General features: G+C 31.2%; 2 protein-coding genes across 2 annotated transcripts in view; both read left to right on the top strand.

Annotated features, from left to right (window-relative positions):
* Window positions 1-30,296: 30,296 nt before the first annotated feature.
* Window positions 30,297-65,198, top strand: LOC143046782 (uncharacterized). The gene is made up of 14 exons (XM_076219857.1): window positions 30,297-30,405; window positions 42,179-42,279; window positions 43,634-43,666; window positions 45,260-45,517; window positions 46,436-46,777; window positions 50,646-50,987; window positions 55,495-55,788; window positions 57,445-57,735; window positions 58,286-58,399; window positions 58,708-58,747; window positions 59,486-59,571; window positions 61,368-61,433; window positions 63,247-63,321; window positions 64,916-65,198. The coding sequence occupies exons 2-14, from the start codon at window positions 42,180-42,182 to the stop codon at window positions 65,080-65,082; spliced, it is 2,208 nt and encodes a 735-aa protein (XP_076075972.1). The 5' UTR covers window positions 30,297-30,405; window position 42,179; the 3' UTR covers window positions 65,083-65,198.
* A 3,055-nt stretch (window positions 65,199-68,253) lies between these two features.
* LOC143046546 (nephrin-like) overlaps window positions 68,254-72,089 on the top strand; it is a 7,287-nt gene continuing 3,451 nt past the window's right edge. Inside the window, exons 1-2 of the mRNA XM_076219703.1 lie at window positions 68,254-68,266; window positions 71,262-71,570. Of these exons, the coding sequence (XP_076075818.1) occupies window positions 68,254-68,266; window positions 71,262-71,570 (322 nt within the window). The remainder of the gene's footprint in view (window positions 68,267-71,261; window positions 71,571-72,089) is intronic.

Genomic DNA, 72,089 nt, shown 5'->3' with positions numbered 1-72,089 from the left:
ATGACTATTGAACAGTAGTATGCTACTGTTGCTTTAATTTGTTATTTGGGGAACTTACTACATAGGCTATCAAAATGAAGGCAATATCCATTAAAATCTCTCTGAAAGATATGTACCTAACACAATCATACCCTAGAAGATGACTGGGAAATAGAGATATGGTCACTTTGGTTTTATTTCGACCTGCAATTGGAAATTCATTTGGATGGGAGGGATGAACATGTACGCAGCCACGTCCGGTCATAGTACAGATTTTAAATCCGACGCATCATGTAGAGAGAGTATCAACCTTTTTGCTAGTCAAAAACCCTTGCAACATGTCTATGAGAAATCAGTAGGTGACAAGTAACAAGCATAAAACTTCCGTCTCTATTTAATACACCCTTATTTTCCAGTGGCTGTTAAAATTTCCCGAACCATCATTCCGATTGACCTCTATTACAGGACATACATATTGGATATTTTGTTGACCCGTTTGTTGGTGTTCTGGTCCAGAATATACAGGAAACATTTACTATCTGACAATCATTCTATGAATAGTACATTGTATATATTTAACTCTTGACTTTCAGCAACGGAGTTAACGAATCCACTGTGGTTGGGAAGGGAGGGGAATTAGAATTTTGTGGATATTTGATTTCGAAGTTTCGTCGAATGCAAACAAACCTTAAATGAATTGATACTTCGTTGAATGTTTCGATTCGTAGGTCACTCGGATTTGGTTTGTGACCTAGATTGGTTGTAGTACTAGTACTAGTTTCTACCACTGTTGCCTTTATTTAATCTGATATCTTTGCAGTATACTATGGTATGCAGATCACGATTTGCTGTACCTATAGAAAAGAAGATATGGTATGATTGCCAATGGAACAACTCTCCAAAAGAAACCAAATGACACAGAAATTAACAACTATAGGTCACCGTACGGTACGGCCTTCTACAACGAGCATAACCCATATTCAGCTTTAAAAGGCCCCGAAATGGAAATGTAATACAATTCAAATGAGAAAACTAACGGCCTAATTTATGTACAAAAAATGAACGAAAAACAAATATGTAACCCATAAACAAACGATAATCACTGAATTACAGGCTCTTGATTTTGGAAAGGCACATACATACAGAATGCATTACTCCTGTTATTACTATTTTACATATGTCTTATAATGGTAGCACCATTGTCGGATTATAACGTCTCCTTACCAGTCCTTTATTGAATCACAGGTCAAGATGAATGTTCAGTGATACTGCAAATATAATGCAAAAATCATCTGCATTTTATTCGTCATTGTTATTCATAATAATTACTCTCATTCATAATCATCGATCTACTAACATATCTATGACAATTTTTTTTAGGTGATTTTGTAATAAGATCAACCGAGAAAAATGGCAGGAAGAATCCCGACAAAAGGTAAACTGAGCTAATCCAATGCATACTGGCGTGTATTCCATACAAATTCTAAAACATTTATTTTTATTTTACATGTAATAAATTACCAGAAAATAATAAATTATTTTGTATTTACCTTTAAAGTTATTACACTATCAGTTTGCAGTTTTGAAAAGAATGAGAAAAATATAAAACGACACAGAGGACTAGCAGTCTATCAGCAGTGTTAAACATGTTAAATATCCAGTGATTTAAACAAAAAATCAAATTGTAACTAAAAATGATATAATATTTAAGTGCATTCATATAATAGAGTTTCTGGTATATCTATATCATTTATTTGTCTTTAAACTTGTTTTTGTGTGTATTCCTGTTGCCCTTTTGACAGAGATATGGGTATTTTATGTAACTGATGTCGCTTTTTTAAAATTTAGTTTACTAAGATGTTTTAAAAACAAAAGTGGGTTCATTTAGATATCTTATCAAAATCATATATTCGTAAGATAACTCACCAAAATGTACGTAACTAAATTTAAAACAAAAACCAACACTATCAAAAATAATCGTAACTTAATTTTTTTATGACAATTCATTTCTATATATGATCTGATACTGGTAATTTGAAAATGGTTTTTCTTTTTTTTTCTTTGTTTGACATTTCAGACACAAACTTGAAAGTTTTACTGATTCAGGTAATATTGACAGATTTTTATGTTAATTTGTTTAGGGTCGTATTAACTATAACAGCATATGACTTTTTAAAATATATAAAAATATTTCTAAAAGTTTTTGAACTGCCATTCAAACTGATATTAAGTATTGTATCTCTTACTGGAAGTAGTAAATAGCTATTTTGTTTTATCATAGATCGATTTTTTTCAAAATAGATAAAAAAAAATAATTAATAAATTGTTTCACATTCTGAAATGAACCACGAAGGTGTAAACATCTAAAACAACATCAAAATTCACATATTCACTTGATTAGTAATGATTTTTAACAACTTTTTGTTAACCTTTGTATCCATTTGATAATGTATTTGCCAGAAAATGGTTTTTGAAAAAATTTATTATGTATTCCAGCGGAAAAAGAGAGCCATCACATCCTGAAAACTTAAAAAAAGCAGTGAAAGTCACAAAGAAGTACAGTTAATCTATGAACGACCTATCGGAAAACAAGAAGACCTATAAGAAGATTGATACATTAGAGGAAAATAAATAACCGTAAAGCCATATGAGTATCTGATTGTTTTTTAATGTTTATGAAACAATTTGCAGTGAAAATATGATTATATCGAGTCCAAAATTTTATTTTCTAATAAAACAAACAACTCTTATAAACGCAATGTCATGGTACCATATACAGATAATGTTCTTTGTCTTAACAGTCGGAGTAAATTAAATTTACACTGACAGCAAAGAGTGGATTGTATTGTTTTGTAGATTCTCATTATTTTCAACTTGGGTCTACAGCTGCAATCATCTGTACTAGGCGTTTTCGGTACAATTTTTGAAGTCAACATCTTAAACTTTTATCTTAATTTAAAAGATTAAGTTAGAGTGATCTTTCTTTGCATATGTAGATTATTCATTATTTTGTTTATAGTGCAGCTGCATATAAATGATATAAACATAATTTTACATGTTTATAAATTTTTGAATGAATGTTAATTTAGTACTTAGTTGTTGTAAATATTAACTGTATTAGTACACTTCTCGTTGGTTGTACAGAGTATTTTACCAACAACAGATATGAGTTTATCAATAATTGATCATCCGGTTTATCAATATGTGACAACATCTTAGGGCAAGAAATATCATTGTACTTTTAAAGAGTAGATGTGAGGTAGATGAAGGGACACTCCTTTGATATTAGATATAACCAATACTAGATTAATATTTTTTTTAGCTAATTTGTTCATGTTGAAACTCTCAAAGGGTCAACATTTTGCAAATTTTGGTAAGGCAATGCCAACATGTCTCTTAATCCTACTTCTGCTTTTTGTGCCATATTACTTGTCTTGAAAAAGTGACAAGTCATAACATTTAAATTATGTAACATGAATGGAGTTTATAACGAAATTTATCATCTCACTTTTTTGGGAAGTTTGTATTCCTTTGCACACGGTCAATGACGTTATAATGAACATTTTTTTCCTCTCTAAATTTGGTTTTTGTCAGCTTTCGCTACCATTCCAGCCACTCTCATTGATAACACATTATATATCTTTGTAGCTTGTGTGGCGTGAATAGTGTGAATCTTTTTACCTATTTTACTACAAAACTGAGTCTAGTCTAAGTACTTATCTTTTTATACAATACTGACGAATTATCTTTGCGTCTTACAATGACAGCATACTGACGTATAATTGTATTACCTCTTTATGCGTCTGGCGTATTAAATTGTAAACCTGGAACCTTATGTAATGTTGTCATTTTAATGTTATATTTTTCATTGCCATAAAAGTGGGAGGTTTGGTATACCACAAAACCAGGTTGAACCAGGTTTGGTATGCCACAAAACCAGGTTGAACCCACCATTTTTTTCTTAAAATGTCCTGTACCAAGTGAGGAAAATTGCCATTGTTATATTATATTCGTTTCTGTGTCTGTTACATTTTAATGTTGTGTCTGTTCTCCTCTCATATTTGATTTGTTTCCCTCAGTTTAAGTTTGTAACCCGGATTTGTTTTTTTTTTCTCAATCGATATATGAATTTCGAACAGCAGTATACTACTATTGCCTTTATGTGAAACCTGCATGTTATACCTTACTGACATATTGTATGTGTACATTATTTTCGATACCAAACTGCCTCATGATCTTAACATCTTCTTTTGACACCATACTAAGTTGCTTAACTATATCATACAATAGTATACGTATGATCTAAATCATCTTGTTTTTTTGAAACCACATACTAGTGATAATGTAACATTCAACATGTTAGAGTAAAATTTACATTTACCCATTGTTGGTACAACTCTAACTATGAACATAATAATACTTTATATTGTATTTTATAAATGTCTATTTAGATACAACAATTTTATTGATTTATTTATATGCTTATCTTAATTCGATGTTTCAAAATAAGCTAGCGTTTCTCCCTTGTCATATAGAGAAAGTTGTACATATTGGCATTTACTTCAATGTTGTAAATAAATTTACAGGATTTCATAATTCGGAAAAAAATAATTAATAGTTTATTATTTAGTTTTTGTAATATAATTTGCATAATATACTTCTCGTTGTATTTAGTCACTAACAAACAACCGATATGTGTTTATTTAGAAATTAAACTTAGGATTTTGGGGTATGTGCTGGCAACTTAAAGGAAGAATAATTATTATATGTTGAAGAGTAAATATGGTACAAATGAAAGAGGTCAACACCTTGATCATTTTGACTAAGGTACTAACAGAAGGTACTTATTCTTGCTTATATTTGTACGCGTTTTATTTGATTCTCTTACTGTCAGTATCCAATCACCTTTGTGGTATTTAAATACCTATTGCCTGACCAGTATAAAAAATTGTCAACACAATTTGTCCATTTAAATTGTACAATAGGTATGTTTTGAGCTCATCAACAGGTGGTCATTTTACTACCCAGTAAAAAATCTTCACTATTCCTAAAAGGTAAAATTTAAATGACTAATAGCTAGCATGCTTTCCTCGTGCATCATGACCAATGTCCTGAATAGACTATTCTATTAAGATATGGGACATTTTAACCATTTCTTTTTGTGTCTCTAAATAGTCAAGATGGAAATTTCAATCAGTGAATTACTTTATGAAAAAAAAGGATATATGTTTGCTTCATGGTGTTTTTAATGTGGGATGTATTTTAAGTTTCTGATTCCTGATATGGAAGTGTTTGTGAAATTGATTTTTTTGGATAGCCCATCTAATTGTGAATAATTCTAGAAGATGAATTATGTGTGGCTTAGTGTTCTCTAATGGGATATATTTTCATGTTATATTACGATTCCTGAAATTGAATAGTAGTGATGCTAAGTTTCATTTAATATTCAGGATCTACTTCAATTGGAATTACTGTTTAAAAATTTATTTTCAATATATCAAAAAAAGTACAAATGGCTTAGTGAATAGAAATTTCAGTGCTTTATTCTTCATTATGAAATTGGGATTTACCAGCAATGATTCATTTGTGATTGTAAGCAAAATAAATAAATTTACAATAAATATCTTTATAAGAAAAAACAAATAGTGAATTAAATGTAAAATGTCCCATACCTAAATAGAATAGTCCATTCAGGACATTGGACATGAGGAAAGCAAGTTAGCTATCATTCATTTAAATTATATCTGTTAAAAACAAACCAGGTAAATCTACAGGTAGTTAAATGACCACCTGTTGATAATAGCTCTCACAATACCTATTGTACAATTTAAATGGATAAATTGTATTGACAATTTTTTAAACTGGTCAGGCAATAGGTAATTCACTACCGCAAAGGTTATTGGATACGCTCAGTAATTGATTGTTGACTTTTGAACACTGGTATACAAATGTTGCTTTAATGTGTTGAGAAAAGATGAAATTAAAAAAAAATATGTGTTCCTATTCAGCCATACAGACATATGCCTAATACAAACGTGTCAAGGTTTTATCATAATTGTGCTAAGGCAAAATAAAATTGATCAGATATAAAAAAAGAAGACAAGTTTGAGTTATGTTCTAACAATTAAATAACTTAATGTTTTAAATTGGTGTATAGTTTATAATGTATATAGAAATTATTAGACGTTGACCTCTTGGAAGAAGGGTTGATACATTATTACAACAACAACAAACAAATATGCAAATTTAAATACATTTTAGATGATTTTTTTATTTATTGTGAGTCTACATTTGTTTCTTACTTCGAGTACATACCGATGAAGGTATCTTTCATAAGATTTAAAAATACAGCAGTATAAAAATACACCCAAAATAAAGATTTGAAATGTTAGTAAGAAACAGATATGATAGTCATGACTAATATTTTGGCATGTGATCTTTCTGAACGAACTATTTCAAAATTTCAGAAAGCCAGAAATGAGAAAATGTGATACATATATAAGATATTGTAACAACAACCACACGTAGAAGTATGGTGTTTTCAAGGCAGTAGTCTATCGTGTTCATCTAAACAGGTTTATTGCAAAATCTATAATTAATTTAATCTTTTATCCGCACATTTACTCCTATTTCTTGCTGATCTTTATTTTTGTTGAGTTGATGGCAGCATTTCATTTAGTACCGTATTTGACCTTTTGATGTTTTTGATAAGCCTTTTGGAGACGAAACTGAGTTCATATATTTAAGCCTTGCATATATGACGAGTTTACGTATTAAAGGTTGATATTGTATCGTAGTAGCTGTTAAATATGTTGACTAAACTATGGAAATTTTTTGCAGTACTTGCTTGGGCTGGTTTTGTATCACTGCTTATACATACATGTTATATCAGTTCAAAATATTTTTCATCAAATTGAGTATTTTCACTGTAAGTGATAAACATAGATTGAGTTAAACTAATAAAGCTAAAATGGCACAGGTTTTTTCTATTGTTTTGATTTAACATGATTCCCATTGATATAGTTAACCCTTCCGAGGACAAACAATTGCAATATGTATAGCTATGATATTGTTGAAGTTTAATGTTTATTTTTTATTGTTTTACACATGTTTATAAACATTGTTGATTTCTTATTTGGAAATAAATTAAACTCTGAATGAGTAAAGAAATTGCAATGCACTTTCTTGTTAATCTTTCCATTTATCCATTTCTACATGTATGTTGATTGCAAAACATATGACTGTTTACACTGTTTCCGAATACAATATATTTAAACTCTGGTGGTTTGTTTTGTTATGAAACAATGTGAAAGGAATCATAACCGAAAGTGTTTTTAATAATAATTTTATGCAGACGAAGGAAGTCCTTTTTAGCTCACCTAGCCCGAAGGGCCAAGTGAGCTTTTCTCATCACTTTGCATCCGGCGTCCGTCGTTATCCGTCGTCATCGTTGTCCGTCGTCGCTAACTTTTACAAAAATCTTCTCCTTTGAAACAACTGGGCCAAATTAAACCAAACTTGGCCACAATCATTGGGGTATCTAGTTTCAAAATTTGTTCAGTGACCCGGCCAACCAACCAAGATGGCCGCCATGGCTGAAAATAGAACATAGGGGTAAAATGTAGATTTTGGCTTAAATCTCTGAAACCAAAGCATTTAGAGCAAATCTGACATGGCATAACATTGTTTATCAGGTCAAATTATCTATTTGCTCTGAATGTTTCAGATGAATCAGAAAATCCGTTGCTGGGTTGCTGACCCTAAATTGATAATTTTTAGGAAATTTTGCCGTTTTTGGTTATTATCTTGACTATGATAATAGATAGAGGTAAACTGTGAACAGCAATAATGTTCAGCAAAGTAAGATCTACAAATAAGCTACGTGATCAAAATGGTCAGTTGACCCCTTAAGGAGTTATTGCCCTTTATAGTAAATTTTTAACATTTTTTTCGTAATTTTTAAAATCTTTTACAAAAATCTTCTCTTCTGAAACTACTAAGGCAAATTTAACCAAACTTGTCCACAATCATTATTAGGGTATGTAATTTAAAAAATTAGTCCGTTGACCCGGCCAACCAACCAAGATGACCGCCATGGCTAAAAACAGAACGTAGGGGTAAAATATAGATTTTGGCTTATAACTCTGAAACCAAAGCATTAAGAGCAAACCTGACATGGGTTGAAAATGTTTGTCAAGTCAAGATCTATCTGCCCTGAAATTTCAGATCAATTGGACAACCGGCTGTTTGGTTGCTACCCCTTAATTTGTAATTTTAAGGAAATTTTGCCGTTTTTGGTTATTATCTTGAATAATATTATAGATAGAGATAAACTGTAAACAGCAATAATGTTCAGTAAAGTAAGATCTACAAATAAGTCAATGACCAAAAATGGTCAGTTGACCCCTTAAGAAGTTATTGCCCTTGATAGTCAATTTTACCAATTTTTCTTAAATTTTTATAATCTTTTACAAAAATCTTCTATTGAAACTACTAAGACAAAATGTAACCAAACTTGTCCACAATCATCATAAGAGTATCTAGTTTATGCAAAATGTTTCCGATGACCCTGCTCGCGAACTAAGAAGGCAGACATGGCTAAAAATAGTACATAGGGTAAAATGCAGTTTTTGGTTTTTATCTCTGAAACTGAAGCATTTAGAACAAATCTGACTGGTGGCAAAAATGTTTATCAGGTTTAGAAATATCTGCCCAGAAATTTTCAGACAAATTCGGCAACCAGTTGTTGGGCTGCTGCCACTCAGTTAGTAATTTTATGGAAAATTTGCGGTATTTTGCTATTATCTTAGATATTATTACAGTATCTAATGATATCTTATACTATAAATTATGATTTTAACCTTATTTTACATGTTTTCCAAAGCGTCAGTAAATACAGGTAAGCGACACAGGCTCTTTAAAGCATCTAGTATATTAAGTCCAATTATACATATGTTTACAAAAATATCTACCCCGAAATATGTATTTAATACAGCGAATGTTGCATCGATTTAATATCAGTGACAATAAACCGTCGTCATTAAATTGCAGTATTTTCGAATACATTTATGGCACTAGTACACATGTTATAAAAGGAAACCTAAACATCGTCCATGACCGAAAGTTGAGATTATACATCGATTGAACCTTAATATAGAACCCGTCAATTATTAGTTGCAATGAGTAACAGCATCCACGACTCCTTACGTACTGAACGAAATGGATAACACAAGAAAAACGGGACAAAAAAAACCTTATATTCTTTTTTAAATTCTGAAATGATATAGTTGACATTCGTATTAAAAAATTCCAAGAACATTTTACTCCTAACAACAACCTTAAAAACCCTATTACTCGTATCAAACGTAAGCTAAAAAAACTCGCCAAAGAATTTGTTTTCGTCGTGTATGATATGGCTGACAAAATTATCATCATTGTTTGACATAAACTTAACACTCAGGTTCTATAAAGAAAATCACGAATTTACCTACAAATTAACGGACTCCATTTAAGATAAAAATGATAACTGTAACAAACATTCACTTCGACATATAGCTCTTCAACGATTTCGGTACTTATACGTCTTCGGATTTTAAATGTTTGGCTCTGAGCGTTCCTGATGAAGGTAAATCCAGAAAAGCGCTTCGGACAAAAGAAATTATTGAACGCATTTTTTTCAATTTTTAAAGCTATATCTTTACAAGCAAAACCAATTAAAATTAAAAACCAATTGTTCAGAGAACAATTGAAGGTCTTTCCACTAGTAAACATCTATTTTGATATTGAAATATGAAAAATCAGTTTAAAATGTTAGTTCCTATGGCTTTATGATGTATTAATATCAATTTAAAGCAAAGGTCAAAATCTAGAACGTCCTATTAACCTATGACCTTGACCTCAATTTCAAGGTCACAAACCAAGGATCTTAAATCAAAAGACCCTTAGGTCTTTAATATGTTTGGTTAAAGAGTAATATCACTTTACGTGTAAACCTAAATATAAGATGGGCAAAAACTCCCATTTATTGTCTGCGCACCCTTTCACCCAAAATATACAAGTAAGGACATGTCGCAACTAACAATTTATGAAAAATTATTTGTCGATATGTCATACGGTATTTTAAAATCAGTGAAAATAAGCAAAAATCAAATTTAGAACATGACCTTGACCTTTGACCTTGACCTCATTTTCATTTTATTGGACCAAGGACCTCAAATCTGAAGACCCTAGGTCTCTATCACTTATGGTTTACCAGTTAGAAATGCATAATACTTATATCATTAACATAAGGGGAAATAACTCTCATATGAAGTCTCTGGAAAGATTCGGTCCAAATGAATTGCCTAATCCTGAAGATGTAACGAGCAATTTGGTAAAATAAATTTGTCGTAATCTTTTACGGTTGCGAAGGAGTAGTGGCCACAAGAAAAACCAATTAAAATTAAAAACCAGAGAACAATTGAAGGTCTTTTCCACTAGTAAAAATTTATTTTGACCTCAATTTCAAGGCCACAAACCAAGGACCTTAATTCAAAAGACCCTAGGTCTTTTATATGTTTGGTTAATGAGTAATATCACTTTACGCGTAATTCTAAATGTAACATGGGCAAAACTTCACATTTATTGTCTGCGCACCCTTTCAATCAAAATATACAAGTAAGGACATGTCGCAACTAGCAATTTATGAAAAATTATTTGTCGAAATGTCATACGGTATTTGAAAATAAGTGAAAATAAGCCAAAATCAAAATTTAGAATATGACCTTGACCTTTGACCTTGACCTTATTTTCATTTTTTGGACCAAGGACCTCAAATCTAAAGACCCTAGGTCTCTATCACTTATGGTTTACCATTTAGAAATGCATATCACTTAATTTAATGGAAAAGGGGGAATAACTCTCATATGGAGTGTCCGTCAAGCTTCAGTCCAAATGAATATCATAATCCTGAAGATGTAACGAGCAATTTGGTAAAATAAATTTGTCGTAATCTTTAACGGTTGCAAAGGAGTAGTGGCCACAAGAAAAACAGTGTTTGGGGAGATAACTCTTACAATATAAAGTATTTTGTTATGCAGTTGTAAATTTTTAAAGCGTATAAACTATACGATATCATATTTCAAATATCTAAGCGACATCTTTTGAAACATCAATACTACGCAAGAAAAAAAATTAGGCGGAAGAAAAAAAAAAAAAATTAAAAACCAATTGTTCAGAGAACAATTGTAGGTCTTTCCACTAGTAAAGATCTATTTTGATATTGAAATATGCAAAATCAGTTTAAAATTTTAGTTCCTATGGCTTTATGATGTATTTATATGAATTTAAAGCAAAGGTCAAAATCTAGAACGTTGTATTGACATATGACCTTGACCTCAATTTCAAGTTCACAAACCAAGGACCTTAAATCAAAAGACCCTAGGTCTTTAATATGTTTGGTTAATGAGTAATACCACTTTACGCGGAATTCTAATTTATGATGGACAAAAACTCCCATTTCTTGTATGCGCACCCTTTCAACCAAAATATACAAGTAAGGACATGTCGCAACTAACAATTTTGGAAAAAATATTTGTCGATATGTCATACGGTATTTGAAAATAAGTGAAAATAACCTAAAATCAAATTTTAGAATATAATGACCTTGACCTTTGACCTTGACCTTATTTTCATTTTTTGGACTAAGGATCTCAAATCAAGAGACCCTAGGTCTCTATGACTTATGGTTTACCAGTTAGAAACGCATATCACCTATATCAAATACATAAGGGGGAATAACTCTCATATGGAGTCTCTGGATAGCTTCGGTCAAAATTAAAATCCTAATCCTGAAGATGTAACGAGCAATTTGGTAAAATAATTTTGTCGTAATCTTTTACGGTTGCGAAGGAGTAGTGGCCACAAGAAAAACAGTGTTTGGGGAGATAACTCTTACAACGTTAAGTATTTGGTTACGCCATTGTCAGTATTTAAAGCGTATAAACTATATGATATCATATTCAAAATATCTAAGCGACATCTTTTGAAACATCAATATTACGCAAGAAAAGAATTAGGCGGAAGAAAAAAAAAAATAATAATCAGAACAAAACCTATAGGTCTTTCCACGGAAAGTGGAAAGACCTAAAAATTAAAAACCAATTGTTCAGAGAACAATTGAAGGTCTTTCCACCAGTCAATATCTATTTTGTTATCAAAATATTAAAAATCAGTATTAAATGTTCTTTCCTATGCCTTTATGATGTATGAATATGAATTTAAAGCAAAGGTCAAAATCTAGAACGTGCAAATTACCTATGACCTTGACCTCAATTTCAAGGTCATAAACCAATAATCTCAAATCAAAAGACCCTAGGTCTTTATTATGTATGTTAAATGAGTTATATCACTTTATGCATGATTCTAAATATAAGATGGGCGAAAACTCCTATTTATTGTTTACGCACCCTTTCAACCAAAATTTATAAGTAACGGCATGTCGCAACTTACAATTTAGTGAAAATAAGATGTTGATATGTTATAAGGTTTTGAAAACTAGTAAAAATAGACCAAACATTTTTTTAGAATGAGACCTTGACCTTAGACCTTGACCTTTATTTTAAATTTTTTGGACCAAGGATCTCAAATCAAATACCCTAGGTCTCTATCACTTATAGTTTACCAGTTAGAAATGCAAATCACTTATATCATATACATAAGGGGAAATGACTCTCATATGGAGACTCCGGATAGCTTCGGTCAAAATGAAACTCCAAATCCTGAAGATGTAACGAGCAATTTGGTAAAATAAATTTGTCGTAATCTTTAATTGTTGTGAAGGAGTAGTGGCCACAAGAAAAACAGTGTTTGGGGAGATAACTCTTACAACGTAAAGTATTTGGTTACGCAGTTGTCAGTTTTAAAAGTGCATACGCTTTACGATATCATATTCCAAATATCTAAGCGACATCTTTTGAAACGTCAATATTACGCAAGAAAAAAATTAGGCGGAAGAAAAAAAAAAAATCAAAGAACAATTGAAGGTCTTCCCACAAGTAAAGATCTATTTTATTGTCAAAATATTAAAAATCAATCAAAAATGTCAGTTCTATGACTTTATAATGTATAAATATGAATTTAAAGCAAAGGTCAAAATCTATAGAACCTCCTATTAACTTTGACCTTGACCTCAATTTCAAGGTTACCAACCAATTACCTCAAATAAAAAGACCATAGGTCTGTAATATGTATGGTTAATGAGTTATATCACTTTAGGCATGATTTTAAATATAAGATGGGCGAAAACTCTCATTTATTGTTTACGCACCTTTCCAAACCAAAATTTATAAGTTACAACATGTCGCAACTAACAATTTAGTAAAAATAATTTGTCGATAACTTTTCAGGTTTTTGAAAATAAGGGAAAATTAGCCAAAATCAAAATCAAAATTATGACCTTGACCTTTGACCTTGACCTCATTTTCATTTTTTTGGACCAAGGACCTCTTATTTAAAGACCCTTGGTCTCTATCACTTATGGTTAACCATTTAGAAATGCATATCACTTAATTCAAATGTAAATGGGAAATAACTCTCATATGGAGTCTCTGTATAGCTTTGGTCCAAATGAATATCCTAATCCTTAAGATGTAACAAGCAATTTGGTAAAATAAATTTGTCGTAATCTTTTACAGTTGCGAAGGAGTAGTGGCCATAAGAAAACAGTGTTTGGGGAGATAACTCTTACAATGTTAAGTATTCTGTTACGCAGTTGTCATTTTTTAAAGCGTATAAACTATACGATATCATATTCCAAATATCTAAGCGACATCTTTTGAAACAACAAAACTACGAAAGAAAAAATTTAGGTGGAAGAAGAAAAATAATAATTAAAAACCAATTGTTCAGAGAACAATTGAAGGTCTTTCCACTAGTAAAGATCTATTTTGATATTGAAATATGAAAAATCAGTTTAAAATGTTAGTTCCTATGGCTTTGTGATGTATTAATATGAATTTAAAGCAAAGGTCAAAATATAGAACGTCGTATTAACCTACGACCTTGACCTCAATTTCAAGGTCACACACCAAGGACCTTAAATCAAAAGACCTGAGGTCTTAAATATGTTTGGTTAATGAGTAATACCACCTTACGCGTACTTGTAAATGTAAGATGGGCAAAAACGCCCATTTATTGTATGCGCACCCTTTCAACCAAAATATACAAGTAAGGACATGTCGCAACTAACAGTTTATGAAAAATTATTTGTCGATATGTCATACGGTAATTGAAAATAAGTGAAAATAAGCCAAAATCAAAATTTAGAATATGACCTTGACCTTTGACCTTGACCTTATTTTCATTTTTTTGGACCAAGGACCTCAAATTCGAAGACCCTAGGCCTCTATCACTTATGGATTACCAGTTAGAAATGCAAATCACTTATACCAAATACATAAGGGGGAATATCTCTCATATGGAGTCTCCGTATAGCTTTGGTCCAAACAGCCAACCTAATCCTGAAGATGTAACGAGCAATTTGGTAAAATAAATTTGTCGTAATGTTTTACGGTTACGAAGGAGTAGTGGCCACAAGAAAAACAGTGTATGGGGAGATAACTCTTACAACGTAAAGTATTTGGTTACACGGTTGTCAGTTTTTGAAGCGTATAAACTATACGATATCATCTTCCAAAAATCTAAGCGACAACTTATGAAACAACCATGAAAAAAATTTTGAGGAAGAAAAAAAAATAATAATAATCAGAACAAAACCTATAGGTCTTTCCACGGAAAGGTGGAAAGACCTAATAATCAGAACAAAACCTATAGGTCTTTCCACGGAAAAGTGGAAAGACCTAATAATCAGAACAAATTCAATAGGTCTTTCCGCGGAAAGGTGGAAAGACCTAATGATAATTCAAAATATGTACCGGCGTCCAAAGCTGCACAAAATACCTTACAGATATGGATTTATTACGTCTTCAAACTATTGTTCCTCTAATAAACTGTCTTTTCGACTTACTTGTACGCTTGGTACAATAAAAAAACCTAATAAAAATTGTTCAAATAAGTTCTTTGAATTATCTGCTTTTTGAATGTAAAATACTCGTTGGAAGTGATTTGAAAATTGCATGCTTATTGGTGATTTTGTTTCTGCTCATTGTTTTGATTTTACTACTCTTTATTCCGCTTTTTATCTTAATCTCATTAAGAAAAAATCCCACACCTAATTGAATGGGCATAAAAAAAGGATATTTATCGTAGCAACAAACAAAATAACTATGTTAATTAGACCTTTTTGAAAATAACTGATTTTTGCGCGCTATGAAAATTTTATATATCGTCACGTTATCAGAACTGTGCATCACTTATTGCAGACCTATTTCTGTATTGATATAAGTTACAATTTATGAATAAAATCAGCAAAGACCAATCAAAACAACATCTTATACAAAACGTTTAATAAAGCATCTAGATATTTGGATGATAATTTGTCTCTCAATAATGACGACTTTAGTATATACAATGAAAAAAGGCTGAACCGAAATCTTTCATATCCTTATAAAATGAATCGAAACATGTTAATTACTATTGCCAATTCTGATGAACACGACATTATATTTAGATGCTGTAATTTTGCGATATTGACGGTGAATCCCGTTACCCAATCTTCTCTTGTTCATGTTGTTACACATGTGTAATTCTATAAATGGCTTTATCATTTTCAAATTACGTTCGCAACAAATAAACTGTATCGTTAAATCGCGTAACATTTCACACTAGAATAAGAAGCCATAATTTGAATGAAAACATGCAAAAAGAAGCAGTATAATGAAATCTATATACACCCAGAAGGGAACATTACCTTAATGATCTCACATCAAAATGTTAAGTTCAATCTTAAATGTTACAGACCAGTTGTTCTTTGAAAGTTACATAGTTTCACCTTAGTCTTCCTCAATAAAAATCATTTAGGAATCTTTGTAAAAAAACGAGAAGTAGAACTACTATAACCTCACGGAAATGTCTTAACCGTGGAACAAGAGAAATTCTTAACAGATTCTGCTGTTCATGCATTAGTACTCTGTTTCCTTGATTGAACACCTGTGCAATTGCTGTTTGTTTACCAATTACATAAGGTTCTCAACAATACCATTCATGTATGAATATATATATATATATATATATATATATATATATATATATATATATATATATATATATATATATATATAACTACTACTAGTATATGTTTTGTAGAAATATGTTTGCCAGGTTACACCTTTTCGATTTGGCAACTGTAAAAAGGCACAAGTGATATAATGAATACATGTCTCGGAAAACAGTGACATATTTATATCTTCCTGAATAATTACGGACTTATATATTAATGTTGATCGCCATTTATTTGTATTTGCTCTCTATGCATACCTCGTGTTTTTATTGTCATCTGCTTCAAGCCTTCGATGTTATAATTTTGTTAGCCCAGGTGGTCGTGTGGTCTAGCGGGACGGCTGCAGTGCAGGCGATTTGGTGTCACGATATCACAGTAGCATGGGTTCGAATCCCGGCGAGGGAAGAACCAAAAATTTGCGAAAGCAAATTTACAGATCTAACATTGTTGGGTTGATGTTTAGACGAGTTGTATATACATTATGTACACAGCCATGTATCACCATCATTGATGGCGATCCGATGGATACATCTGTTGTAGGGTTGTCACTGACTCAGACGTACTTATGAATATAATTATTTTCTGTGACTGTATCTTACATTAATTTGTAGGATCCTTTACTATAGATAATTTAGCTGATCTGTAACAATAACATCTTCATGCCTTATATATCATGTACTGTAGTACGCCGCTAGATTAAAACTGACGTGGAAAGGTAACACATGCCCACCGAAAGCTCTTTATTTGAGACCCCAGGTGGTCGTGTGGTCTAGCGGGACGGCTGCAGTGCAGGCGATTTGGTGTCACGATATCACAGTAGCATGGGTTCGAATCCCGGCGAGGGAAGAACCAAAAATTTGCGAAAGCAAATTTACAGATCTAACATTGTTGGGTTGATGTTTAGACGAGTTGTATATATATATATATATATATATATATATATATAAACTACTACTAGTATATGTTTTGTAGAAATATGTTTGCCAGGTTACACCTTTTCGATTTGGCAACTGTAAAAAGGCACAAGTGATATAATGAATACATGTCTCGGAAATTAGTGACATATTTATATCTTCCTGAATAATTACGGACTTATATATTAATGTTGATCGCCATTTATTTGTATTTGCTCTCTATGCATACCTCGTGTTTTTATTGTCATCTGCTTCAAGCCTTCGATGTTATAATTTTGTTAACTTGTGTATACATTGTAAGGATATAAATGCAAAATGACTATTTATACCAGGTTGGCACACATGTATTTACTGACCGTGCGAGGGATGTATATCCAGTCAAGGTCGTTAAACACTTCCATCATCATGTATTTCTCGTTTGACATTTGACAGAGTGCATGGCCATACAATGTTATTACTAGATGTATATATGATGCATGGTCAATTTTGGGGTTCTAGGATATATCTTTTTCTTTACTAATATTATTAGTTCCTAAGTTAAAGCAATAATGTGAACAGTTGTGCGGGCGCGTAATATATCTTAAGGTTAAAGGAAGAGAGAATATACCAGAAATGAAAATACATGTACTTTAAAAAAAGGGTAAGGCAGATTATCCAAGTTAGACTAAATACATGCTGAAATCTAGAAGTTTTCTTAAATGTGACAATCCTTTAGCTGTATTTGAACTCATGTTGTTGTCAATATTGTTTAACCCTGCTGTTGTTAGATCAGGATTCACAAAAGGATACACATATTCAATACTGAATACTAGTAATTGGATCATACATAAATGACCAATTTAAGCTGTACATTTTGTCATTAAGTACATTCTAGTAGAAATGTCACATACCTTGAGATGATTCTTCTTGAATTGCATATATCATTGAAGAAGAATAAAACTAAAGCCACTTCGATATCGATATATCGTCGTATTTGCCTCAATGGAACAATTCGACGGAATACAGATATTTGACCAAATGAAAATCAGCTATTATTTTTTATTACTGTTGAAAACACTGTTGCCTACATCTTGTTTTTTTGGAGCTACCTGTATGTGCAGCATATTCACGTTACTTCACACAAGCAAATTGTTGCAGTTGTTTGATTATGCAACATCAACATAATAACTAAACAGAAGAAGTAGGCAACTGTCTTGTAAACTCAAATCAAGACTCATATTTTTGTTTAGATTTTTACAAAATGACAAGGTATTTTTAGTCATTTTGTATAGTTCCTGTCAAGGTTAGGCATCTCATAAATTGCCCAAATATATATGTTACAGGCATTTTCTAAATTCAGGCCTTTTGTAAAATGACTGAATGTTCAGGCAATTTTGAAAATGCCCAACCTTGACAGGCATTATACAAAATGACTAAAAATACCTAGTGATTTTGTAAAATGACTGAAATTTTGAGGCAAAATTCCCAAAATTGCCTGTTGAGTTTCAGGCAATTTGTATAAGGAGGATACAGTCACAGCAATAGTTATATATATAAGTACGTCTGAACCAGTGACAACTCTACAACAGATTTATTCATCAGATCACCAGCAGTGATGATGATACATGGCTGTGTACATTCTGTATATACAACTCGTTTAAACGTCAACCCAACAATGTTAGATCCTTAAATTTGTTTTCGCAAATTGTTTGTTCTTCCCTTGCCAAGATTCGAACTCATGCTACTGAGATATCATGACACCAAATCGCCTGCACTGTATCCGGCGCTATACCACTCGACAACCTGGGCTTTACAAAAATAAAGCTTTCGGTGGCCGGGTGTTACCTTTCCTTGTTAGTTTTAATCTAGCGTCGTAATACAGTAAATGATATATAAGGCATAAAAATGGAAAAATTACAGATCAGCTCAAATATATATAGTAAAGGATCCTACAAATAAGTGTAAGATACAGTCACATAAATAGTTATATTTATACTTACGTCTGAACCAGTGAAAACTCTACAACAGATTTATCCATCGGATCACCAGCAGTGATGGTGATACATGGCTGTGTACATTCTGTATATACAACTCGTCTAAACATCAACCCAACAATGCTAGATCTGTAAATTTGCTTTCGCAAATTGTTTGTTCTTCCCTCGCCGGGATTTGAAATCATGCTACTGAGATATCGTGACATCAAATCGCCTGCACTGTATCCGGCGCAGTAGACCACTTGACCAACTAGGCTTCGCAAAATAAAAAAGCTTTCGGTAGACGGATGTAACCTTTCCTCGTCAGATTCAATCTAGCGTCGTAATACAGTACATGATATATAAGGCATGAAGATTGAATAGTTACAGATCAGCCCAAATATCAATAGTAAAGGATCACACAAATTAATGTAAGATACAGTCACAGAAATAATTATATGCATAAGTACGTCTGAACTAGTGACAACTCTTCAACAGATTTATCCATTGGATCACCAATCAAATTCTCTCCATTGAACTTAGGTGTCAATCTTAATTACAATGTCTGAGCAAACAACCAAACAAAGTTTGCAAGCAAGGCATTTAAACTTTTGGTTTGCATGATTTATTATTCTAACTGTAATAATAATTAAACAATTATCTTAGGCATCTGTTTGTTACAACAACACTTTGAAATTCAATAAAGTAATTACAATCAAGTCTAAAATAACATATACTTCATGTACTTATTCGAACACTTATTGGAAACTTTAAGATCATCAGTACTGTTATTATTATAACTGTTTTAACATAAAAAAATAATTAACAATGTATGTTTCATTTTTATAAATTATTGATATTTCAATTTACAACTTCTTTGAAAAAATGTATTAAATATGATCTAATTCATATAGTATAATGTCTGAATTCTGTATTGAACGATTCGAACACGTATTGTATTCTAAATTTTCCGTTTGGTGATTCTGGCTTTTCTACAATTGATTGTGAGTTTGTTCCACCCTTTACTGTTGCATAATTCAATACGATAGCTAGGGTTTTGTGCTACGATTACAATACTATTTTTTTGTCATTTATTCAATTTATGGGATTTAAGTTGATTTAATTTCGTATTAATTGTGTATTATAATTCATGTTAAGTATTAAATAGTAAATTTTATGTCAAATGTTTTATTTGCAAAATGAATTATTTGCATTTTATGATTTTTAATATATGACTTAATATAGTCAATTAGGCTTTATATCTTATAACAAATCAAAATCAGACTCTGGCCTTTATTTGCATAGTATGTTTATGGTATAATGTATCTAGATTAATGTCAAATGTTTTATTTGCAAAATGAATTGAATTACATTTTATGATTTTAACTATATGACTTAATATAGTAAATTTAGGCTTTATATCTTATAGCAAATCAAAATAAGACTCTGGCCTTTGTATGCATAGTATGTTTATGGCGTATAATGCATCTAGTTTTATTGGTGAAAACTCATAATTATCTATAAGAGTTATAAATCTACGCGGTCTGTTTGCATAATATGTTTATGATGCAATACTTATGTCACTTATTGATAATATTCTCACGTTAACAATTCTGTTTTAATAACCATAGATTCAATAGCCATGTGGCTTCTAACTTTTCCGTGGAAGAACATGTGGTGTTTGTTCTGACTTCAAATTTTGTTTATAGACCTGTAAAAACTGTTCTGATATTTTGTTCTTCTTCCACCAGTGTTTATTTTTGCGTAGTTTTAACAATGGCTATCAAAGGTACCAGGATTATAATTTGTACGCCAGACGCGCGTTTCGTCTACATAAGACCCATCAGTGACGCTCATATCAAAATAGTTATAAAGCCAAACAAGTACAAAGCTTTTTTTACAATTACGCAAAATGTCGATAATATATTTGGCGTATGATATCGAATAGTCATGGACATTCCACCCGGTTAAACACTTTTTGTTGAAAGACTTATCTCCCGGAAACAGTTTTTTTCTTATTATCCTCCCTCATTGACAACTGTAAAAGAAATGTGCATTTGTTTCTAATTGCCTGTTACATTATCATTACGATAAGATACTGATAATAATTTTGACCGAAGTACATTTTAATCTGGAGACTCCATATGAGATGTATTTCCCTAAACGAATTCAATGTAAGTGAAGTGTAATTGCATCTCATTATTCGTGAGTTAAAGAGACTTTTTTTTAATATGAGGTAAAAGGTCCACCTAACGGAATTTTTAGGTTATGTCAAGTTCTTTATATCGATTTACTTTTAATATACCCTAAAAACATAGACATTTTGTTTTTCATTCCAATAAAATTGAGAATGGAAATGGGGAATGTGTCAAAGAGACAACAACCCGACCAAATAAAAAACAACAGCAGAGGGTCACCAACAGGTCTTCAATGTAGCGAGAAATTCCCGCACCCGGAGGCGTCCCTCAGCTGGCCCCTAAACAAATATATACTAGTCCAGTGATAATGAACGCCATACTAATTTCCAAATTGTACACAAGAAACTAAAATTAAAATAATACAAGACTAACAAAGGCCAGAGGCTCCTGACTTGGGACAGGCGCAAAAATGCGGCGGGGTTAAACATGTTTGTGAGATCTCAACCCTCCCCCTATACCTCTAACCAATGTAGTAAAGTAAACGCATAAAAAACCTTTAGTTTATCACCTGACCAGCTGTAGTCAATACTTCGGTGTGACATGAATATAAAGTATTTGGTCATTTTTATAGATGAACTGGTTGCAAAAGTATAAATTATTCGAAATAATGAGGATGTTCTCATAGCAGGCGTAGATTACCTTAGCAGTATTTGGCACAACATTTTGGAATTTAGGGTCCTCAATGCTCTTCAACTTTGTACTTTTTGGCTTTCAAACTTTTTTTTTATCTTAGCGGTTCTGATGAGTGTTACGTCTGACGTATACAATTATAAGCCTAGTACCTTTGATAACTATTTATGTTAAAGTGGGTACGGCGACTACTAATTGGAGTTTTCTCCTTTGAATGTTTGAAATTAGCTTTAATTGATATAACTCATAAACCATACAAATTAGAGACCATTGGATATTGAGTTGATGACTACATGTACCTACCAGCAAAATGAATATGAGGTCAAAAGTCAAGAACCAACTATACTGTTTTACTCTCTTTGCGTCCGTCGACCGTCATCAGTTTTTTCATTGACGAATTTAAAAAAAAAATGTCTTCTTCTTTACCAAATCTAACTCAACTGAACCACAATTATCACTGCAGTTTCTAGTTCAAAACAATGTGTCCGATGATCCTGCCTACCAAACAAACGGTAAAAAATGTTAAAAGCTACCGATTGTCATTAAATGACGAATATTACTGTTTTGGTTTAATATTTGACTATACATCGTGAAAACTATAATAAAGAGAAACTTTCATTAAACAAAAAAGATCAGCAAGCTCATAAAACAAATATGGCAAAAATCGTCAGACAACTCCTAGTAGACATGTTTACCATAAGCCGATACCGAAACCAAAATCGAAATCGATAACGAAACCAATAACGAAACCAAAAAAAAGTAATGAGGTAAATAATCAATGTTAATAATGTTAAATTAACTCATCCCTTTTACTCCTTTATATTGTTTGGAATTGCTTTGAAGTTATTTTGAACGCTTTGCTTCCGTTATCAAATTCGTGTTGAAATACAAATTCAACCTGGTGAATTTGATATCTAACTTTGTTGAAAGGTCTGTTTGACTGTTCGCATTCAAACAAGGATTATTTGATTCCGTAACAAATGTCGGATATATTCCATTAATAGTTTTAAAGCTATATTGAAAATATATAAAAGAGGGAACGAAAGATACCAAAGGGACAGTCAAACTCATAAATCGAAAATAAACTGACAACGCCATGGCTAAAAATGAAAAAGAGAAACAGACAAACAATAGTACACATGACACAACATAGAAAACTAAAGAATAAACAACACGAACCCCACCAAAAACTAGGAGTGATCTCAGGTGTTCCGGAAGGATAAGCAGATTCTGCTCCACATGTGGCACCCGTCGTGTTGTTTATGTGATAACAAATCCGGTAAATAGTCTAATTCGGTAGGTCTCATTCATGACAGGGATGGGGGTTTTATTTACGACGTAAGGAACATATCCGATATCATTTGTGAAACAGTTATTCCATAAAATGTGATGTGCAGTTATGCTTATATTTAATTTATATTTTATATTCGATTTTCAAAATAATATTGAGACAAAGATAACAATATATATTGGTTGTATTTGGGTGTCAGAGAAAAATAATGTTTAATTAAGGCTGTTAGCCCCACAAACAAACAACATATATAAATGATGTTGATATTTTCAATAGTTTCCCAATTAATTGGATGCTGAAAAGTCTTTCGAGCCCGATGAAAGTTTTAACCCATATCAAGGAAATAATATTTTCAAGCAATGTAGAAGGCATGAACTCAACTTCTTCAGAATTGCCGGTGATAAAATTATTTATATTTGATACACATGAGAGCGCTTAATAGAATAAGACAGAGGAATGAAGAACTGGTTCTTATAAGCTGGAAAAATAAACTTTGAAAAGGGTGTGATTTGGTTAAGATGTTACCCTACATTTGAACAAATGGCTTTGATGTTTGATGTTAGCATCATTAGTTCATAAAACTATCAATGCAATTTGGCCAATTCTTTATCAAGCTTTCAGATCAACGATAACATGGCTTCAGCTAAAGAATGGGAATCTATATAGCTATGAATGGTGGTTGGCCAGAACTGGAAGACGCAGTTGGATCTATTGATGGTATATATCATTGAATAAATCGTTCAACTAAAAACTTGGCATTGTTTATACTGGACATCGTCGCAAACACTGTATCAATACACAAGTCATAATATACGCAGGAAGAAAATTAGATACATCAACACTGATTTCCTAGGTCGAAACAATGACACCGATAACTTACAGATTGATGGATGCATTCGGTCCACATGGGAAATATTGACAACATCATATACTTTAAGGCAGCAAGGCAATCAAAATGTCATAATTCGCGATCAACGCAAAAGTGTCAATGAAAAGATTCGTGCAAGAAGAGTTAATGTAGAAAATTTCATATGACGAATGAAAGTTTGTAAATATAGGTTCTATTTATAGAATTAGTCGGAACGATAATACCCCTATTGTAGAACTATGTGCAGCTACGAAAAAACCTCCTTCGTGATTAATAATCATTATAAATACATTGTATCAACATCGTAAATTGTCAGTTTGTTTACAATCTATGAGGTTGACTCTCCCTCTGGTATATTTCGCCCCCTTTTATATATATTTGCATCAGTGTGTTTGATGATGGTGGAATTTAACTTAGCTTTTTGATAGATTCCTGTGAATTGATAAATTGAAGTAATACTCCATCTAGTGTATTAAATTTTCATACAATATAATGGAATAAAGGGTTGAGTTAATTAACATTAAAAACATTTATCATTTACCTCACTATTATTATTGGTTTCGGTATCGGTTTGGGTTTCGGTATCGGCTTATGGTGAACATGTCTAGTTGGATACTTTACTCTGTAACATGGATGTTTATTATTTCTTTGCTGTTTTGTCTGTAATCTTAAAAAAAAGATAGATTGGCTTTTAAGATAAAAATTCAGCGAGACAGGATTATCAAATAAGTTCTAATTTGACGAAATCTTTAGTAGCATTTTAATAGGGGTGATTTAACTTTTTTGTGTTAATGCAAAAAAGAGAGACAAAGAGCATGCAGAGGGACTTTAAACAGAAGAAAATAATAATAAACTTCAATTCAATACTAGTCTACATTTGTATGAGAGTGTCCATTATTGAAGAAGCGCATAGACCTCTAGGTGAACGTGTTAATCACCGAAATCGTAATAAAATTTTACGTTTCTGTGTGTGTTACATTGTAGTGTTGTGTCGTTGTTCTCTTCTTATATTTGGTGCGTTTCCCTCAGTTTTAGTTTGTTACCCCGATTTTGTTTTTTGTCCATGGATTTATGAGTTTTAACAACGGTATACTACTGTTGCCTTTATTTACTAAATGTGTTGATTGTGTCGCGTTGTAACTGCAAAACAATTGGTCGAACGAGTACGATTTCATTTGATAGTTTTATCCTTAGAAAATAGTGATATAACTCACAAGCCATGCACAGCTGAGAAACAGTCTGATGATTTGAGATCCTTGTTTTAAAGTCTTGAAAATAAGGTCAAAGTCAAACGTGAATTTGACCCTCTAAATTTTGACCTTTGCTTTAACTTCATATTGTAACATGTTAAATCAATATGGAATCTGTCATTAGGTTAGGAGCGTATCACTATAAAACAAAATCATAAAAATCTTATATTTTGGAGTCACTGTTTACTGGCGAAAATAATTTAGAACGGAAAGTAGAAAATATCTCACTTACTCTAATCAAACTCACAGAAAAACCGTATCTGTCTGCGGAATCATTGATAGAATAGCTATCCTTTGACCCTAATAACTACATTTTGATCTGGAATTTATGTTTTCGCAAAATAGAGGTAAAGTCACCTTTAACGTTTTTGTAACGCCATATTTTGATGCTGAGATTTTGATTTTGCTAGTATGTAATCGAAACAGATTTTTGGCACATGATGATTTACAAATATTTTTGGCACATGATGGTTAACAAATATTTTTGGCAAATGATATCGATCAGTAAACACTTTCGGAGTTGACCCCAAGTTACTGAACACTTACATTTTTACTATGGCAGTTATATCATCTTCTAGTATTTTTCTTGTTAGAGCCAAACATTTACAACCGTAAAAGACAATTGTTTTTCTATATTGCCCCCCTTTACCCTAAGAATGTTTTCTTCGATTTTCACCGCAGTGATCTGGAACTCCACATGTGAAGTATTTACATTTCTGTATTTTGACATAAGGTATACATAATAAACGCATCATAGACAAGTCTTAAAGAGAGGCGAAAGATCCCACAGTGAAATTCAAATTCACAATTTTTAAAACTTACAATGCCATGGCTTTAAAGCAAACGACAAATAAATACAAACAACAATTTCCAAGCAACCCCAATCCTACCAGAAAACAAGAAACCAAGGGTGATCTCGTGTGCTCAGAAATAGGGTAAATACATAGATTGTACTAATACGTTTATCTAACTATTAGTTATGCATTAAACTATTCACGAATACTCATTTCATTTTATGTCTACTGCTTACCACCGTGGAATTCGATATTAAATTTAGAGCAGGATATTTTTGGAATGTTTAATTATGCACAAGAACTAAGTCCTGGAAATATATACAGATTCAAATGAAAAAATGACAAATCTTAGTACTGCTGTATAGATGAAGCTCACGTAATTGTTACATCAGATAACCTGTTTCGTTTTTCTCACTTCTGCGTACTTCTGCCATCGTAGCAAGCTCTTTTAGTTATGTGTGGTGTTTTTGAATTTAAAACAGTGTAAAAAAACACAAATATATGGTTGTCCAGAATAAATTTGCTCAAGATAGTGAGCAGAGAATGATTTCTTTAATAATAAGTTATAATTCTTTTCATAGTGGAGTGACGTCGACATTAACATAAGTAAGTATAAAAATTAGCACACATTACTTCTATATATGGTCCGACCATACGCGTATGGTCTGAGTAATTCTGATTAAGACGAACGTTGAATAGTAATTGTGTAAACCATAACCCTTCAAGGTAACAAAAATTAAAAATTTCTAAAAATGAAGATATTATTTGGTAATCATTGTAATATGATCAATGAAATAAAATGAATCTAACTGACAAGTTCCGATTATCATGAGTAGAAGCATTTATGCATGCTCATTGATAAATTGTCTTTACGAAACACAATATGTCGACTCCAATAAAAAAACAATTGAATTTTTAAGCAAGAAGTCCACAGTTAGCTATTGAAGCATGGAACCTCTTTTTAAATTTTTGTGTTTCAATCTTTTTTTTATTGTAAATTAAATTTCATTACATTATACCATTTACCATTACAGTAGTTTATACATGCTACCCCTCGTTCTTATGTAGAGACAAATGTTATTGTAAGATCGTAGGAATGAGAGTATGAACACATCAGTTAATTGAAAATAATTGGAAATTATATTTTTTTTATAACTTTTTCAATGAATATGTAGCTAGAGGTATTATCGTCGGTTAGCTCGCTATTAATCCATTGTAAGGTTAGGTAAACTACCCTTCTTTAAGAGTAGACTAGTCTGACAGATGACCAATCTATCTGTTTGTAGGACTAGGCTACTTTGAAAGGAGGGTAGTATACCTTACATAACAATGCATTCATGGTTCAGCTAGCAAGCAGGCTAACCAAAAATATTACCTTTAGCTAAATACTCATTGAAATCAGCTATAAACGCCGGAGAAAACGAAAAAAACGATGTCCCTGACTCAAACACACGTTGTTTCACGTACGGACGAAACTATCAAAATGATCATTGTGCTTAAAATTGACTCTATAAAGCAAAGCAGGACAAAAAATACCAATATTATGTAAAAAAAATAAATGATTAAAGTTAATAACGTGTGCCTTTATTGGTTCAGAGAACGAGATGTGTCTGTTTAGAAAATTTTCATATTATTCGAAAAATATCTATATGGTCTAAATACTCATATGGTTCGGTCCGTTTATACCCAAACAAGTATATACTCATGTGGCCGAACATACGCGTATGGTCGGACCATATAAGTATACCTATATGGTCATGGCCATTTATAAAATGACAGTGTCATAGTTTTAGGACACGATTGTCACCTGTATCTACATCAAAAAGTATTGTACTCTATTGTCAATGTTCAAAATAAAGTTGATTTTGACAACGAACCTTGAAACCCCTGAGAAAAAGTTTGGTGCGACTTTATCCAACAGCAACATATAGTTATAAGAAGATGTAGTATGAGTCGCAATAAGACAGCTCTCCATCCAAGTCACAATTAATAAAAGTTAACCACTAAAGGTCAAAATCATTTAGACGGAAAAACCAACAGTCTTATCTAAATAAAAAACAAGAAACGAAAAACACTTATGACGCACATCAACAAACGACAACTACTAAACAGAAATCTGACTTAGGACAGGTAAAAATTAACTACTGACTGAGTAACTCGAACCCTACCTTAAAACCGTGGGAGATCTCAAATATAATTTGTTTGTTGTAATATAACTGGTTAGAAAGAAATTATTTATAAAATATTCTTGAACATATATTTTTTATAAACTGTTAAATTTTAAACTATTTTTTTTGCCCAACAATACTCTTGCATACAGAATTTCTTTTGTACGACGAAATTCAAAAATGTATTATAATTATACACATCATACATACAATAATCTATATAATAATGATTTCTGTCCACATGAAAAATGCGCCAACATAGCTTTTATCAGGCATGTGGTATACACCTGTTGCCTTTATGTACCCTGAATTACGCAACATCCTTAAAATTCGTGAATATTTGCATATAGCCATGAATGAAGCGTCATTTAATCCAAGCTGCTTAAATCTTTTTGTTTCTCTATTTCTTTACATGTAAACTTTTATGTATTATATAGTTCTGTGAAGGCTGACGATATAACATTGGTTTGACCCTACGATTGAAGTTAGTATGGTGATCTTTCATTAGCTTTGTTTCTTACGTTTTGGTTTGATTTTTTTTATCGATTAAATGTTCAACATTAAAACTCCCCAGCGATATTCAAAGCCAGATATTTGAAAGTAAGAAACCTATTACCTATTACAAACGATTATGGGGTATTGTTACAAAACATACCAAAACCAATGGCAAACACAGACAACAATAAGGGCTATGGATAAAGTAGAATCATTCCGTAATAATAAACAAACTTCAATATTTTACCTTAGATACTCATTACAACTTTTCCATACGTTCATGATAGTACAGAGGTTAATAAGTGCGTTGAGATATAAACTTGCTTGCAGAAACTCAAATAATGTTCACCTAAAAGTCAATTTCACATATTTGGAAACATCTCTGTAGGATATACAATCGGTCATTAAGACAGATGCCGATCACGATCTTTTCCTCGGAAATTATCAGACAATTTATTCATATAATGCATAGTAGTAAAGTGACAAATGCATTTTTAAATACATTTTGAACTTGGCAAATGTTTGGTACCTCTTAATTTCTAAATTGCTTTGTGGCATATCATATTTGTTTGATTATTTAATTCACAAAAAAGGATTCATCTTCATAATGTGATACTCAATATGTTAAATGTTTCCATCTTCAGTTATCTTTACACACATTTGTGTTTTCTATGATTAAATGTTTCAATTATAACACGTTTTAGTTGCTGAACACGTATTGATATTGAGCCGGAGATAATTTCATACATTCGAAATCACTACGTTATTTTGGATAATGGATTTACAAGTTTGATGCAACTTATAACATGATTTAGTTGACATTTCATACTTGTTTATTACTCAATATTTGTATATTTGTATTCAAAATAAATTAGTATTATTTCGTAAATTATATAAGAGGCAGGAAAAAATACACTGATTTATTTATAGACGATAAACTCATTTGGTTTTAGGAATAATGAATCATGTATGAAATTCTGTCATTATAGCCGTGGTTTTGGTGTGTAGAAATAAAATCAACAATAATTATGTAACAGCTTCAGATGTGTATTTTGACAACTGTGTCTCATTTTTAATAAAAAAAAAAAAAAATGAAGTCGAAAACCCAATAAAATAAATTGATGCGCTGATGACACCAAACATCATGTTTAGTAAATAAATAACGACCAAGACATCGGAGCTACGGACGAAATGGAAGAAATCATTAAATCTAAACAATCAAAAGAAAAATATGGCATAAAACTTCAAGAGAACAATTTCTAAGTACATCAAGTTCATTTTCATCTCCCGGTTACCTTTTTAAATGTTTAAACAGAATAAAACAATAGCCGATACTTCTAATACTAATTAGCTCAAGTACATATAAATATTTCATTTGATTTGTAAAGTATTCTTTTTGTCCCATTCCATACAATCATTTTTTTTAAAATTCGTTTGGTGACATTGACGGGTAATTATAATTAATACATTATAACGGGAAATCACCTTTTTCACACAAATCTTTAACTATCCCGTCCTTATGCAAATTAAATCGTATGCTCCGCCCGATCTGTTGAAATAACATCAATTAGCTAATAGTTTATATATATCTGTTTTATAATTTTGACTTGGGTACTTTTAAATTTCTAAATTGATGTGTGTTATCTTATATATGTTCGATATTTAAAATAAGATAAAGGATCATTCTTCATACATTGATAAAACAATTGGGTAAGATGTTTATTTTTTCTGTTTATCTCAACTCTCCATCTCAACATCTGTGAATGACAATATTAATTCTTTATGTTTTAAGCTTATCTTAACTTTTCTTTGTTTTTTTCTATAATAGTTAAACTTTTACTATTGAATTGGAGATAAATTCATACATTCGAAAGGTTTACTTTACTTTAGAAAATGATTTTAAAGTATTGTTTTATAAATGACTACAAAATACAAATCCAGCTACATTTTATAATTGTTGTATTATCCGTGTTTGTATATTTTCGGTCGTAATATTATTTCGTTAAAATGGTATCAGAATAAGAAATAAAAACACACTTATACTTTTGGTGAGATGGAATTTATTTGACTTAAGGAATAAGGATTTGTAATGGTCATTATGTCATAACGAAAAATGAATTTGGTTTAAGTTGATTCGAATCTTATATATGTATATTGGAAAAAAATACTTCCTTTTTTCTTTTGACTCCTGGTCCTTACTTGTAACTGAGATAACTAAATGAAAGTATTGCTACAGTTCTTTATTCCTTTTTTTCTCTGAGAAAGAAAAACTAAGTAAATACAGATAAAATAAAACGAAAATTATATTAATTATTTAGCCCTGTGAGGGTTGTCACAGACACATAATCTTGACCTAACAGTTAAAAAAAAATAAAATCGGATAATTGTCATCAGATCCAATTTTTGCTGTGATTTGATGTGTAGTAATTTTACTAACAATTTGAACAGCTCTAAATGTGTATTTCGACAATTATTGTCTCTTTATAAGAACGTAGTAAAGGTTTTGAGTTATTTGTAGTAACGAAATTGCTAACAATAAAAATTTACCAAAATACATAGATTACTTTTATTGAAATTCAAAGTGTCACAGTATACGTAGTTTTGCTATACAAACACCGGTAAGATGGTGCCTGAGGAACGATACAATCCACAAAAGGAAAATTAACAATATGGAACGAAACATCGTCCCATTCGTTGTAAATTTTAGTGTTCTATCTGAAAAACTGTAATATCTAAAACGACAGTTAATACCGATTATCTTTGAATTATTTAAAGAAGGTTCCTTTGGGGTAAATTTTGACAGTATATTTAAAAATTTCGATAATTTTACAAAAAGACATCACCAAGATAACGTATAGCGTTGTTGAATTTATCAATTAAATTCAGTTAAGATGGTTCTTTTGGTCATAATCTTTAATTCGTGATAGTGAAACACCAAGTCTGCTATTAAAGGGCCCAATTTGTGTCCATAGAAATATCTACACCTGACAGGATATTACATTTATTGTACCAATATTATTTGTATCCGATAAGGTTTTGTGTGAGTGGTTGTGAATATGAATATATCAGAGATTTAAAGTATATTGTAAGAAGATGTTTATGATTATGTATAATATAGTACTTTTAAAACATGGTGACTATAATCAACCATTTCTTATACCGTTAAATCAACTATATTTCTCAATAAATGTTGTGAATTATTGAAATGATTAAAACTTTAATTCTGTATAAGATAATTATGGGATTCGTAAACGACAATCAACGAGCGACTTTAGTTGCAGGTTGATGAAAGTTTCTGTTTCCAATTCTTCTTATCAATCTTCTAGGTTAAGCCATTTCTAGAAAAAATACTGTCTGTTTTACGTTTCAACAGAATTTCATGATTATAATATCGTATTTTGTCTTTTTTTATTCATTAATAGCTAGAAATATTTATATCCACACGGCTCACAACTATTTGGACATTTGACAAGTTAACATATGTTTAATATTACTTGATTTGGATGTTAGGGTTTCACCAGCTTAGTAGTAGCACTTTGGTGTTGACATGACTATCAATTATATGGTAATTTATATAATTTTTTATAATAAAGTAGGAATTTATCGAAATACTAAGGATTTTTATCAGGCATAGATTACCTTAGCTGTATTTCGCATAACTTTTCGGAAGTTTTGGTCCTCAATTCTCTTCAACTTTGGACTTGTTTGGTTTTATAACTATGTTGATCTGAGTGTCATTCATGAGTCTTATGCAGACGAAACGCGCGTCTAGCGTATTAAATTATAGTCCTGGTACCTTTGATAATTATTTACACCACTGGGTAGATTTCGTCACCGAGGATATTACCAGCATAGGAGTCAGCACTTTGAAGTTAACATGAATATCAATTATATGGTCATATTTATAAATTTTCTGTTTACAAAAGTATGAATTTTTGGAAATACTAAGGATTTTCTTATCAGGCAAAGATTACCTTAGCCGTATTTGGCACAAATTTTTGGAATTTTTGGTCCTTATTCAAATCTTAAAGAGATTAGCGTAATCGCAACGAAACTACTGTTTCTTAAAGCTCTGGCAGATTGCTTTTTATAATAAATGAAAGTATGTGATTAGGGTTTTATGTGAACACTTATATACTAACTTTGTTTAAACTGTTTCAGTTTCATATACTATTGACTATTCTAGCATTTTTACAATTGACATCCATCGTTTACCAGTCAATGAAATAGTTATATCTGTGGAACTCATATCCAAATCCCAAACATAAGTTGTCTTATTACAGATGTATAATGATGTTGACATAATTAATTTATAATCAAGCTGCTCATAACCGTGATCGTCTAGTGGTTCATAGCGAAAGTCGTTACTTTAATATTAACAGAACGAAGGTCAAACCTTGTACACGAAATGAAATTTTGCCGTCATGAAATTTTTCTTGACCAAAATATTGTTTTGATCTTAGATGTATTACATATTTCATTTTCATATAATTGCGATACTTTTGTGTCTTGTTTTACTGTCATAGTATTACTATTTATTGCCATGTATTGGCAATTGATCGCTTTCAGAGCACTATTTAAATATTAAATGATAACAACACTTGTTGTATAGTGGTATCATGAAATGTATAAACTGAATACTCTACTGATTTACGGTTGAAAAACGCGCACGTTCAAATCCTTCATTTGCAACTCGTTACTGAGAGGCTAAAACATCGTTAGTTAAAAGTTTAAAGTTAGCAAATAAGTTATCGTAAGTTAACACAATGGTCCGTGGATTTTTAAAAAATAGTCTGACGTCAGAGAATCGGGTTAAGGTTCTTCATTAGCATCAAATGAAACTCGGGTGTTAGTTTATTTTGCTATCTTCTGCAGACTGCATCAGTTTGTCTGTACTGAGTAGATTGTTGGTGTAAAAACGGCAATATTTGTCCATTCTTTCAGATGGATCTTAAAGTCTTAATACTTTTTTTCAAACATTTTGCATATGCACAAGAATCTGATTGTATTAATCCTATACAATTAAGTTTTTTGTTCACGTGTGATATTTGTCGCTAGATTGGTTATTCCATGTGACGCTTTAGTTTTAAAAAGTAGTTTTTCAACTTATTTATAGTTTATTCCTACTTTGTCTTGTTATACCACTGTCACACGTTAACGGAAGTTTTGGGCGCAAGGACAAATGTTCTAGCCGAAAAAATTATGCATGTGCTTGTAACCAGTCATTTTTTAAAAGTTTTTTTTAGTGCTTTTCTCATGTTACTGAAAATAATATTTTTCTTTTTTTTTACATAAATTACTAGTTTTCAAGTTTGAATGGTTTAATATTTGTTATTTCGGGACATAATATAGCTTTGCATGTAGTTCTCATATTGTTGAAGATCGTGCGATGGCATATAGTTGCTTACTTTTGTATCATTTTGTAATAGCAATTTGTTTCATTGGCAAGCATACCACATCTTCTAATTTTTATATAGAGATATATTTTGTTTTATGTTGACTCATTAAATGTGCTGTTTTTATGAATAAACTTTTTTTGGGGGATTTATATAATTGTAATTATACTAGCACTTATTTTTGTTAAAGGGTCGGATAATAATTAAAGGACACTTTGAACTATTTTTGTCAGATTTATTATATTGTTGAAGGCCACATGCTGACCTTTAATTACTAAAATCCTTGTTAGATTGAACATTTGGAGAATTATCGCATTGACAATCATAGCTAGTCTTCTTTTTTTGTAATGAAAGATTTATACCAAGCTATATAAACTGTATAGAAATTAGAAAAAAAATAATATTAAGCACTTTATCGATTTCTGAAAAGAATTAAGAACGGCATGGCCATGTAAATGGTATATTATGTGTTGCAGAGATATCTATTCATGGACAATTTTAAAGTTGATGTCAATAACGGTTTTCAAAGTGAATATCACTAGTTAAGATATGTATTTTAGCAAAGTTATGTTCGAGTCATAGTTATATCTCATTGAGTATATACCTAATATACCTAGTAGTTAATTCATAAATATTCTAGATTTAAATGATCAGTAATAGATATTTGAATATAACTTTTCAATTAAGAAAAACAAAATAAAAATAAATTTAATGACTCAAGTCTGGTCAATGTCCAACTCTTCTGAATTTGTCTGTTATTTTATAGTATTAAAAGCATAAGATTTAAAAAGCGTATTCTTATAGTTATGTAAGGTTCTAAAACAGCTAAACAAATATAGAAATGATAATTTTCCCTTATTCAAATATAGTTGTCATCTGGTAATGTGGATGTTTTACTGTGATATTATTTTTAATGTGAAAATTAAAAATTTATAGCCTACTGTTCGTCATTAATATTTATCAAAATAAACGAACACTGTAAAGAATAGGTGTCAGCACGCGTATAACGCCAGCTTGAAATTGTAAAGACAACATTTAGCGTGGCATATTTCCCGCTGTAATTTCAACGAAGCATGAACTATTTGCGCAGATGTTGTTCTTTTGTCGTGAGTCTATTGGACCTTCTGACATGTAACATTACATTTTTTATATAAACTTTTAATATCTAACATATCTATAAAAAACTTTCATTTGGCAAAACATTTCTTTGTTGGAATAGAATGTACTATCTTTCCGGCAGATTGGTGAAAAACATATGGGTTTGATGATGAAAACATCATATTTAGCATGAAGTAGTTCTTTGTATAAACCAAAGTCCTAATGAAATCAAGGAGCTAAAGATGGATATGACGACAAAAGACACAATAACGTGATGGAAATTTATCTTACGAATAAGCTCTAAGATTAGAAATGTATAAAAATGAAAGTAATCAAAAGCTTTAACCATACAATTCATATCATAATCTTAAAAATATTCTCCTCAATTTGTAACATATATTTGGCATGTCAAAGCATGTAATTCTTTAATTAAAGTTAGTCTACCTAATTCTTTTAATTAAAATAAATTTACAAAATTCTCATGATATTATGTTATTTCTGCCAATGTGTGTGATGAATTTCTTTGTTATATATTGAAATTAAAAAGTCCATATATTATGTCGCAAACTTGTTTAAAGTTAATATCATGAATATCTTTACATTGAAAGCTGGAATTAAACTATGTGCAATATGTTAAACTGGATATACAAAATTGGCATTCGATCCTATCTCCTTTTGTAAAAGAACCCGTCTTAAACGTATTATTTTTCAATACAATGTTATTGCATCTAATATTCATACATATTTCTGTTTTAACAAAAACTTGTCATACATAAATGTAGAATAATGTTAATATTTACAAAAACTCCATTCAGACGTATTGAATTAACTAATCATTTCAATGAATTGACAGGCTTGGTGTTGGCATTATCATCAAATAAACTTGTTTGATTGTCCCTGGTATCTTTCGCACCTCTTTTTATCATATTTCTAGAAAAAAAGTTAAGAAGGAGCATACAAAAGCATTGATAAATGTTATACTTCATAACAAATGTATAACAAAACGAAAAAGATAATTTTAAGACATTTTTTTAGGGATTAAAATCAATTATCAATTATATTTAATTTAGTAATTTTCAAACAATTTAAAGTACAGAACAAATAGTCAATGTCTGTGGTTTAAGATATTTAAATTAATTGTAATTATCATATACAAAAAACAAACCACCAAACGAAAAAAATCAGTCCAAGGCAAATGAATAAAATAAAGGTAATACTTAATTCATTATTCATTTATTTACATACCTATACAAAAGAATAATTTTTTAATCATTTGGTCTTTAAGAGTTGGGTGATGATTTTAAAATATACACACGAAAGAGTTGTTAGGGAAAAACTCTCCAACCGCACCTAAATAGTTATTAGCTTATACTCGTGATACATAATTTCACACAGAAACGTCATAAAACATAAAACAGGAAAATATTATAGTGTGCATTTCCCAGAATCAGCTGCAATTAAAATACAGAAAACACACGCCATTATTTTTAATAATTTTTCTTAATTATGGAGTTACAAAATTAAGCTGATCCTCAAAAATACCAAATGCAAGCAACAATCAGGTTATTGTTAGATTACATGTATGTAAACATTATAGTCGAAAAAAGCTAGGTGAGAAATCATACTTATTTCCCAATAAACAAATAAAATAAAAAATTTAATATGAATATTTATTCAGACATGGAATACGAAAGATGTCTTTGATCTCAACAACAAAATGAATGCATTAAGGTGGTACACATATATAACACAATAGGGACATAAATATATAGACATAAATTTAACGTTTTAATCACCTTTTATTGTAAAGGAAATATCAAGCTTCTAATTTATCAAAATTTGTGTTTGTAAACTACTATATATTCAATAAAAAATTTCTGATAAAGTGTGTCGTTCAAGCAAACAAAAATTCAATAAGTACAAATATGAGAGTACTCACAGTTATTGACATTTATACATGTTATAATGCAAAGCCATTAACAACTTATGAATAAAATCATGTATCTAAGATTATAAAATCAATCAGTACACATCCAACATCCATTGTATTTAGCGTAAAGACATCGTTAACAGTCAGAGAAAAACCTGATCTTGTGATGACTGACACATATGTATAAGGAAGTAAGCCCTACTCATTTGTTTTTATTTCATGATATAAATGATAACAGATAAATAATAAAATAGAAAGATACCCGAATTTGAAATGGTAGATATTAAAAGGTCAAAATTGTACCAAAATAAACTCATATTTTTATCATACTCAAATTTACTTTTTGATAAAATGTAAAGGAAAGAGAAGTTATTTTAATCTTAAGATATACAAATCGTTATGTCCTAGTGGTTGTTTATACTTCTTGAATAAATTTTGTCTTTGTGTTTATATTTTGCAAGTCATCTTTTTATTTAAAAAGTAGAAACACAAAAAAAAAATAAAAAAAAAATACTGAACTCCGAGGAAAATTAAAAAAGGAAAGTTCTCATCAAATTTCATAATCAAACACACCAAACGAATGTTTAGCCACTGTCATATTCCTGACTGGGTTTAGGCATATTTCTTCTGTAGAAAATGTTGGATTAAACCTGATTAAAAGGTACATAAACCTCTCAGTTTTATGATAGTCGTTGCATCAAATTCCAGTATACTGACAACAATGTTTGAACAAAACAAACAGACATAAAATTATTATACCAGGGTTTTCGATATCAAATCATTTACTCAATTTTATCATCGGTATAAGGAAATAATTCGTAAATATAACTCAACATGCAGACATCTTATACGTTCAGGTATTTCACATCCAATCTTTTATGGTAATATTCTTTACAAAGCACAAAAATATTAGTATTCACCTCAAAAACTTACAAAACCTTTAAACAGACTTATTAAGAAGGGATATAGTTACGAAACTGTTGTCAAATCATTAAAGATTGCATATTTTGGCTTTAATATTGATTCACTTATAGGGTCTTTGCATCGGAACTAAACTCATTTATTTAAAAAAAAACAATTGTTAGCATGACACATGTTATGTTCTTCTCATATATTTTATGATAGTGTGATACTAAACCCCTAATGGGAGGGATTGTGCCTGATATTCATATGATAAAGACATAATTTATCAATCAGTTTAATTGAGGTCTGGAGCTGGCATGTCAGTTAACAGCTAGTAGTCTGTTGTTATTTATGTATTATTGTCATTTTGTTTATTTTCGTTTGTTACATCTTCTGACATCGAACTCGGACTTCTCTTGAACTGAATTTTAATGTGCGTATTGTTATGCGTTTACTTTTCTACATTGGCTAGAGGTATAGGGGGAGGGTTGAGATCTCATTAACATTTTTAACCCCTTCGCAATTTGCGCCTGTCCAAAGTCAGGAGCCTCTGGCCTTTGTTAGTCTTGAGATTTTTAATTTTAGTTTCTTGTGTATAATTCTGAGTTTAGTATGACGTCCATTATCACTGAACTAGTATACATATTTTTTATGGGGCCAGCTGAAAGACGCCTTCTGGTGCGGGAGTTTCTCGCTACATGGAAGACTCATTGGTGGCCTACGGCTGTTGTCTGCTCTATGGTCGGGTTGTTGTCGCTTTGACACATTACCCGTTTCCTTTCTCAATTTTATAATAGGTAAAAATTTCAATTATAGAGATACAGCAGTCAACAATGTGTTACAAGCTAAATCGCTTTAAAAGCAAACAAATGTTTAACAGAGAAACACAATTTGGCATATAGAACAAACATTTAAGCGAAATTTTTAGGACAAAAATACGCAAATTTACAATTATAGTACAATAACACAATGACAGGATGTATAAATACAGAGTCACGTCATCTATGTACATGTATCAAAGAATCGTGAAAGGCATATAGATAAAGCACCTTAGCAAAAATGAAAGACAAGTATACAAAAATGTTTTAACATAGCGCATTAACGGGATTGATAAGTACATACCTACCACATATATGTATCAAAGAAACACGAAACGACAATTTGACAAAACGCATTAGCAGAAGTAAAGTATAGAAGATTTATTATAGACCATCGAATCGTCTATAAAATTTAGTCAAGCTGGCTCGCATTAACCAAAACTGACCTTAATTGCTCTTTTTATTGTAAATTTATATGACCGCATAATAAATCTGTATATTTTTATAAGCAGAACGGATTGGATACTACAAATGACAACACTATTTGAATTCATAACCTATAAAACATCGTCAACATCAATAAAAAGCGCCAGCATGTCCTCTTTGTATTTTTAAAGTTTTGACTCATCAAGTTTTCTAGTAGTTTTATACCTCCAGCTGGTCAATTATAATAAAATTATTTGTCTGAATTTTTCACAATTTACAAGATTTGCACTTTATTATGTAAAAAAGGATGTTCACGAAGAGCTAGAATTGGTCTTGACATTTTAAGTTTTTTTAATAAGACCAATAATACACATTTCACATAGAAATACTTGAGATAATATTATTAAGACAAAGACATTTTGTTTGGCACATTCCGTTAATTTAAAGAGTCTATGACCCTTTTAGATAAACATTATTTGTTTTTAACGTCAATTTTGGTAAATTGTTCCGTAATTTTAATTGTTTTTGGCATAATATTAACTTTGACTGCCATCCACAAGCCAAAAAAGTTTTAATATTGATGACTTCTATATCAAAATTAGAATCTTTTGGTTACAAAACCTTTTGGATCAAAAATGGCGGCCAAGGTTTTTCCGCAAGTTTTTAGGGCTGACATTTGAACTAAATCATCATATTTTGTCAAAAATTCCCAAATTTGCTTACTTTGGAGAACATAATGAACTTTTATGAAATTTAAGGCCTATTTTTGTTGGCATTACGACTTTGGAAATAGACTCATTTATGAACTAAATTGCGATCTTTTCGATGTTTCATGAAAAAAGCTGATACTTTATGTCATATTGTGTCATAAGTGAACCTTGTCTTTTATATAGCCACATGATAAATCAGTTTATTTTATTTTTACAAATGACAACAATATTGAAACACAAGGATTAAACAATTTTGTCCATATCAATTTAGAGTGTCAACATGTCCTCTTTATATTCACAGAATTGACATCTAATAAAAAAAAATCAGTAGTTTTGATATCTTAGGCTGACTTGTATAACAAAAGTATTTGTCTGCATTAGTCAAAATTGACCATAGTTGTCCATTATTGTATATAGTAGCAAAATAAATCAGTATTTTCTAAAAGCAGGATGGATTGTTTAATACAAAGGGCAATAATGTTGGAACACATTTACTACAAAATTGTGTCTGCATCAGTTACAAGTACCAGCATGTCTTTTTTTAATTTAAAATCTTACCGACTAACCATTTCCATGATCATTTGGAATTTTATAACTGCATCATACATGTCATAGATCAGTACATTTTTGAACTCAAAACGGACTGTTTTAAAAATATAACAGCAATATTTGTACACAATGGGCATGATGACTCCAAAATATTGTCGGCCAGCCTTCACGCTATTTTAGTTGGCTTATACAGAAGAATTTTACTAGCTCAAAAGCAATGTTACCAGCTCAAAAGCAATGTTACAACCTCAAAAGCAATTTTTCAAGCCAATACCGTAGGACTTGTGGTTTAGCGTGAAGACATCAATTCAGAGTTTCAGTATTTCCTCTTCGTATTCATAATATTCGTCCGTCACTAAAGTCAGTAAGTTTCATATTTTAGAATGGTATGTATAACTTAACTACTTGACCGCATAATCCCACACTGACATGAATGGTTATAATTATATTTTATACCAAAAGTATGAGATGGTATCATCTGGGAACAATATGTTGACTGGCTGTTAGTATATGAGTAGGATAAGAGTACATGTTTTCTTCCAATAACTGTAAACAAATTAAAATATGCAGCATTTGGACGGGCAAAGCCTATCAGTTATTTAGTAAAATTTCAAATGGCGAGTAGTGATATTGCCCCAGTTACTTCAGTTGCATGACACTAGCTTGTCATTGTCCCTATGACGTTTGATGTAATGTGAGTTTAATGGTTTTATTATGTTCTCACTTTTTTGGTATAAAACCACAAATTTTACAGTTTCAAGCATTAATGGCTACTTTGTCTCAAGTTCAGATAAACTGGTTGTTATTTCATGACACAATTATACATTATCCTGATTGGTGCTGAAAAATGCAACATACTTTTCATTGCATATATAAGGTATATAAGAGCGTTCTGTTTCCCGGAAGTTTGATAGTACAAACACCGATACAAATGTACTTCTAACCTAAACAAAATGGCAAACATTGCCTCCTTTCAAAATTCAACATACTCTTTTATTATGAAAAACAAACTTTTAACGAGGTTTCAACAATGAGACTTTCATTTGACACGTAAATTATCCAAATATTTCACTTATTTACAAAGATACATCTATGCGTAGGAACTATTTTGTTTTAAATATGTGCTCCTTTTTTTGTATGTTCTTTGCGGCTGGGCCTGGATTAGTCAGTATTATCGAACTACTGTAAACCAGCTTAATTTCGCGAGCGATTTATTTTCGCGACTTTCGCGAGAAGAAAACGAACGCGATATTAAATCGTCGCGAATATGTATAACTTGGATATTTCCTTATCAAACCACATCAAGTAAATTTAAAAATTCGCGAAATTAAATCGCCGCGAAATTGACTAGCTGGTGATAAACGCGAAATAAAGTATCCGCGAAAATAAGTTGGTTTACAGTATATCCTTATCTTATAGAGTTGTTGCTTTTCTGCGAAATACATGTACACAAAAGTTATGATTCCTTAATTATTTGTTAAATATTTGTGATGATAAATATGGCTCAAAAGTACCTTATACTGAACAAATATTTTACATATTGATGAAAATAAGCTTTCAAGATAAATTTAGGCTATCCATCTAGTTAATAGATAACGTAAGCATGCATTTGAATGATACTTAAAATATACTATGATTGTATATGCTCATCAGAATGATAGAATTAATCAGGAGAATACCGTTGGGAAGACTGACTGGATTGACAACTTTTGATCTCTTGATAAAGATATTAATGGCAGTCAGGAATATAAATGGTACGTGTAACTATTATCTGGGTGTTATTTTATTTTGCCAGACAATAGGAAAAAGTTCAAATTGTATCATATTTCATGAAAACAAAAGGTATGTATGAAAGATCATACCAAACCATGACAAAAAGAAGATACAAAAGTACTTACAATCGTCAACAAAACACACAACACGAAAAAGTATGGAATGAGTAACTCACATCACCTAAAAGGTAGACCTGACGATGGCAAAACAATCCCTTCTTCGCTTTTCATAGCTGTCATTTTTTTCTATTTACACACAAATACCTGCTCACAAGTAGTATTTGGTATGTTAGGGGAAGACAATATGATTTTCTAAAAGGAGAGCAAAAGGTACCAGAGGGACATTCAAACTCATAGATCGAATATTAAACTGACAACGCCATGGTTAAAAAAGATAGAGACAAACAGATAAACAATAGTACACAAAACACAACATAGAAAACAAAAGACTTAGAAATACGAACCCCCACCAAAGAATGAGGTAGATCTTAGTGAGAGAAGGGCAATTTGTATTGGATTTTACTCTTTATCTGTGTTTTCCGAGTCAAAATTGACCTAAAATTGTGTACACAGTAATTTTCTATTGCATTTCGAACTGTCTTTGGCAAGGGTATCTTTTTCCAATTCCTACAAAGCAGACATACATAATTACATATATATTAAAGAATTATTCGACCGCTTTAATAATTTTATTGGTGACCTTTTTTTAACAAGACGCGATATGTGTAAAGTACAACAATCTCTTGTCATTTATCATCGACAGGAATAAATATGACTCAAAAAGGGGGACGAAAGATACCAAAGGGACAGTCAAACTCATAAATCTAAAACAAACTGACAACGCCATGGCTAAAAATAAAAAAGACAAACAGAAAAAACAATAGTACACACGACACAACATAGAAAACTAAAGAATAAACAACACGAACTCCACCAAAAACTAGGGGTGATCTCAGGTGCTCCGGAAGGGTAAGCAGATCCTGCTCCACATGTGGCACAATAATTACAATAAACAAACATTAACTATTCATGCTTATTACTTAATATTTAAAGAGAAGACACACACTCAATTATTTACACTAAACTCCGATACGTATAATGCATTTGAAATGTAAAGATTTGAGTTGAGTTGTTTTGTGGAAAACCAGCAATAATCTAACATATAAAAATGTTGTTTGATGCATTCTAGAAGACGTCTGATATTTAAGTTATGTTGTTATTATGCAGTTAAGTCGTCTGTGTGTTTTTCTGGTTTAAAAAAAACATTCATTAACTCCGTATTAAATTTAGACAAAAAACTATTGGATGCTGAAGCCATTATTGTTTTTTTATTCAGACGGAGGAAGACAATCATCTACAAGACCAACAGGTAACTTTTATCGACAAATTGAAGAGTAGCTAATGTGATTTAAATTAAAAACAATATAAGTAACAAATATTGTTGCAATATGAGTGATTTTCTACCATCCATACCCAGTAATGAAGTTTGATAAAACTTTAAAAAGACTATTTATAGGACAAACTGATGTAAACAAAATAAGTTTATCAATTTAGTATTGTGGTACTTTTAATGAAGATCATCAGTGTATATTGCCTCAAAGAAATCTTTTAGATAGAATTTTAAAATAAAATATGAAAAGATATGGTTTAAAGTATGCTTTTAAGAAGAAAAATTGTTTCTTACTACAAGTAAAAAAAAATTAAAATTCACGGTTTTTGCAGCATACAGATTTTACTATAATAGTGATCTCCCCTTAAATGAACAAGTTAAAAAAATGTTCTTTTATTTGTATAATATGAATATTCGGTATTTGTTTAAACATTTTGGAATCACATATTTTGCTTTAGACAAATAAATTGCAAATCTGTTTCCAACATTTGAAGATAAATTTGTACTGCTATTGTACAATCTAAGATGGTGGTATACAGATAATCTACAGTAAAAGATAATGTATATGTAACAAAATACCGAAATTGACAACATTAAACCAGTCGAATGCTTCAGAGATAAAAATCATCATTTTAGACATTTGTGAAGATATTTGTGGAAACCAACTACATTATTAGAATCTTTTTTTGAATTTTGAAATCCATATTTCTTACCATCTTTCAGAAAAAAAGAAAAAAAGCACGATTCAGATGAAAAATCATGTTACAAATTTGATGCGTCCGATTCGCTACAAGTATGGCAGCGAATTGGACGGACATGATCAGGAGTGTTTAAAACTTCCAAGATAGCACTAAATGGAGCAAAAGTTGTCAAAATAATGTTAACAGATTTAACACAAATTCGTATATTTTATGTTTAACATATTAAAACTAAACAAAGGCTAAACAAATAAATTCACAATGCATGGACACGTATCCATAATTTAGACTGGACTCCATCTAAATATAGGTCGACATAGCATAGACTGCCATTGATCATTGAACCCGAAATAAAAAGAAAATGTTGGCTAAAATATATGCTTAGCAGTCATTGAGATTTTGTTTTGGAACATCTAGTTATTGAGTGGACATTATCTTTAACCGTATACTCAAGTTTTGTTTAATTATCTGAAATTTCTATTCTAGTTATTTAGCTTTAGAATTTTTTTTGGAAAAAACAACCGATGCCTGCAAAATATCACCTCGAGTGTGTATCATAGGGCTGGCAATTTATTAAACAAGAAAACAATTGCTCAACACTAATTGCCATTAATAGTCTCCGAAGCAGCAAACTTGAACGAAACCGTAGACAAATTGAATTCACAACGAACATTTTAATGATTTAGGAAGGTTTTACTGAGAATGATTGCATAAATTCGTACAAGTTTTTAGCCTGCAGCTACAAGTGTACGAATAGGATATCGGTTGGTTAATAATAAAAAAAAATGATAAGACCTCATGACTTATAACAAAAGTAAGTAACAGTATATATAATTTTCTAAAAAGAATAATCCTGTTTTTATATAAATTTCAGATGATTGGGTTGATATTATTAGATCGTCGTTTGCTTTTGTGAAACAACGTTTGCTTGTATTCATCAATGCGTTAGATGATGTAGCATTCAGTCCAGTGCTAGATTTTTATGAACTATTACCGGCTATCACTTCAACAAACGACAGTGAAAAAGTAGATCGCATTATTGGAACTGTTATACAAAAAGGAAACGTAGCATGCAACAAGTTTTTGGATTGTCTTATAGCGAAAGATATTTTAACGTACGAGGAAATAAAAGGTATAAAATTATGTAATAAATCTGTTTCATGTATGGTCGAAAACGTAGACGTTGTGTTTCCAACATGTTTTAATCAATGACAAATAAATTAACAACAACATAAAGAAATTAATAGTAATACAAAAACACATGAAACTGACATTCTTGTTCTAATAAATAAGCTTCTGAATATTCAATTTAACAGCATGTAAGAATTCTTAATTGACTAAAATAAGTTTTTAAGAAATTTGACTATCCATTTTTTTAACGAATCTGTGATGACTTTCTTCATTAACAAAAACTGAAATTGATTGCATCAATTTTTTTTTAAAGTAGTCAATTGTTTTCGAAGATGTTCTCTAATTCTTGGGCTATGTATTCATTCTTAATCGGTGTGATAATTTTTACCTTATTGATCCTTTCCCTGATTGGTTGAATATTCTTATTTAGTCAACGTAAGGTTCGTTTGATCTAAGTTCTTCGTTAATGAAAATTTTATTTTCACGTCAAATTTTCTTGCTTTTTGTGAATTTTCTATTGTGACGTCATTAAAAAAAGCAACAATGACGTCACATACAAAGAACATATCTTTTTGCAGAATATTCGAAACTAACGATTAAATTTGTCTGAATTTCGTCTAAAAATCGTTAGGAGAATTGTTTTCACCAATGTATCTCGTGCAATACGATATTTATCCATTAACAACAGTTACAGTTTGAAATTTAAAACACTCGGTGGGCCTCGCTTTTTGAATTTGAAAATGTGACTGTGTTTCGTATATTATTGTTTTATATTTTTTCTTTGTCTTTTTTAGTCACGGCGTTGTCAGCTTATTTTCGACTTATGAGTTTATATGTCCCTCTGGTATCCTTCGCCTCTCAGTTTACATCTTATTGATTCAGGTATTAAAGAACTCTATATTTAAATACTTTCTTTCAGATTTTAAGGTTAAAAGACTGCCAGCTGAAATAATTCAGAAGTTTGAATGGTTGAGCATCGAAATCTTTATACAAGCAGATGTTCAAAGATATTTGGAAGGCGAAATAGAAATATTTTTTTTATTAGACAGTTTATATGAATGGCATTTGATCGAACTAAGCGAACATGATAACATACGCAATACCGATGGAAGACTAGCTAAGGTAAAAAAACTTTTGTCAATAATGAATGCGAAAATGGAGAACTCCTTGTTCATGAAATTTTGTCACATTTTGAACATGCACAGACACGAAAGAGTTGTCGACTGGTTACATCACTACATAACTACTACAACAAATGATGGTAATTATTTCAACTTTATGTAATTGACTAAATTCATTCTTATTTTTTATAATAATATATATATATGTAGAGTCTAGGTAGTTGAGTGGTCCAGCACGTCGTATATTGCATAGCTATTTGGTGCCACGATATCTCAGTAACATGAGTTCAAATGCAGGCGAGTGAAGAACAAACATTTTGCGAAAACAAATTTACAGATCAGACATTGTTGGGCTGATGTTTAGACGAATTATATATACTAGTATTAATACATATAGTTTCAAAAAAAGATTCGAATTGTTTCAAGCATGTCTACCCAAGTTAAAAAGCAATAATACATACCACTGTTAAACTGTATTTAACATTTATTTATCTTACCTCCTATACATGTCTAAGATAATGATTGGTTAAGACCGATTATATTCCATATAAGGTTAGTAAGGTACCATATTCGGTTAGTAGTGAAGTTGTGTCCCTTCATACAAATAACACGCCGGTGAGAAAACAATCTTAAAGGTTTCAACAGACGATGAAATGGATAACGAACGATTGAAATAAATTTCATACAGCTAATTTAAAGTTAACATGTTGTTATTGTTCATAATACCAACAGTATTGAAGATTTGATCACTTTTATAGGCCACTTGTCTAAATATCACATGTTAAGATAGTCGGTCAGATAAATTCGTTACATATATAGTGTGCTAGTAACCTGATACAATATATATGGGGTCATTGAATTCTATATGGGGATTCGAGCTTCGCTCTCACCTCATATGGAATTTACTGACCCCGTATATATCGTATTAGGTCACTAGCGCACTATGTAACTAATAATACCTTTCATATTGATACATTTTTAAAATAACGTTTATCTGGCATTATACCAGCTGATATGGCTGTTTAAAGGTGTAAAACGATATATAAAAAAAGAAGATGTGGAATGATTGCCAATGAGACAAGCTACTATCAATATTTTCAACCAGTGACATGGAGATAAGGGTCAAGTTGTATGCATAGCATGACCAGCATATTGAGAACAAGTACATGTACATGTATGTATATGATTAAGTTGTCTCTTTTAATCTATAGCTACTAGGGATTTTAAATAAAAGGATACACATATGTTATTCGAAGTACGGATCTATGAAACTTGTTGTTGTCAATCTAAAGGCGTCGCTCAAATTTAAACAAATCATTCGTAAATATAGCTCAACATGCAGACTTCTTATACGTTCAGGTATTTCACATCCAATTTTTTTATGGAAATATTCTTTATAAAGCACAAAGGTGTCTGTATTCACCTCAAAAACTAACAAAACCTTTGAATAGACTTATTAGGAAGGGATATAGTCACGATACTGTTGTCAGGTCATTAAAGATTGCAGATGTTGGCGTTAATATTGATTCACTTATAGGGTCTTTGCATCGGAACTAAACACATTTATTCAAAAACCAGTTGTTGGCATGACACGGGTTATGATCTTCTCATATATGTTTATGATGGTATGATACTAAACCCCTAACGGGAAGGATTGTGCCTGATGTTCATATGATGAAATCATAATCTTTCAGTCAGTTTAATTGAAGTCTGGAGCTGGCATGTCAGTTAACTGCTAGTAGTCTGTTGGTATTTATGTATTATTGTCATTTTGTTTATTTTCTTTGGTTACATCTTCTGACATCAGACTCGGACTTCTCTTGAACTGAATTTTAATGTGAGTATTGTTATGCGTTTACTTTTCAACATTGGCTAGAGGTATAGGGGGAGGGTTGAGATCTCACAAACATGTTTAACCCCGCCGCATTTTTGCGCCTGTCCCAAGTCAGGAGCCTTTGGCCTTTGTTAGTATTATTTTTAATTTTAGTTTCTTGTGTACAATTTGGAAATTAGTATGGCGTTCATTATCACTGAACTAGCATATATTTGTTTAGGGGCCAGCTGAAGGACGCCTCCGGGTGCGGGAATTTCTCGCTACATTGAAGATCTGTTGATGACCTTCTGCTGTTGTTTTTTTTCTTTGGTCGGGTTGTTGTCTCTTTGGCATATTTCCCATTTCCATTCTCAATTTTATTCTCAAACTTTAAAACCATACACTTCAAATCTCGTCCACATTAAAAATTATTATCAAGATAGAAATGATACAAATCAAGCAATTGTATTATAACGTGATTTTCAAGATTCCCGACTTAGTATAGTTTTCACTGACATACAATAAGGTGTAGAAAAACGTATCCATCAACTATCACACGATCGATTTGAGTTATTTTTCATTGCATTGGTTATGAAAATATTTTGTAGATGAAGTCTCCATTTTTTTATAGTTCATACGCTTTTTTTCTTATCCGATGTTCTTTTTTTCTATCTTTATCTCTCTATTAATGAATTGATATTTTTTCGGGGATAACATTTCTGAAAGGGATATGTTAATGACAATTTCAGAAATGTTGTAATAAGTAATGGTTAGATTTTGATTGTTTCTAAAGTTAAAAATTGAATTTGAACTATCGCTCCAATTGAAAAACTATATAAAGTATTTCCATTTATTTATAAAAACATACATAAATCCCTTTTAATTTGTTTTGTATATGGTATACTGGATTACATAGATATTGTTCCATGTTGTTTTGTTGATGGTTCACGGGGACCCTTTCGCTAAATTTGATTCGTTTTATATAATTATTTCCTCCCTATATGTACCGACAAACCCGTGTATCTGGAAAAATTGTAACGAATAGTATGCACTCGCATTCGTTAAACGATGATGACTGCGGTACCCATATTTTGACTATTATTTATTATGTCTGTTTAGTTCACGCATCATTTTAAATATAACGGACTTTGATGAGACTGCTAACAAAGTGAGAGGTTTAGCGCTATAAATCCAGGTTTTATTCACCATTTTCTACATTTGAAAATGCCTGTTCCAAGTCAGGAATATGACAGTTCTTGTCCATTCGTTTTTGATGTGTTTGGTCATATGATTTGGCCATGTGATTATGGACTTTACGATTGGATTTTTCTTCTGAGTTCAGTATTTTTGTGATTTTACTTTTTTCGGTAAGTACGTCTAGTTACGTATTCATGTCATTTTAAAAGCATTACCTTGATTAAGTACAGAATAAAAATTAACGCCTACACTTGTTTATGATGAACATACTGTTTACTGATTTGTCAAAAATATTACATATCAAATCAAGGAATTTTATCAAAAGATTATAAGGTTTTCATGTTTTATGGCACTTCAAGAACATTTTTGTTTTACCTTGTTTAACAAGAATTCATTATTAAACATGTTACGCATTTTATTGCACTACATGCGATATCATGCATGGTAAGGGTTGTTGATAGAAAAAAAATGAGTATAACACTTTTTTAGATTTAGTGTAAGGCGCTTTTTGTTTGCATTTTCATTATGTAAGATTTCATTCCTGTTGGACATTGATCATTAAATATTTTTCCTCTTTTCTACTACATTGCATTGTTTAATTTGTTTTGGTTATAAAAGTTTCAATTGGAAGATATGGTGTTGATGACTTTTCTTAAAATAAATGGGCACATTTTAAAGATTTTTACTTTTTATTAAAATTACAAAATACCCTCTTTAAGAGACATTCTTGTAGGATTGGGAATGTCATATCGGAAGCCTATAATGGTGATATTGCCTTTGTTTCATGTTGTAAGAACGGACGCTTCACATATGTCAAGAGGTATATAACAATAAAAAAACCAATTTGCCCTCTTCAACATATATTCGTTATCCAATGGAGGTCTCTATTTTTCACCCATTATCCCATGAAAATTCCTCCTCTTTTGTTAGGAAAGAACGATCTAACAAAATCAATTCCTAACACAAAGTAAGTTGGATTTGTGTTTTTTTCCAAACAGAATCAATTTGGATGGAGGATATAGATGCATCATTCGGTAGTACTATGAAGGTAAAAACATCAGAAGACACGGAACATTCCCTTGAACAGCACCATATCAATGATATGAATAATCAGTTGCAAGAAAATGGCAGTATTGTTGATGTACGGAGTGGATGTGTGGAATTTATCCTGCTTAGTCAACTTCACGGTTCGTCTAAGGAAAATCAGCAAAAATTATGCATGCAGTTTCTTCAATTATTAATTAAAATGCCTGACGTAAATTCAACTTTAAAACCAGGTCAATCCTTTAAGGTTGCTTTGCGTCGATGCTACATGGACACTCCTCTTCTAAATGAATTTGGTAAGTTCATTTGTACGAAAAAACATTATGTTTTCATATTTGAAATGAAATAAGAGTTCACTTCTATATATAATATTCACCTAGTCTTAACACTTGTTATGATGTCCCACTAGTTTTTTTCGCCTCTATTTTCCTGTTTGGTTGCTCAAATTATAATTCCTGGTATATTTTCATTCGAATTATAAAATGGTGTTATTAATAATAGCGTTCCCTTTGTTATTCAAAGAATTATTACAAAATTTCTATTGTCGCAGAAAAACATGAACTAAAAACCCATTAGAAATAATCATATCGATATGTTTTGCATCACTTCATATGTAGCCATTTGCCCGAGGTATCAATTTCATCGATTTATATTTTTCTCAAAAACTACCTATATGTCAAACAATTTCGATCCAAGCCGCAATCAATTTGGTTCATTTGTTATGTTTTTTCCAATTCCATTCCATTCCAACGATCTTTTGCCATGTGCTACTCGTTGAATATCATTATTTGATAGGAATGTGTTATTCACTTAAAGTAGGATTTGATTTCTTTTTCTTTTTCGAAAAGGTGTTATTTCAGAAGTAATTTGAGTAAGTACTTGTGTTCAGTATGTACCTTGGTGTTAGTTGATACAATTTATGTTTGTTGCTTCTATTAAAGCATGCATATATGTAGTTTGTGTATATCATAATCATCAAATTTGTTATCCGTTTCTGTTGATATAATGTGATGTTTCAAGTTTCCCAAATAATCTATTTTTTTGTCATGAGCACCGGATATATTTATTGAAAATATCTGCATTTTATGACAAAGAAAATGATATTCATTCCTTTTTTATGTTCGATTTTTAGTTTGTACAATATTGGAATATTTCCCAGCGAAATTTCTACAACCATTGTACACTCTATAAAGAGATGAAACAATGAATATTCCATCATTGAATTGATTTTTTTATTTGAACTGTTCATCTTTTGTATGTTTTTTCTGTATATTTTATGATGTACTAATTTTCATGGGAGTTATTCCAGCTCCGAAACATCAAATGCAATTTGTTGGTCGTAGATGATAACTAGATGTAATTAAGAAAAGTCGTTTATATTTTGCAATGATCTGTTATCCAGAAAATTGTTTTGGCCAAAATCTTTTAAATCCAAGTCATGTATAGAACATTATTCAACCATTCCTTAAGTACTTTCGGTTATATTATATATTCTGTTTTCAACGGCGTTATAGGGTGCCAGTTTATTTTGTCCTCATTCTTCCCTTAATTTACAAAAAAGAGTGATATTATTCCTCGGCTGAGATTCACAAGTGTTGTTGAAAATGTCCTAAAAAACTGTCACGAATTCTTCGTTTTTGTTAAAATACGTTTTATCAATTTATTTACCAATTCCATATGTCCTTGACAATTAATGAAGTTTAAGCATTTAAACAGCTTTGGTAATTTTATCAAAAGTTATTTTGTTATATATACTGAGTTTTGTTTTTGTTTATGATCTGAATTATGTCAAAGATTATTATCCAGATCCCTATCCTATCCCTGGCCTTGGAAATGAATAATATTTTGTACAACGATATTTGTTCCATTTCTTCTAGAAAAGAATCAATGCCATCTTTATACATAGTCCATAATTTTACCCTTATTAATAAAATAAGAAATTATTTCAATTCAATTTAAAGCAGTTTACTGTCGATTGATTAATTTTTCTTATTACAATCCACATAATTATGCATGACTGAATTACTGTGTCTTTGTAATCTTTTTTACCACATATTGTCAGATAGAGCGTTTCCAAAGAAGGTAAATCCCAAATTACGCATCAGGAGAATGGAATTAATAGTACGTTAACTTAAAATTCGACAGTGTATGGTGATGTTGTACCATTGTATTTTTTGCATCATTTTTTTTATTTTCAAATACATAGATGTGAATTGAGTTGTATTTAAACAGATGGGTCAATGTGCGCAATGCATTTCAGGAAGTATTTTCCCAAATGCAACTCCCTGTCATAATCTTTGATATATATGGTCTGAGACCAGAGTGTTTCGTAGTGCATATCTTTTAGACAAGAAATGGAAATTAAAAAGTTCACACCTTCGCTACTCAATGTTATTTTTACAGTGTGTTGTTCTACTTTTGGGACACATTATATCAAAATTATCGAAAACTTGAGCTCTATCTCAAAATACGGACAATTTTATTTTAAGGGTGTCTTGAAATCCTTTGACAGCTTCCAAAATGCTAATTTTTAAACTTTTCCAGCTGGACCAAATCACTACCTTACCTTAAAATTCCCAATCCAAATTTTTTACAGTGTAATGTCATACCCCTACAGCCTATTTTAGACATAAAATACGAAGAAATCAATTTGGAAAGTACATACAAAAATGTGATAGTAACACACTTTCCACACTATGGACTTTATTCAAAAGACGATAACTGTGTTCCCGGACATTATGATTGTTTTGTTCGAAGCTTGGATTTTTTCACATATATAAAATCGTATGCGGTCTAAAAAATAAGAAATTATGCAGAAATGTAGATATGCTTTTCAAAAACCGTTAAAACATATGTATTATTGTTACCCCTAGAAATCTGGCATTTTCAACCTTATGAACTAATATAAACTGCTATGCAAGTCTTTATTATGATCAAAATTAAAACAAAATGAAGAAATTTTACAAACATGATCATTTACATGCATCTGATTGTAAGACTAGTAAAGTTTTCTTTCATAACTGTTTTTTCTAAACACTTACATTTATAAAAGTGAATACTGTAAATTTGGTTTATCAGTAATCATTATGATATGACACATTATGTTTACATTATTATTAACAGAAAAATCAAATTAATGCTTAACAAAGTTTACAGTATTACATAGCATGCATAACTACATTGCATTCATAGCTACATTACATAGCATGTATAGCTACATTGAAGACCTGTTGGTGACCTTCTGCTGTTGTTGTTTTTTTTCTATGGTCGGGTTGTTGTCTCTTTGGCACATTCCCCATTTCCATTCTCAATTTTATAACGAATCGTTGTCTACGGGTTTGACTAACAACGAAGAATTAAGATATATCATTTTTCAGCATGTTTATATAATGTCAAGACCATAGCAAAACGTTTGGCCTTCTTTACCTATCTTGACTGTAATTTCGATTTCATGAATGCCATGTACTAGATATTTATTTCTTTTTCGGTAAATTTGCATTTTGCATTTTCTATTTCAATCTTTAAACAATTTTGAACAGTTTTGTAGACCTAGTTTGATTAGTAGATTTGAATTCAGACTAATGTATGAGAAAGAATTTAAATACGTAAAGGATAAAATTAAGAATTAAAATGGGGAATGTGTCAAAGTGACAAGAACCCGACCATAGAGCAGACACCAGCTCTTGTTTGTCTTTATTTGAAAAATCAAATGATTGACAGTATCTCCTTAATTAACCGTCTCGTATTCAACTGGAAAAATAAGATAGCACATACAAATTCATTCAGGATGCGTCATTATTTGTTTGAAGTACAAAGTGTATAAATAAGAAAAGAATTGAATTATTGAAAGTATTTAAAAAAAGATGGAGATAGGCTTCCCACTTATGGCCATAAATAAAGGCAACAGTTGTATACCGATGTTTAAAACTCATAAATCGATAGAAAAAACAAATCCGGGTAACAAACCAAAACCGAGGGAAACGCATTAAATATGAGAGGAGGATTACGACACAACATTAAAATGTAACACACATAGAAACGAATTAAGCATTAGACAAAATCCGATGATCATGAAAAAAGATAAAAGATTCATCAACATCTTTAAATGAAGAGCAATAAGTAGTTTCGTTGTTCTAAATAATTGAAGCACTGTGTTTTTTTAAAGACTGTCTCCTCCGATTATTACTGAAGAAGACATAATCTTGTGCAGAGTTTGCAAAGTATTACGCAGGCGGTAAAACCACGGCTGGAAAAAGCCGGATTTTCCCAGGCTACACAATACGCCATGAAACTTGTAATACTTGGCAATATTGGTCATTATGATTTTAAAGTTTATTTTCACACAGAAGAATAGCGACTTATTGTATACTTCATATTATTGAAGTAAAATATGTACATTATAAACAGATAACCAGTTAGAGTCATTTCTAAAGGATTGAAAATATCAATGTCATACTTTCATAATTCGATTGTTAAATTTTAAAAAAATGCAGTGTTCACAGTTGTTAGTGAATTGTCTATTTTAATTGTTATACAATCATATATTGCCAAATACATATCGTGAGGGAACATGTCATGAACAATTATAACTAAATAATTCTAAAAATCAACTGTGATAACAAGATTTTCATAAAGAAAAACAACCAACTTAATTTTCAAAATTTGCTATTCAGTGAAGGTAAATAGATTCTCATTTGCCCAAAATTAATAGTGTGATGTGAATTTAATGTGAATAGTTAACAATTTTGTTTCACCACATAGTGTTTAGTATGCTTCATAAATAGATTTTTTTTGTTCATCTAGGAAAGCCACTTCTAAGATTAAAAGACGACATTGCATTGAAAATATGTAGACCACAGATTTTGGAACAAATGGATGTTTCAGCAACTTTAAGTTTCTTGGAGAATAATCAATTGATACAGACTGAAACAATTGTAAAATTGAAAGGAGTTCAAGATGAAAAGCTAAAGAAAGAATTTATTTATCATATCCTTGCAAAATGCAGCATCGCAAAATTACAAGAACTACTCTCAAAGTCAAAAGAATCTACAAAATGCAAATATATTAACGACTTTGTAGAAGAAAGGAAATGTTTGGGTATGTGTTGAGTTGCATTTTCTTACAACTCTACAATGTACCTCCGCTTAATTATTGTGCTTCCCTAGACTGAAATTGTATTTAGAATCATTATAGTATAATTATGGTAAAGTTTTGACGTATCAGTCTAAGATTTCTTATTGCGAAATGACGGTTTATATTATTTAAACCATATCCACTAAATTTCTAAATTGTTCATTAAGATGGTATTGTGACATATAAACAATGTAGACAACAAGCTATTAACAAGAATTCAAATGTAATTTTAAATCGAAACGGAATCTTGACAAATATACTATAATGTATGACGGTTAGACCTTGATATCAATTTCAAATGAAACATTCGCATATATCATGCATAATGAATAAAGAATAAAGAAACTAAGACGATACCAGGGGGACATTTTAACGTATTATAATATAAAAGCTGCATGACAAAGAAAAACAAACAAACAAAAGACAAACAACAGAACACAAAACAGAACTTTCAAAACTGAACAACAAGAACCCCTGTGAAACCGAGCATAACCTCAGATATTCCTAAAATAATCAGATCTTGTTCCGCATATGGTTATCTTAATTAATTTGTACAATTTAACCATTAAATTTAGACGAAGTACTTTATGAAAGACTCTTCTGTCTACGCCGAAAACAGGATATAATAAAATAACATTAACGGTACCAATATAATTGTACCAGATATACATTAATCTTTCTCATAATAATAATGTTTCAGTATATTGGAGTAAGGGAAAACCATGTATTTTTGGTTGAATCATTGGAAACATTTCTGTCAATGTTATTACATGTTTTAATATTATTTAGCGGTTAGTGTAACATTTATTAATCTTCTTGTATCAGAGTACTTATAATGTCCTTTTGAAAAAGAACAAAACATGGAGCTTTTTGGAACTCTTTCTTACTCGACAAAGAAAATCCAATAGTATCTATACGTCCCTGGTTATAAATGTTCTGATTCCTGATCAATCTTATCATGTAAAAAAGCCTAAGACGCATGCAATTTATCGGTGTTATTCCATTGATATTATCTTTTTTTTTTTGCTTTTCGGATTTTGAATTTGTTACACGATATGTTTGATAAGTGTGAATGGCTGTACCTTTACATCACTTTCTTGGTGGTGAACTAAGAATTGTGACGAATATGATCAACTCTAAACATGTGTCATTAACATGTTGTCAATGAAATTACAATACAGTTCAGGGTCATCGCTGTCGGCCTAAAAACAAGGCAAATAACAGTAATTAAAGATACACAAAATTAAGTACAAATTATAAAGTACAGGATATTGGTTTGTTACTTGAGAGATACAAGTGGCTTCTTGAACGTTGTCTGCTTTATGGTCGGGTTGTTGTCGCTTTGACACATTTCCCATTTCTTTTCTCAATTTTATGTCAACTTGAAGATTTCTAAAGATAAAAAAAATACAAATGTGGCATATAGACTAAAAACAACAACAATGGTTTGTCCCTCTAAAGCGGATTTTTTGAATTCCATCCTAGGCTGATATAAGAACGCCAAACTGATATAGGCTTTATTTAATTAGTTCAATTTAGTTATTCAATGTGATCACTGTTTTCCTTTCAAGAGCTCACAAATATATTTAGGCTTTAAATCCAATATGTATTATTTTTCAGAATGTTACAGATATTCCATTTGTCAATCAAAACAAGATGTGATGGATGAAATCGATACCGACATGATAAGTGCAACACTTAAAGGACAACAACAAGTTCCAAAATTTATTATCGAGTTTTGCGTTGAGAGGGCAAACACAACTTCAAGAGCTGATAGAGCTCGGTTGTTCTTAGATTTTATTCTAATTAAGGGAGAGTTATTAACTGCATTCGCAGAAGTCCTTGCAACCAGATCAAATATTTGCATAAAATGTGTTAAATGTAAACAATGCATCGAAGGATCAAGCAGACGTAAGTACACATAGTACTTTCAAAAATTAAAGGTCATAAGCTAATATTATTAAGATACTGATTTCGAGGAAAATATGTACGAAAAACCACTAAAAACTGATATAAAAAAGAAATGACGTCTACTATCTTTTGGCGAGATTTGTAAAGGGAAAGCGTATCTACATATAGGTAAACAATCATCAACTTATTACATCGGCATATTAATCATCTGAAAGATCCTCATCAATATCTTGTTTTTAGAACTACTGTTTTTAGTCCCTGTTCAGTCTTAATAACTATCGTCAGTGATACATGCTATTTCTGAATGAGACCTGTAGGATTACTGGAATTTTCATTTACCGGTGTTTTGGTTTTTATGCTGAATGATTATTATCAATCCATTGAGAAGGGAATTTCTGATCAATTTCGATAGTTTGCTTTAATTAATGTCTTCTGCAAAAACATATCATAATTTGAGTTTGCTTATTTCATGTATTTCGTAGTTTAGTGAAGAAAGTGAAGTATATAAAAAAGTAACGAATTTCAATTAAACGTATATGTGTTTTTTCAGGACCGATAGAAAGCACAGGAAAAGAAAAAGAAGAAGAGACGGATGAAACGGAAGGAGGGAAAGAAAAAGAAAAAAACGAAAAATATGATTTTTATTTCAAGATAAATGATATTGGTATGAATTGTTAAATAGGATTATTATACGGCAAACTTAAAAAATAAAGTAATACTCATGAAATATTAAAGAAGAAATAAGAGGTGGATTTATTCGAATGCATGGTTCCAATAAAAAAAAAATAGAAAATAAAGTAAAGTTGCAAAATATTTCTGCAAAGAGAATTAAATTAAAAATTAAAATCCAAAGCTAATATATACTATTTTAACACCACCAATATCACAATGCAATCAATTTTAGAATGCAATATCTTTTTATGTCATTGTTAATCCTGGTATCTATGATGAGTTTATTTATTCACACAATAGGAGAATTGACGGTGGAGAATCCCACAGAAGAACATAATTAGTAAGTTTTAAATAATTAACCTTATTTTATAAAAAAAAAAGATAACATTGACAGGTGGAACAATTTATCTCATTTTACAATATTTTTGTCTCTTTTTGTTCAAAAGATAATAACCCAGATTAAAAATAAATGTGTCGTCGTGACTTTTGATGTTGTAAGGTTAAATTTTATACCAGAAGTCAGCTTGACCTCATGCAAATTATTTGCACAACTCATACATATTTCACTGCCAAGTGATATAAAATGTGTATCGGTGTCATTCATGGTTGTCATTATATATTTGTATTGGTTCTGTACTTATCAGTTCAATTGTCAGCCAATTAATGACTTCTTTATATGTATAATTTATAAATTGTTGTTATTACTCAGTAGTTAAGTTCGACAATGTACAGATGTATCTTTATCGACAAATATCAAGATATTCCACTCAACCTTATTTCGTGTCATTTAGTCTCTTGTGGAGAGTTGTTCTAGGCAATCATACCTCATTATGTTTTGAAAATACTTGATGTCGTCGCAAACTTGCAGGGAGGTGTGTTTTTGTTCCATGCTGTAGACTTCATTATGATTTTGAGTTGAAGAACTACAACAAAAACGTTGTTCATGAAGTTTTATGGGTATTTTTATATGTGCAGTGGTTTGCGCAATGAATTACTGCACAAGAACATTTCTTTTACATTAATTATTATTTCCGAAAAAATTATTGCTATACATTCATTCCAATCTCATTTATTACAGTAAAGCAATTGATGACGAACAACACGCTATCGAACATCCGGGTCACATTGGTGAAGACCAACATGATACCAAACATCAAGATCAAGGTTTGCGTGTTTTCATTTAAATGGAAAATCCTTAAAAATGCCTTTTTTACACCTCAAAGCGTTGCTTTATCGTTGTGTATGTTTCTTTGTGTTTATATATTTAGATGGAACCTAAAATCTTCTTTTATTAATAAAGTTTGAAAGACAAGCATCATCTCTCCTCGGATAAAACGTATTCAATGCACACAGAACAAACTCTAGTTTCTTGAAGGACTAGGCGGTTATACTCAATCAAATAGTTATCAAAGGTACAAGGATTATAATCTAGTACGCCAGACGCGCGTTTCGTCTACAAAAGACTCTTCAATGACGCTCATATCAAAATATTTACCAAGCCAAACAAGTACAAAGTTGAAGAGCATTGAGGATCCAAAATCCCAAATAGTTGTGCCAAATACGGCTAAGGTAATATATGCCTGGGATAAGAAAATCCTTAGTTTTACGAAAAATTCGAAGTTTGGTAAACTGGAAATTTATAGAAATGACCAAATTATTGATATCCATGTCAATACCGAAAGAGGGACGAAAGATACCAAAGGGACAGTCAAACTCATAAATCTAAAACAAACTGACAACGCCATGGCTAAAAATAAAAAAGACAAACAGAAAAACAATAGTACACACGACACAACATAGAAAACTAAAGAGTAAACAACACGAACCCCACCAAAAACTAGGGGTGATCTCAGGTGCTCCGAAGTGTTGACTACTGGGCTGGTGATACCCTCGGGGACGAAACGTTATTGAAAATATAAAAGTCAGTAACACTTCAATCTCTGGAACTATTTCTTATTCTATTTCAGCGAAAACCAGTGCCATTGGAAATACCCTCAACGGGACAAATTCCTGGTTTCATAGTTATGTCTCTACATATTTCGATTAAAGAAAACACCAAATAAAAAGCTTTCTTAAAGCAGAAACCTTTGAAATATCCAATCTCTGTGAAATATAGACCTTATTCGCAATTGTTGCTTCTGATTTGCTTCACTAAAACGCGATGTTTCCACTGAGGTCTTATTCAAATATGGACAATCATTTTAACCTAACTTAATAAATAACTAATAATTCCCTTCCCTAGCATTGAGACTGTATAATTTGTTGCTAATCGTCAATTTCGCATGCCTTTATGACGTCATTTACAAGACAGAAGGCGCACCTGTATCCCTGCTCTATTAAAAGTTTCCGGCACTTTCATAATCATCATTATGTAGGGTAATATAGAAATGATGTATGTTCCGGAAGTTCGTATACTTGATTCCCGTACGACTGATGGAGGGTTTCCATCTTATAAGATTTCAATTTTCCAAATATTTTGTGCAGTATAAAATCAAACATTTTCACTCGTTTGCTCAACATGTGTTGGAAATGACAATGCATACATTTTGGTCACGTAGGGATGGAAGTCAAATGATAGATTCGTATTAAAACCGTATCCCGGGACTGGCCTTTTAAAAATGTGTGTACTGGTGTACTAACAAAGTTTATTAATTTTTTAATTAAAGATTTCTATTGATCGTCAATATTATAAACTAATATAGTTAAGCGAAACTTCGACGTAGCACGCTTATCATTTGATAAATATAGTTCCCCTAAATATGTGCACTGAGAGCATTTGGGAACTGAAAATTATTTCATTGGTTTAGAAATTTGTGGTATAGTAACTTGGTCCTTTATCATAACAAGATGAATTTGCTCTTCGTGTTTTAAATCATTCGAAAGTTCAAATTTCCGGTATTGAATTACATAAATAGGTGCTTAATTGGTGTATCGTTTTAAAATTCATATTGTCATTACAGGTTTGAAAAGAACAGTGATGAACCGGACAAGAGTTTCGTCCTATCCACAGGAGTTACCACCGCACTGTAAGCAACAACACATTTGATCACACATTTTTTACGTTTTTTTAATAGCCGGAAGTCAAGATGGATTATTTGCCCTCGTGGCCAATATCGATATTAGCACTTGCAATCCATATCGTGCCCATAAATTTGACTTCTGGTAACCTGTCAATCACAAACTATGTGTAAACAAGATGTCATCTGAAGCAGCTAGACGATCAGGAGAGGTTTATCCCAGTAACAAATGACAATTCAAATAAATTCATACAAGAAATGAAAAATGAGAACACACAAAAAAACAATAATGTATGTAAAACAATACAAAGTTATGAACCTGCTGTTACAGATAAACATGTAAAAATAAACAGAGGAAATAGTTATTTGTCCGCCATTACTGGACATCACAAAAGTTCCCTTTAAATTTTGACGTCATAATAGAAAATATATGACGTCACCAAGGAAAAGTGATTGTTGTATGACATCACAAATTCAAGCGGAGCAAATTCTCGGGTAAAGCGGAACATTTTTCTAAATAGCGAATAGTGTATTCTTTCTCAGCATTAATTGGAAATTTGACAGTTGATTTGAATATTCATAACTTTGGAAAATAATAGGTTTATTGGTAATTATTTTTAAAACTTTTCACAAAACTTTGTTTACTCACTGTGATACAACTTTTGTCAACTCACTGTGATACATTTTTATGATTTTTCTTCAAATGTTGTTATGAAATTTTGTTAAAAATAGTAAACATAGTTCGAAATATGCTTTCTTTTTTTCTCCAGCTTGAAAATATGCGATAAATAGATTATTAGATGTCATTTTCTATATTGGCCGTGGTATCAGCCCATGACCCATATCAAGCCCTCGACCTAAAGCCCTCTGGCTTGAATGGCAGTTAAGGACTGACACAAGGGCCAATATAGAAATGCCATGTTATAGTCTATTACTGTTTTGTTGAGTCTTCCAATTGTAATGTTTTCTCAAAAGTAGAACTACAATGTTATCGACATGAAATATATATTTGAGTCATATGAAGAGAGGCGGCTTTAGTAATACTTAATTTTTTTCCCAATGACAAGCACGTTTCATTCACCTGTAAACATGGAAGGAAAAATTATCGCTGACACTTATCAAATAAATCAAGTATTGTCATGTCTGTAGTTTTCCATTACTAAAAAAAAACAAAATATGAGCCCGTAAAATTCATTAAACTTCTCCTACTTACGTTACGGAAATGAAATAAAAATACATGTTATTAATCCTGATTATACTATTATATGTACCTGTACATATATTTTTATTTTGGTCGCAATAATACATCGAAAGAAACATTGTACATTATCCAAAGGTTACGGTCATTTTAAATTTGTATGGTCGACACGACAACCTAACATTCTACATTGTTGGGAGAGAAAAATAAAATCTATAAAACGACTTAAATAATTTAAACAACTTTGCTTTCATTTATTTTCTGTAAATATGTATATACCTTTTAGAATTTGATTCAAATCACTGAATCACAAAGTCTTTTGTTATTCCAAAAGCACTACTGTCAGTAACATATATTTGCTATCTGTATTGTTCTTTTTATATATATTACTTATATCAATATAAGATTGTATCATTTATTTTTTAAAGTATAAGAATATTTTGTTCTGAGACTACAAGGATAAATTACGCTAATTAATCAAGATTCTCAAATCTATTATTTTCTGAATTAAAATAACGTACGTAGATCATCTACATATAGTTCAAATACTGATATTAAATTGATCATAATATTTTCTAAAAATAAAAAGAAACAATGTGCAATTATACAGTTCGTTCATTACAGCTTTAGAAAGATTTATTGACTTTTTGACAAAAACTACAGACCACATGGTCATAGGAGAAATCAAAGATTTTACCGGTAAGCTAGTTATATAAATCAATTGTTTTTAAATGCTTGTATTATAAATAAAGACAACAGTGTAATAACACTGTTCAAAAGTCAAACATCGATTAAGAAAAAGAAAATCCGGTTAACAAAACTAAAACCGAGGGAAACGCATCAACTATGAGAGAGCTAAGAGGGGAAAATAAACATAAAACAAAGACTGAACTTTAACCAAAACAAACGGCAACATATACATTTAAATATACTATTTGATAACTACTGCCGTATTTCTTGCTTATAAGGCTATTTAAAGAAAAATTGTAGGTCGAACCTGGTTTATTGCATAGCCAAACCTCCTGCTTATATGGCAATGCTACAAAATATCGCTGAAATGAAAACAATACCTGACAGGAATAAGGTATAAATAAACGCACTACACCCAGCACAGATACACAAATAGATAAATAAAATAATAATACATTACAGAATCATATTAACCAAAGCATTTCATTGCAACCAGAAAAATGATTGTAAAATAAGATATTTTATCTTTGCTCCACAACTTCAAGACCTATCTGGATATTAAATCGACTGTTGTTTAAATCCGCACAATGTTCTATCTTTCTTTCTTTCACTTTCAGATTAATATCTGTCTCATGCATACATTTGTACCAAGTGCGAACAATATATATAAAATTTGTCATATTTTCTAATTATAACTTATATTAAAGTTAAAGAATTGAAACAGAACGATAAGATATAGCTAACATATATCTCCATCGAGATTGGAAGAAACATTCTGTAATATGACAATCGGGAAAAGGAGAATAAAAAATATGCTACGACATCTGAACCATAACAATGTCATATATGTGGTCATATATGACTCAAGTATTCCTTTACGGTTACCCAAATCATGATTTCTTCCGAAAACAATTGGTATAAAGTATGGCTACTATATAACAATATGGAACCATTGATTCAATAACTTTTGTTACCCTAATACCAGATGCTCACTGATGCAAAATGTATTCCCGTAGTTGCAACTGACTCTCAATATCAATTCTAATCAGTTCGGTTACAAATTGTTTGAACATAGTCTTTTTGCGATATTTAAGCGAAAATATAAATCTTTGTTTGTTGTTATGAGCCAACATTATAACAAACATTGACTTTGAAGAGTTCCAGATATAGAGACAATTGTAATAATATCTGTAACATATTAAGGGTACAATGTAAAAATATGCTGTGGATTTATTTATTTCCGTGAGTAGCAATTTTCGTGAACGAAGAACGAATGTATTTGCGTGGATATTTGATTTCGTGGTTTTGCAAATGTTAGCATAAAAGTCTACAAAACATGTGTTCTTCGTTAAATATTTACATTTGTGATTCATTAAAATCTACGAATATTGGCTTTGAGCGTTCCTGACGAAGGTAAATCTAAGAAATCGCTCCGGACGCATAGAATTATTTAACGTGTTGTTTACAATTGTTTGGTACCTTTTCAATGACAGCGAATCAACAGTATATTTCTCAGTCGTCAACGATTTGTCTAATGCTTTTCCATTCTTTTTGAATTGTTTATATGCTCTCATTTAAAAAAAACATGATCTTTACATTTTAGCTCAGCTGCTTCATATCAGTAGCTTAAGTGTCGAAGAGGAAGATGATAAAGACTGTTTACCATTAGAACGTCGTAAAAGTTATCTATATCTTTTGGCTGTCATTGAGCAACAAGGGAAGATAAGGAAACTGGAAAAAGAAATAGATCGAAAAAATAAACATGTATAACTTATCATGAACATTGTTATGTTTATCATGACAAAAGGGAATATTATTCTCTAATACTAATTCTTTTTTCATTGATTATAAGTTATTGGTTAATATTTGTAAATTTTGAAAGATGATTGTTGTTATTATCATTTTTTTCATTAATCTATTGTCTCTTATTTCATCAGTGACTTTTTTGTCAGTCACCTACCTTTGCTAACAAACGTCTCAAGTTTCCATTCTCTCTTCTATCTTTAAATAAGATATATAAAACATAAATTGTTATGATTAAAGATCATAAAATTAGAAACCTGACTAGCTTATAAAAATTCTATACGTAGTCAACACAGTATTTAAGAAAGATATATAAAAACTACAACTTTGCAACCAAATACTGAAATTCATCACTCGTACCAATATAATCTTATATAATCTTTGTCGTGTACACAAAACAAAAAAGTGTATACTGTCGGAAAAATACGTGGCTACCAATGATCAAAATCAATTTCACGTTTCAGTGAAGCTTTAATTAAAACTCATACACAGTAACGGTTAAGTAACGTACCGTATTCCTGTGAAGAATATATGTAGAACTGTTCTAACTAACTTCATAAATATGCTTCATTGAATATTTCTCCCTAGATTATCGCTTATCTAAATGGATACTAATTTAACTTGTAAATTTAGTTTATTGATAACCGCAAAGATGCAGTACAAATTATACATTTGTGTTACAATTTTTTTTATAGTACATACATGACATATATAAAGTGTTTATCATGGTTTAAGTATCTCTCAAGCATATCCGTGTACTATTTTATAATTGTTTGTGCAATGAATATGCATCATTTAATGTGATAAACAAAGGCAACAGTAGTATACCGCTGTTAAAAAGTCATGAATCGATTCCTAAAGAGCAGGTATATCATGGTTATAAATTAAGACATCAGTAGTATACCGCAGTTCAAAAGTTATAAATCGATTTCTATAAGTGCAGGTATAATATTGTATAATAGAAAGGGAAAAATTTATAGTTGGTTTGGTGTAATATCAAGTTTGGCCTAGGGGTCTATACTTCGTTACTTTTCGGTAAGCACATATATAAAAAAGATGATGTGGTATGACTGCCGCAGTTAGCTATATATTGCCATGTAGTCACCAATGTTAAACTATTCAAACGAGAAAACTAACGGCTTTAAAAGATATGTACAAAATATAAACTAAAACAAATATGTAACACAGTAAAAATCGTTAAGCACTGAAATACAGGATTCTGACTGGGGATAGGCACGTGCACTTACATACATAATTTTGCGGGTCAAAACATGTAGGTGAGATCCCAACCCTTCCTTTAACCGGAGACAGTGGTGTGACACTACAACATAAGAAACTTATAAGTCGAATAAAGAAACACATATTGACGAATGAAACACATCCATTTTACGAATACGACACCCGTCGTTTTGTTCACAGTACGTACAAATTATTTATTAAGCCTCATTCAAGGAAAACACGACCAAAGACAATTGTAAAAGAGGGACGAAAGATACCAGAGGGACAGTCAAACTCATAAATCGAAAATAAACTGACAACGCCATGGCTAAAAATGAAAAAGACAAACAGACAAACAATAGTACACATGACACAACATAGAAAACTAAAGAATAAGCAAAACGAACCCCACAAAAAACTAGGGGTGATCGCAGGTGCACCGGAAGGGTAAGCAGATCCTGCTCCACATGTGACACCCATCGTGTTGCTTATGCGATAACATCCGGTAAATAGTTTAATTCGGTAGGTCACTTTCATGAAAGGGAAGGGGATTGTAGTTACGACGTAAGGAACATATCAGATATCATTTGTGAAACGGTTATTCCATAACGGTCAACCAACTCGTGTTGGCGTCCGTAAAATTTACGAAGGGATGATTTCAACTTCACCATTTTGAACTCTTGGTTTAATAGCTTCCTTGTGAGCAGCAACCCTCTATTAAGAAAATCACGAAAGAAAATGCAATCAATTGGGAGATATATACCCCGTATGCAGGTGCTGCTGTAACATATCCGATGTATTCTATGAAATAGATACATATGTATTGCTGCTTAGTCCCTAAAATAGATTACAATTTAGAGTCTCAAATAGATATAGGAAGATGTGGTGTTAGTGCCAATGAGACAACTCTCCATCCAAATAACAATTTATAAAAGTAAACCATTATAGGTCAATGTACGGCCTTCAACACGGAGCCTTGGCTCACATCGAACAAAAAGCTATAAAGGGCCCAAAAAGTACTAGTGTAAAACCATTCAAACGGGAAAACCAACGGTCTTAGCTATATATAGACTATATATTCATTCAATATTGCTTTCATTCATAGTCATCTGTTTTTATACTAGTCTCGAACGGTATTAAACATGTTGTTGAGGTCAGTACGATGTGGTACAGACATTATATAAAAATTGCATTCATGAATGTCTTTGTCGTCGATAAACTCAGAATTATATAGGAACTAAAGTTTTCCTTCTCTTAGACATTTTTGACCGAAGGGTGATTTGCAATTGGCTAACCTTGTGATATCTATTGATAATGATGCTCTTCTAACATTAATATATTCATGTATTGATATATTATTTTCTTAAGTACTTATTGGCTTTGCGCTCCGGATGAAGTTAAATCCAGAAAATAGCTCTAAATGAACTGAATGTATGAAGTGTGCATAAATTTTCTTTAAAATAGTGCGAGTAAGGTTTAAATAATTCGTCTTGTTTAATTGGTCAGCTTGCATTCAAGTCTTACATATTCTTTATTCATTCAATCCGTTCTAAACCCTGAACATAGCAAGTTTGGTAATAGTTCTGAAACCCGAGTCTCCGCCATCTTCATATCTAAGGCATAATAAACTTTAACTGCCATTGCTTTTCAAAATGTCACTTTCAGTATTCTAACAATAAACTAGTATATATGATGTATTTATTCTGATATAAAAATAAGACTTAAAATAAACTTTGCATTAGACTTTACAATACACATTTACAATAGAACTTCCGTAAAAAATTGAAAATTTTCGTTGATCGATATCTTCAATACATATTTAAATGAGGACATTTAAATTTATACTGCATCAATACGGAAGTTTACAACAATTTAAAAAAAATGTCGAATTACAGAAATTTGATGAAAATAATCTTCACCATGACCACATCAGGTAAGTTTTGTTAAGATATATGTCGATTAACCAATAGTTATTGCCAAACTTATAATTGATAACAACTATGAGTGTTCAGATATTGTATATATGTGTGAAATACAAATAGAAAGTTTGAAACCTATTAAGAGGTAAATTTGCAAAGAAATAAGTAAACAATGATTGATTGTCGATATTTAACATCATTAGTACTTTTAATTTTTGTATGAAATTTAAATACTGTGTTTTTGTATTTTTTTACACAAATATCAAATAAACTGACTACATAAAAAGACTTGTCGAGTGGTGTAAGAAGTTCTTCTAACGTAATAAATCGCATATTAAAAAAAATTAACAATATATATATATACAACTCGTCTAAACATCAACCCAACAATGTTAGATCTGTAAATTTGCTTTTGCAAATTTTTGGTTCTTCCCTCGCCGGGATTCGAACCCATGCTATATATATATATACCTCCTGGGGTAGTGTCATCACCGTCAGTCGAGGCTTTGAAAGCCTGGTGACAAAGCTGAACTAAACTCAAACAATATGGGGCGGGGGAGGGGTCTGTATGCGCACCGAATTCATGGCACAATATTCAGTTTGTTGATTGTGGCCATTAACCGGAAGAAGAAGTTGGAACGTGCACTCTTATTTAATCTGAATTGCACTCTTATTTAATCTGAATTGAAAAGCAAAATAGTTTAAGTGATACATATACCATGTTTCTTACCAGGCGGAAACCCAGTTGAAATAGAACAAAAGAATCGAAGCTCTTTGTTAGAGAAGGCGATAAATGCGTAATGTAATGTTTACTATAATAACAAATTTTAAAAGTTAATAGAAACATTTTCTTCTCAATAACGAAGTTTTTTTTATTTTAAAAACACCATTTGCATAAGTTTTCAAGTTATCTATTACATAGTAATGCAGAACAATTAGATATCAAGTCGACGACATGGATATCTATCAAGTTGGATGTAGAAAATGCATAACCTCCGATTTTTTTTTTTACCTAGGACGGAAAACATATCAATCTATTAGTTCAGTAATTTTCGTGTCTGCCCTTCCATTATGTGACTCAAGAAAAAAATCCAAAAAATGGGTAACAATTGTATCGAAAAGAGAAAATCGAGTGCACCTTTTTATGTTAAGGCGTGTTTGAGGTGTATATTTTGTTCTTAAAGCGTACAAAGCAAGAGTTTTTGATATATCATCTGGCTTTCATTTTTATATATCAAACTTCATAACAAAAAAATCACAGTACGAAAAGATGAAATATATGGGTCAAGTGAAATACCTATCTAACAAATCACAAAAACAGAGTAGGTGTGTTTGAATAGTATTTTTTTTTACTAAAAGTACTGGACGACAGTATTGTAAGTTGATAATGAAAACGGATATCTTCGAAAAATATAATTTTTGTGTGTGTGATAACTAGGGTTTATAATCTTCAACCACTTAACATTTTAGTCTGCCCTTCCACGAAATATTTAATTAGATTTTTTTTTTAATTTTTAAGAATTTTCGAAAATTCAACCTGACAACCGATCAGACAATACTTTTAAGTTGAATCAATGCAGACAAGATCATTAACTGATGCTCATTTGTCTTTTGAAATACAACTAACATATAAGGATTGTAATGGTGCTATGTGGACAAATTTATCGGTTTTCAAGAGCAAAATTGGCAGCGCGTCATCCCTACAATGGCTTCCATTTCTACGATTGTTAAAATGAACTGGCGTAATGGGGAGATAATTTTGACAAAGTAGAATCCTGATTGTAACAAGTTACTTTTTCCATGACGTCATAATGATATAATATCGTGATATCTTATCACATACTCTCGTAATTTCAACTGTACGTCGTGTAGTTTTAAATTATTTTACTGTTTTGTGAGCCTATTGTAACATTTTTATGATATAACATCCTGCTATATTAGCTCAACATCCCGTACTTTAAACTGTACGTTATATATTTTTAAAAGAGCTCATTGCCCAAATAGGCCTAAAATGATAGGATAATGATATAACGTCGTGTTATCTCAGATTAAAATCATTTACTTTCAACGTTGCATCTTGTATTTAGTCAATAAATTATATGGTAGTTATATTGAGAATGGCAACGGGGAAGGAGACAATAGCCCGGCTAAATAGCAGACAAGACCAAATGCTACTAATGGGTCTTCAACGTAGCGAGAAAATCCCGCACCCGGGGGTGGTCATCAACTGGCCCCTAAATAAAACTGTGTACTAGATCAGTGGAAACGGACGTCACACTTTACTCCAAAGCATAGAAATGAAATAAAATTAAAACACATACAAGACTTACAAAGGCCAGCATATCGTAACATTATATTGATATATATCATCTTGACATCTAGGCTTAACATCATGTACTCTTAACGGCACATTGTGTAGTTTTAGTCATCATGTTTTATGACACATCTGTAAGCAATTTCTCCTCAGACACTGGTGACGTTTTACAAAGTCTGAGTAGGAGCTGCAAGCTCTTGAAAATAAGTTGGGACATATATATCCTATATGCAGGTGGAGTTGGTATATTGCTACTAAGGTGGGGGGAATTGATAATTTCAAATTAAAATGGTCTCGTTTGTTCACCAATTTCTACATTTAAAAATGCCTGTAACAAGTCCGGAATATGACAGTTGTTGTCCTTGCGTTGTCCGTGGTTTACCATTTTATTTTGCCATTTGATTATGGACTTTCCGTTTTGAATTTTCCTCGGAGTTCGGTATTTTTGTGATTTTACTTTTTAACATTTTGTAGTATGAATTTAGCAATTTATTGACACAGTTCATCATCACCTTGTCTTAACTTTACATTTTATTCTTCTGCAGAACGTACTATAAATCTCCTATATTTGACATCTGAGGAATTCACAAAATCATCGTTACAAATCATTTTCTATTTAGAGACATGTTTTACGTGTCGACAAGAAAAGCATTTGCTGTAATGTGATAACACAATCTATTATTATTGTTTTTTAGCGCTAGCAAATGGATTGTCTTCTCTGAAAGGTTCCACAGTACAATTGGAGTGTCCTGTAACTGTTACAGATTCAGGAAACTTACACTGGAATTTCAGATTTGGCTCTCAAGATATGATTTATTCTATAAATTCAAGAATAAATCCGCATTTGCCAGCAGACATTCTTGAAAGAATTAATATTACTGGTAATCATACAATTGGAGAATATCACTTGAGTATACGTGAGCTTCAAGAAAGTGATAATGGAATCTATGAGTGTTACATTACTGGTACTGCAAGCGTATACAGACACCAGCTGACTGTTATTGGTGAGTCATGTTTTTAAATTGCAATAAGTTTACAAACATAAAAGTATCTTTATCATAACAACATGGAAGACACTAACATATTTAAAATGTTTAAGGGAGAATCGTTTTTTGATGAACACTAACGAAGACCAGTAATTTAACCCATTTTACTGACGTCAGTTTATTGTTCTTACAGTAGATTATTTTTCAAAAATCCACTGACCATCGTGTTAATTTATGATAACTTTCATCATAATTTTCACTTGAGTACACATGAGCTTCAAGAAAGTGATAATGGAATCTATGAGTGTTACATTACTGGTACTGCAAGCGTATACAGACACCAGCTGACTGTTATTGGTGAGTCATGTTTTTAAATTGCAATACGTTTACAAACATAAAAGTATCTTTATCATAACAACATGGAAGACACTAACATATTTAAAATGTTTAAGGGAGAATCGTTTTTTTGATGAACACTAACGAAGACCAGTAATTTAACCCTTTTTTCTGACGTCAGTTTATTGTTCTTACAGTAGA

This window comes from Mytilus galloprovincialis, chromosome 9 (genome assembly GCF_965363235.1).
Source record: "Mytilus galloprovincialis chromosome 9, xbMytGall1.hap1.1, whole genome shotgun sequence".
In the NCBI taxonomy this organism is placed as follows: Eukaryota; Metazoa; Mollusca; class Bivalvia; order Mytilida; family Mytilidae; genus Mytilus; species Mytilus galloprovincialis.
This window is presented reverse-complemented; position numbering and strand designations above follow the sequence as displayed.

Excerpts from the sequence above, each read along its gene's own strand:
- LOC143046782 (XM_076219857.1), top strand. The coding sequence starts at position 42,180 with ATGATAGAATTAATCAGGAGAATACCGTTGGGAAGACTGACTGGATTG. Across the intron at positions 42,280-43,633 it reads GGCAGTCAGGAATATAAATG|ACGGAGGAAGACAATCATCT; the intron begins GTACGTGTAACT and ends TTTTTTATTCAG. Across the intron at positions 46,778-50,645 it reads AACTACTACAACAAATGATG|AATCAATTTGGATGGAGGAT; the intron begins GTAATTATTTCA and ends TTTTCCAAACAG.